General features: G+C 38.2%; 1 pseudogene, besides 1 other annotated feature; it reads left to right on the plus strand.

Moving 5' to 3' along the window:
- Positions 32,923-33,422: an enhancer, noted in NCBI's record as "H3K4me1 hESC enhancer chrX:65709355-65709854 (GRCh37/hg19 assembly coordinates)". NCBI's record gives its function as "activates a minimal SCP1, AML or CMV promoter by ChIP-STARR-seq in primed H9 embryonic stem cells {active_cell/tissue: H9 hESC(primed)}" and the evidence as "EXISTENCE:reporter gene assay evidence [ECO:0000049][PMID:30033119]".
- On the plus strand, positions 41,121-43,230 carry PKMP2 (pyruvate kinase M1/2 pseudogene 2; annotated as a pseudogene).
- Positions 43,231-72,089: the final 28,859 nt, after the last annotated feature.

Here is a 72,089-nt window from a genome sequence, read left to right on the forward strand (position 1 = left end):
CAGCAAATGTAAAAGAACACAAATTATAACAAACTGTCTCTCAGACCACAGTGCAATCAAACTAGAACTCAGGATTAAGAAACTCACTCAAAACTGCTCAACTACATGGAAACTGAACAACCTGCTCCTGAATGACTACTGGGTACATAACAAAATGAAGGCAGAAATAAAGATGTTCTTTGAAACCAATGAGATCAAAGATACAACATACAAGAATCTCTGGGACACATTTTAAGCAGTGTGTAGAGGCAAATTTATAGCACTAAATGCCCACAAGAGAAAGCAGGAAAGATCTAAAATTGACACCCTAACATCACAATTAAAAGAACTGGAGAAGCAAGAGCAAACACATTCAAAAGCCAGCAGAAGGCAAGAAATAACTAAGATCAGAGCAGAACTGAAAGAAATAGAGACACAAAAAACCCTTCAAAAAATCAATGAATCCAGGAGCTGGTTTTTTGAAAAGATCAACAAAATTGATAGACTGCTAGCAAGACTAAAAAAGAAAAAAAGAGAGAGGAATCAAATAAATGGAATAAAAAATGATAAAGGGGATATCACCACCTATCCCACAGAAATATAAACGACCATCAGAGAATACTATAAACACTTCTATGCAAATAAACTAGAAAATCTAGAAAAAATGGATAAATTCCTTGACACATACACCCTCCCAAGACTAAACCAGGAAGAAGTTGAATCTCTGAATAGACGAAAAACAGGCTCTGAAATTGAGGCAATAATTAATAGCTTACTAACCAAAAAAAGTCCAGGACCAGATGGATTCACAGCTGAATTCTACCAGAGGTACAAGGAGGAGCTGGTACCATTCCTTCTGAAACTATTCCAATCAATAGAAAAAGAGGGAATCCTCCCTAACTCATTTCATGAGGCCAGCATCATCCTGATACCAAAGTCTGGTAGAGACACGACAAAAAAAGAGAATTTTAGACCAATATCCCTGATGAACATGGCCAAAAAAACCTCAGTAAAATACTGGTAAGCCGAATCCAGCAGCACATCAAAAAGCTTATCCACCATGATCAAGTGGGCTTCATCCCTGGGATGGAAGAATAGTTCAACATACGCAAATCAATAAACGTAATACAGCATATAAAGAGAACCAATAACAAAAACGGTATGATTATCTCAATAGATGCAGAAAAGTCCTTTGACAAAATTCAACAGCCCTTCATGCTAAAAACTCTCAATAAATTAGGTATTGATGGGACTTATCTCAAAATAATAAGAGCTATCTATGACAAACCCACAGCCAGTATCATACTGAATGGGCAAAAACTGGAAGCATTCTCTTTGAAAACTGGCACAAGACAGGGATGTCCTCTCTCACCACTCCTATTCAACATAGTGTTGGAAGTTCTGGCCAGGGCAATCAGGCAGGAGAAGAAAATCAAGGGTATTCAGTTAGGAAAAGAGGAAGCCAAATTATCCCTATTTGCAGATGACATGATTGTATATCTAGAAAACCCCATTGTCTCAGCCCAAAATCTCCTTAAGCTCTTAGGCAACTTCAGCAAAGTCTCAGGATACAAAATCAATGTGCAAAAATCACAAGCATTCTTACACACCAATAACAGAGAAACAGAGAGCCAAATCATGAGTGAACTCCCATTCACAATTGCTTCAAAGATAATAAAATACCTAGGAATCCAACTTACAAGGGATGTGAAGGACCTCTTCAAGGAGAACTACAAACCACTTCTCAATAAAATAAAGGAGGATACAAACAAATGGAAGAACATTTCGTGCTCATGGGTAGAAAGAATCAATATCGTGAAAATGGTCATACTGCCCAAGGTAATTTATAGATTCAGTGCCATCCCCATCAAGCTACCAATGACTTTCTTCACAGAATTGGAAAAAAACTACTTTAAAGTTCATATGGACCCAAAAAATAGCCCACATTGCCAAGTCAATCCTAAGCCAAAAGAAGAAAGCTGGAGGCATCACTCTACCTGACTTGAAACTATACTACAAGGCTACAGTAACCAAAACAGCATGGAACTGGTACCAAAACAGCGATATAGACCAATGGAACAGAACAGAGCCCTGAGAAATAATGTCACATATCTACAACCATCTGGTGTTTGACAAACCTGTCAAAAACAAGAAATGGGGAAAGGCATCCCTTTTTAATAAATGGTGCTGGGAAAAATGGCTAGCCATATGTAGAAAGCTGAAACTGGATCCCTTCCTTACACCTTATACAAAAATTAATTGAAGATGCATTAAAGACTTAAATGTTAGACCTAAAACCATAAAAAACCTAGAAGAAAACCTAAGCAATGCCATTGAGATCATAGGCATGGGCAAGGACTTCATGTCTAAAACACCAAAAGCAATGGCAACAAAAGCCAGAATTGACATATGGGATGTAATTAAACTAAAGAGCTTCTGCACAACAAAGGAAACTACCATCAGAGTGAACAGGCAACATACAGAATGGGAGAAAAGTTTTGCAATCTACTCATCTGACAAAGGTCTAATATCCAGAATCTACAATGTACTCAAACAAACTTACAAGAAAAAACCAAACAACCCCATCAAAAAGTGGGCAAAGGATATGAACAGACACTTCTCAAAAGAAGACATTTATGCAGCCAAAAAACACATGAAAAAATGCTCACCATCACTGGCCATCAGAGAAATGCAAATCAAAACCATAATGAGATACCATCTCACACCAGTTAGAATGGCAATCATTAAAAAGTCAGGAAGCAACAGGTGCTGGAGAGGATGTGGAGAAATAGGAACACTTTTACACTGTTGGTGGGACTGTAAACTAGTTCCACCATTGTGAAAGTGAGTGTGGCGATTCCTCAGGGATCTAGAACTAGAAATACCATTTGACCCAGCCATCCCATTGCTGGGTATATACCCAAAGGATTATAAATCATGCTGCTATAAAGACACATGCACTCATATGTTTATTGTGGCACTATTCACAATGGCAAAGACTTGAAAGCAACCCAAATGTTCAACAATGATAGACTGGATTTAGAAAATGTGGCACATATACACCATGGAATACTATGCAGCCATAAAAAATGATAAGTTCATGTCCTCTGTAGGGACATGGATGAAGCTGGGAACCATCATTCTCAGCAAACTATCACAAGGAGAAGAAATCAAACACCACATGTTCTCACTCATCAGTGGGAATTGAACAATGAGAACACACGGACACAGGAAGGGGAACATCACACACTGGGGCCTGTTGTGGGGTGGGGGGAGGGGGGAGGGATAGCATTAGGAGATATACCTTACGTTAAATGACGAGTTAATGGGTGCAGCACACCAACACGGCACATGTATACATATGTAACTAACCTGCACAATGTGCACATGTACCCTAAGACTTAAAGTATAATTATGAAAAATAAGTAAATAAAGTGGAAAAAACTCTAAAAGAAAAAAAAGACAAATATTGGAAGGTCTTCTATCTTTCCCCTGTATTATTCAATAATAATTCCCATTCAACCATTATATTTTAATTGCTTCTGTCTTTGTACACTTCTACTTTCTATACTTGTATTCTCACATTTGAAAATCTTGGAGCATGCTTTGGTTAGAATTCAATTGTATTTCCTGGTATTTTTAAGTATTTTTTTAATGTTCAGAGTAACCATATAATCATCTTTATGACTTTTCCTGAACATGCAAAATAATCTGATAGCAGTCACTTAGTGCTTCCTGATGCCTTTTGTTTGAGCTGACACCAAATGAAATATTGAATAAACTGAAGAGTTATGGAAGAGTAAAGAAGAAGAATTATGAATCAGCCTTCACTTCAAAAAATGTTTTTCAATTACAGAACACCATCACCATCAGCAACCCAAATTTATAGCCCTGAGTTAAGCTTTAAGGTCAATGAGTCCGAACGTTTCTGCTGAACACAGGAATGTTTATCAAGAGGTGAGAAAAGTATTTGTTTAAATGTTACTGTTTTACATGATTATGGAAGTAATATGTTATAGTTATACAAATTTTGGGAGATAGAAATCACAAGAATGAAGTTAAAATCATCCATAAGCCAATGACACAAAATTATAAAACTTGTAATATTTAGTGTATGGATATCCTTTTAGTATTTTTTAAATCGGGGGGATCTGAACATTTTTAAAAGTAGTGTTATATTTTTATGCATTTGAATGTGTAGTCATTTAACAAACATTTGCTGATTTCTCACTATTAATGTGTATGCAGAAATTATTTTGTAATCTGTTTTTCTTATTTAATAATATAAAATTTATCCATACTATTAACTTTGTATCTTGACATACTTGAAAATATTTCTTTGAATAGACTCACCATATTAATCGTAAAAATTGAAACCAATTTCATATTTCCCATTTATTTTTAATATTATGATTATATATATTAATGGGATGAGCACAGCTTGCACATATATTGTTAAGCATATCTATCATTATTTTTGAACAGCTTATTAGTGATAACTGAGTCATCCAAATAATCTTCTCAAATCTCCTCAACAATTATCGAGAGCGAAGGAAAGTCATTCCAGAAACATTTATTGCATTTGTACACAGTGGCAAACAGAGCATAGTAATGGACTAGAAGAATTGTGACTATGGGCCGGGCGCGGTGGCTCATGCCTGTAATCCCAGCACTTTGGGAGGCTGAAACAGGCTGATCACGAGGTCAGGAGTTCGAGACCAGCCTTACCAACATGGGGAAACCCCGTCTTTTCTAAAAATACAAAAATTAGTTGGGACTGGTGGCACGCGCCTATAATTTCAGCTACTCAGGAGGCTGAGGCAGGAGAATCGCTTCAACTTGAGAGTCGGAGGTTGCAGAGAAACAAAAAAAGAAACAAACAGAATTGTGACTATGATGGAATACTGAGATATATAAGATATGATTATTGCAATCAAATATCTTAGGCTAGAAAAAATATTAAAATTATGCTTTATAAATATTAAACCAGTGTTTAATATCTGTCAAATTTGTGGTACACTTCAGTTGTGTTTTTCTATGTGTTAATTTTTACAATACTGCTAAATAATTGTTTAGTAACATCAGAACACATCCAGCTTCTGGTTCAGGGAGGAAATTTAGCTCCTAAGGCAGAAATTGAATAGACAGCATAGGGCTGGATGTGGCTGAAGTGGAGGGAAGGGGCGAGAGTTTGTAGATGAAGCAATGAGCTTCCTAAGAGTAAAGCAGAACAAAATAAGAACTTAAAGATAAATTAACCATGTATTTTCAAGGAAAACAGGGTCGCAGGCTGAGATGGGGACTGACCAGAAGTAAACAGAGCTCAGTTCTATGAAGCTAAATATTCCATACAGGACATAAAGATGCCCTCTGTTCAGGCAACATGGCAGAGACTATTGATTTGAGATGGAGCACAAGTATCAAAGGCAGAACATAACAGTAATGTCTTTTTTATAAGGCTAGAGTGCTTTGAGTCTTTCCTAACACCAGAGTAAATGAAATGGTGGGGGAATCAGTTCCACTCTCTTCTGGCTTTACACTTTGACCAATGTGCTAGGGACTCAGCTATTTCAAGAAAGTTCTTTGTAGCTTCCACTCAGGTCCTTAGTGTCTTCCATAAGCCATCAGCTTATGAACAGGGGCATCCATGAAAATTTTTCTTAGGTGCAGAATAGATCACACTATTTTCTTATTTCTGACCCTTCAATGGGATCTCCATATATTGCAAAAAAGGATTCATCTTTTTAAAAGTCCTCTATGACTGGCTCCTGTCTATTTCTCCAGCTTTTGTTCTACCATTAGTTGCCTTATACTGGAGACTTGAACGGAGTTGCTTCCTCACTCCCTTCTACCTGCAGCCTTTACTGTTAATATCTTCTTTGTTTGAAACAACTTCTTCCTTCCAGTCGTCTCTCTTAGCTGCTTGCCTGGATAAATACTTACTGATCTCTCAGGACTCAACAGGAATTACTTTCAGTATTCCTCCTTGATCTCACTGCCTGGCTAAGTTGAAAGCTTCTCTGTGTTCCCAGGTTACCCTATGCACACCATCATCCCAGTAATTTCAGAGTATGGTGCAGTAAATTTTTTATTTATGTTTATTTACCCATCCCCTCATGAGTGTTTCTGGAAATGAGAAACAGTCTGATTCAATAATGTCCCACACTCAAAAGTTGTGTGTTGAACTGTATGCCGAATTTCCCAGTGGCAAACTCCACCTCTGCCAAGCCAGAAAGTTCCAGGCCTTCATTGCCTGGATTTCCAGGATTGACTGATGAGGGGAGCAGTTATTTTAACCCTGGGAACCCAGATACCCTGCATGGTCCTAATATTACTGATCAAGTCTTGAATCTGAGATAAAAATTGTTCCCAGGTTCTATGGTGGCAGACCTGTGGTGCCAATTCTATCCTCCTCAGATAATGATAAGAAGGACTTGGAAATAGTTGGCTCTTGAGTTTTGAAGAATGAGTGAAAAGAGGAAAAGGGCAAGGAGGGTGTAGGTTTAGTGATATGGCAGGGGGTCATGGAAGTGTTGGGTAAAGAAGGGTGTGTTTCCTGGCGAGGGCTCCACCCTGGGGCCTATGTTCATGGACCAAAGTGAGAACAGGCACTTCTGTTTTCATGCCCAAATGTTGCATTTTCCAAGATCACCAGTCTGGCCCACCATGCCCTCCATCCTGTGCCCATAAAAACCTGAAACGTTGGCTGGGTGCAATGGCTCATGCCTGTAATCCCAGCACTTTGGGACGCTGAGACAGATGGATCACCTGAGGTTGGGAGTTTGAGACCAGCCTGACCAACATGGAGAAACCTCGTCTCTACATATATATATATATATACACACACACACACACACACACACACACACACACATATATATATACACATATATATATACATATATATACATATATATACATATATATACATATATATACATATATATATACACACACATATATACACACACACATATATATTATGATATATATATGTGTATATATATAGCTTATGATATATATATATATATATCATAAACTAGCAAGGAATCCAGACACTTCCTTACAGAATATATCTAGCTTATAAAGTAGAATTCTAAGCTAATATGCAATAAAATAACTATGACTTGCAGCCCTACAGTCCCCTTCTAATATGCTGCTATTATTCTCATACCTAGGCTTCAGGGTCCTAGTTAAATGGTAGAGTTCTCTTATCCCCCTTGCAAGACATGTGACAGGGGTGTGGATCCCTTGGTTGTCTGCTGCCCTACCCCTCAAACCCTAGGGGGAGCATGCAAACAGGCAGGTGCAGAGGCTGTGGGGAGTGGTTTTGGGCTTCTGCCCCACAGCAGTGTTTAGGAGTGGGTGTTGGTGATTCCCGAAGCCCAAGTGGGCATGTGTTACAGTGTGCTCTTTCAGCTTTGCCATCTGCAGACAGCTTGTGTTAATCATAACCAGCTTAATAGACCCTCTGTCTTAGGACAGGGGGCCAGTGTGACAGCCTGGGTTCTTGCTCAATGTACCAGAAGAATCGGATCACACATGGGATGGAAGGATGAATGTAAGGTTTTATTTTATTTTATTTTTATTTATTTATTTTTATTATACTTTAAGTTCTAGGGTATGTGTGCATAACGTGCAGGTTTGATACGTAGGTACACATGTGCCATGTTGGTTTGCTGCACCCATCAACTCATCATTTACATTAGGTAAATGATTAGGCCTGTCCTTGGGAATTATAAGGGATTCCTGTTATATGTGTAATTTTCCGCTGATTTAAGAATTTTTGAAATGTTTTACTACAGTATCCTCGCCCATTATCTGTTTTAATTTTTTCTGGAACTCCCATGACAGCAAAAAAAGATAATAAATGTCTTTTAACATGGGAAGTACTTTCTCCCGTCTGGCAGGTTGCCCATATGAAATGTGAAAAAGTATCAACTGTCACATGGACAAATGACAATTTACCAAATGAAGGTACATGTGTGACATCCATTTGCCATAATGCATCAGGACATAAACCTCTGGGATTAACCCCTGCTTCCTGAGTGGGCAGGTGTAAGGCTTGACACTGAGCACAATGTTTTACAATATTTTTTGCCTGTTTCCATGTGATATCAAATTTGTTTTTTAATCCTATTGCATTTACATGAGTCAGGGCATGAAGTTCTTGTGCTTCCATGAAGGCAGATGATACTAGCAAATCAGCTTGTTCATTTGCCTTAGTTAAAGGCCCTGATAAATTAGTATGTGCTCAAATATGAGTAATATAAAATGGGAAATTTCTTTTTGTCACAGTTTGTTGTAATAATTTAAACAGCTGATTTAACTGATCATCCATACTATATTTGATTAGGGCTGTCTCAACATCCTTTGTAGCCTGTACTACATATGCAGAATCTGAAACAATGTTAATAGGCTGATTAAAATCTTGTAACACTGAAATGACAGCAACCAATTCTGCTCTTTGAGCTGAGTGATATTGAGTTTTAATGACTCGTTCTTTTGGCCTGGTGTAAGCCGCTTTTCCATTGCTGGAACCATCAGTAAACACCATCAGAGCATTTTCTAAAGGTTTTTGTCGGTAATTTTAGGTAAAATCCAAGTAGCCAATTCCAAAAACTGTAAGATTTTTGTTTTTGGGTAATGATTATCAATAATTTCCACAAAATCAGCAAGACCAATCTGCCATGCAGCAGAATTGATAAAGGCTTGTCTAACCTGTTCCTTGTTTAAAGGAACAATGATTTTATCTGGGTCACTTTCACACAATTTTACTATTCGCAGTCTTGCCTGACCAATTAATGTAGCCATTTGATCTAAGTACAATGTAAAAGTCTTAACTGTACTCTGAGGAAGGAATGACCACTCCACAAGATCTGTATTTTGAGCAATAATGCCTGTTGGAGACTATGCAGTAGCAAAAATCAAAAGTTGGAGTGGGGCTAAGTGATCTATTCTACTTACTTGTGCTGACTGAATTTTTTCTTCAACTAATTCATTCTTTTAGTTGCCTCTGGAGTTGATGTTTTTTACTATTCAAGTCTGGATCCTCTCTCAAGATAGAAAACATATTTGACATGGCATAAGTAGGAATGCCTAGAGTTGGCTGAATCCAATTAATATCTCCTAGCAATTTTTGAAAGTCATTTAATGTTCTTAATGTGTCTTTTCTTATTTCTATTTTTTGTGGCTTAATTTTTCTTTCCTCTACCTGCATTCACAAATAATGAAAAGGAGTGGAGGTCTGAATCTTATGAGATGCTATTGTTAGGCCTGTGTTTGCAACGCCTGTCTGCAGAAATGTGTAACAGTCAATTAATTTGTCTCTTGTTTCTGCAGCACACAAAATATCAACATAATGAATGATATAACAGGCTGAAAACTTGTCTCTAACTGGTTGAAAAACTTGAGCTACAAAAGTCTGACAAACAGTTGGACTGTTAAGCATTCCCTTAGGCAACACTTTCCACTGAAATCTGGTAGCTGGTTCTTTATTATTTATGGTTGGTAGAGTAAAAGCAAATTTTTCAAAATCCTGTTTTGCCAGAGGAATGGTAAAAAAACAATCCTTTAGATCAATTATAATTAAAGGCCAATCATTGGGGATCATGGCCGGATAGGGCAGCCCAGGTTGGAGAGGCCCCATGGGTTTAATTACTGCATTAACAGTTCTCAAATCAGTTAGTATGTGCCATCTGCCTGATTTTTTCTGAATTACAATCACAGGAGAATTCTAAAGAGAGAAAGTGGGTGAAACATGTCCTTTTTTTTTTTTTTTGAGAAGCATACAGATTTATTTACTATAATAAATAAAGTGACACAGGAGCCTTCATAAGGAAATGAAGACTTGAAGAAAGGGGTAAATCTGTGTATATTTTATGCTGGGCTTGATAAGGAAGTGGATAATCGTGAAGCATGATTGGATAAAAAAGTGTGATCTAATGTTAGTCAGCTGGGGGGAATTTAGCAAGGCCTGTTTGTTCAGGTTCTACTCTGTGACTTTGTGTCTTCAAAACTAGGATGTTTATTTATTTATTAATTTATTATTATTATACTTAAAATTTTAGGGTACATGTGCACAATGTGCAGGTTAGTTACATATGTATACATGTGCCATGCTGGTGCACTGAACCCACTAACTCGTCATCTAGCATTAGGTATATCTCCTAATGCTATCCCTCCCCCCTTCCCCCACCCCACAACAGTCCCCAGAGTGTGATGTTCCCCTTCCTGTGTCCATGTGTTCCCATTGTTCAGTTCCCACCTATGAGTGAGAATGTGCGTTGTTTGGTTTTTTGTTCTTGCGATAGTTTACTCAGAATGATGATTTCCAATTTCATCCATGTCCCTACAAAGGACATGAACTCATCATTTTTTATGGCTGCATAGTATTCCATGGTGTATATGTGCCACATTTTCTTAATCCAGTCTATCATTGTTGGACATTTGGGTTGGTTCCAAGTCTTTACTCTTGTGAATAATGCCACAATAAACATACGTGTGCATGTGTCTTTATAGCAGCATGATTTATAGTCCTTTGGGTATATACCCAGTAATGGGATGGCTGGGTCAAATGGTATTTCTAGTTCTAGATCCCTGAGGAATCGCCACACTGACTTCCACAATGGTTGAACTAGTTTACAGTCCCACCAACAGTGTAAAAGTGTTCCTATTTCTCCACATCCTCTCCAGCACCTGTTGTTTCCTGACTTTTTAATGATTGCCATTCTGACTGGTGTAAGAGGGTATCTCATTGTGGTTTTGATTTGCATTTCTCTGATGGCCAGTGATGGTGAGCATTTTTTCATGTGTTTTTTGGCTGCATAAATGTCTTCTTTTGAGAAGTGTCTGTTCATGTCCTTTGCCCACTTTTTGATGGGGTTGTTTGTTTTTTTCTTGTAAATTTGTTTGAGTTCATTGTAGATTCTGGATATTAGCCCTTTGTCAGATAAGTAGGTTGCAAAAATTTTCTCCTATTTTGTAGGTTGCCTGTTCACTCTAATGGTAGTTTCTTTTGCTGTGCAGAAGCTCTTTAATTTAATTATGTCCCATTTGTCAACTTTGGCTTTTGTTGCCATTGCTTTTGGTGTTTTAGACATGAAGTCCTTGCTCATGCCTATGTCCTGAATAATAATGCCTAGGTTTTCTTCTAGGGTTTTTATGGTTTTACGTCTAACGTTTAAGTCTTTAATCCATCTTGAATTAATTTTTGTATAAGGTGTAAGGAAGGGATCCAGTTTCAGCTTTCTACATATGCCTAGCCAGTTTTTCCAGCACCATTTATTAAATAGGGAATCCTTTCCCCATTGCTTGTTTTTCTCAGGTTTGTCAAAGATCCGATAGTTGTAGATATGTGGCGTTATTTCTGAGGGCTCTGTTCTGTTCCATTGATCTATATCTCTGTTTTGGTACCAGTACCGTGCTGTTTTGGTTACTGTAGCTTTGTAGTATAGTTTGAAGTCAGGTAGTGTGATGCCTCCAGCTTTGTTCTTTTGGCTCAGGATTGACTTGGCGATGCAGCAGGAGAAGGAAATAACGGGTATTCAATTAAGAAAAGAGGAAGTCAAATTGTCCCTGTTTGCAGATGACATGATTGTATATCTAGAAAAACCTATTGTCTCAGCCCAAAATCTCCTTAAGCTGATAAGCAACTTCAGCAAAGTCTCAGGATACAAAATCAATGTACAAAAATCACAAGCCTTCTTATACACCAACAACAGACAAACAGACAGCCAAATCATGAGTGAACTCCCATTAACAATTGCTTCCAAGAGAATAAAATACCTAGGAATCCAACTTACAAGGGATGTGAAGGACCTCTTCAAGGAGAACTACAAACCACTGCTCAATGAAATAAAAGAGGATACAAACAAATGGAAGAACATTCCATGCTCATAGGTAGGAAGAATCAATATCATGAAAATGGCCATACTGCCCAAGGTAATTTACAGATTCAATGCCATCCCCATCGAGCTACCAATGACTTTCTTCACAGAATTGGAAAAAACTACTTTAAAGTTCATAATCTCTTTTCTTATGGAACTTCCATTCTAGTTTTCACTCTATAAATTTGTTTAAGTGATAAGGTACATCATTCTACTTCTCATGGCTTTTTTTTTTTTGAGGGGGTGAATAAAAGTTTAAAGAATAAAATTCTAGTGGTTTGACCTTTATTAAGATTTTGACTGCTCAGCTGTCCAGGCACATGTGATCCACCTCCTGTTTGAGTATGTATAACTGACTTAGTGGGAATTTTGGATGCGTTTTTACACTGGGAAATGTACTTGGCTACCTGGGAGTTTATTGCGTTCAAAAATCATCAAGGCTGAAAGGTTTTTTCTTTTCATCATGTATTTCTTTGTAGGGTATAGAGAGTTGGGACTACATTGCACCTGGACTATGTTTGGGGACAGAAAATAGCTGAGTAAATGCCACTGGAGTCTCCAGTTATTTCAAATGGCAATATTCTGTACTTTGGTATGAAGCATTTGGGATACAGATTATGGGAAGAGGGATTGTAGTATGGAGAAAGAACTTCTTCTCTACCAATGTCATAGGTGTAGAGAACAGATAAACAGTAGGTTTGGTCACAGACTAGCCAAGGCAGTGCGAGAAAGATCTCGCAGGTCAGGCAGATATCAGAAAGAGAAATCTAAAATGTTGAGTAAAATAAGAGAAAACCTTCTCCTTTCCCACCTTACTGATCTATCCAATGTGGGATCGGGCAGAGGTGAGTGCTGGGGAAAGTTTTGCAGAAAGGTGAAAACCTTAATTATGACTGGAAGAGTTGAGAAATTCTGAGCTCTCATTTTGAAATTACAAGCCAAAAATATTATCTCCCTTTAAATTAAAAACTTAAAATTAATTTAATATGGCTGTTTCTTTTTATTTTTGCTAGACTTAGCTTCATCATGAAAATGTCAACTCCAACAGCTTCTTTCTGTATAAGCAAAGGATGTTGAGATGGGTGGGGACATGAGGAAGGGATGTGGTCTGACTCATGGTGTATGCCAGGTTGGGAAGAAATATGAATAAAGATATTATAGGCAGGTATTGGCTTTCAACTTTAAGATGGTGGAATGGAAATTAGACTCTACTAATATGGTTCTAACATAATGCATTTCATGCTTTGCAGTTTGATTTAATTGGTGATTTTAAGTACAGTATAAAAATTATCATTGATAGGTTTTGTCACTATTTTTGATATTTTGTGTTAGCAAGGCTGACTCAACCTGTCACCCAATACTCTCCACAGTGATAATATTGTTCTTGTCATCTAGATAAGCTGTAAACTTAAACAGGCGTGGATTCTCTTCTCACCTATAAAAATGAATTTAACCATATATCAAGTTTACTGAGAAATGTGGGCCAGGACAAGTTTTAATTAAAAAAATGGTAGTTTATCATATTCTATTCTACAGTATAATGTTATCTAATAGTAAGTCATGAAAAGTCCTACATAAATTGGTTGCACACTAATTTTTCGATTTCTTCTTTCCGTGGCTCCCCATGACCTCTAGACTCTAGTCACATTGAGGTATCTGATATTCCAGGAATAGGCCATGTGAGCCCTCATCTCCATGTCTTTGCTTGTCCCAATTTATCTATCTGGAGTGTCACTCCACCCCATTCTCCTGTTCAGTTCTTCTCATCATTCAAACTCTCGTTCCTGTGACATTTCCTCTAAGAACTTTTTCCTGTGTGTCCCTTCCCTGGCCCCAATCAGTCAGAAGTAATCACTCCTCTCTCTGGGATGCCACAGTTCTTTTAGCCCTGGCATCTTTTGGCTTCGGGTTCAAATTAGTAGGAAATCCAGAAATGCTTAAAGAATTTATTTTCCTTTGATAGTAATATACGTGTCAACTCTGCATCATTAATAAACTCATAGAATTACTAAGTTGGTTAGGTTTCTTGCTCTGTTTGCAATTGCCCATGCATACACCTGAAGGAGATTTTCTGGTGTGTGTGTGTGTGTGTGTGTTTTCAGTCTTCTCCCAGAAGGATAGGTAATACATGGGCTCATCTGAAAGAAAAACAGTATAGGACACTGACCAAGAGAATTTGAACTTTGGCCAGCTGTGTGTCCTTAGGCCAATCACTTTGTTTCTCTGAGCTTAATTCACCTTATATGTAAATGGAATTAATATTTATTTTTAAAGGAGAGTGATAAAATATTTTACTTTTATTATCTTTATTATTTTTCATGATTCTGTGATTTAGATAGTAATTTTATAGATAGTAAGTTTAAATACTGAATATATTAGGCAATAAATAGATTTGTCTCATAGAAGAGCAGAACTCAAAAGCAGATGTGTCAGAAGCCCAGGGGCATGTTCTTAGACAGTATATATTTAACATTGTAACTTTCAGTCATTTAATTAGGTTATGAATTAGTTTTATATATATGGAAAAATATGATAAATCGATTGACAATGGGAGAGTGCTTGTTAATAGCATTAGTTATTTTCATTAGTTATTCTAAGAAAACTTAGAAAGTGCCTAAATAATACAATAATATTTGTAGGAAGAAGTACATTTCTAATTCACCAAATTCATATTTATAAAATTTATAACATATTGATACTTCTGTTATAATTTAATATTTCAAAATAAAAAATTGTATATAGCACAACTGTCTAAAATGGACAACCACAAATAAAATGTCCATGTCAACAACAACAGTAATATATATTGCTTTTTTCCTAGGGTTGCTGTGGAATAAAATAATACACGTCACAAAGCCTAGTCAATAGTAGGTGCTGAAGACCGTAATACAGGGCTATGTGCTTTATAGATAATGTGACTCACTGGCTGTCTGCCTAATTGGAAGCAGAGAAGCCAGAATAAAACCACTTTTTCTTACCTTTGTTACTCATGTCTACTCTCATTAGTGCACCAAAAAGGTGCAACAGAAGCAATGCCCAGAGAATGTAACAATAACCAGATACAAATTCACAATAACCTGATTCTGTGCCTGCAAATTATTAACTTTATGAACTTGAGAAAGTTATTTTGACTGCTTGGAGCTCCAATTTATCTATCTCTAAAATGAATACCTACATTTCAGGCTTATTGGAGAGTGTAGGGCTATAAAAAACTGGATATAATTCAGTGCCTAATACATATTAAGTTTAAAAATATTTGTTAAATGAATGAATGAATGAAGTAATAGATGAATGAATACCAAATGTCTAGTAAAATATTTGACCCATAGTAGGAGTTTAACAACTGTTAATCATTACTTTCAACGCTGGCTGTGAGCATTAAAAAAAATCACCCTGGTAATCTGCCTGGTACATTTTAGGTAATCAGTGGTGCTTATTTGAGATATATGAAAAAATGTGACAAAAATTACATATGGAAAGGCAAATTATTTAGATAAAACAAAAATCTGTTAAATCTCTAAATTATTTAACAAACTGTGCATTACGATATAAAGCAAATTAAGAAAAAAACAGCAGCCAAAGAACAAAACAGTGTTTACTGGGAGGAGGGAAACCTATCAGGATTCCAGCTGAGCATGGTAGCTTGCACTTTCTCTGCTTTATGGAGCTCCAGCTCTTTTCAGTGCATTTAGCCCTATTTATTCCAGATTATTTTCACTTGTTAGAGGCAAAGTGCTAATTACAGCATTGCTCAATCTTGGCTATTTTTCAGGAATAAAAATGTATCACTGCATTTTATTAACCCTCAGTTTGATTTATGTCTTCTGATTTCACAGAGTAGATAACCTACACGCCCATATTGCTACCTTCCCTGTTTTCAGCTGCCTTTGTATTTGCTGGATGTATATGATGTCCTGAATATTCTCTCCACTCCTTAGCTCTCTAAAAGGCCCATTGTTACTGTGTGCACGATGGCACATCATTTCATACTTCACAGTCAAACTTCTCAAGGGATTCAACCAATTTTATAGTAAAGCTGAACATCAGAAATATAAAAATCACATCATACACAAAAATAAATCTGTTAGCAAGAGCCACCTTTTCTCTGTTGGTTAAGCTCAGTTTTATAAAGAATTTTGTTACTTGAGGGACATATGAATAGTGATTACTTCAGCTAATTAAATACTCTAATACTGAAAGTCACCCAACAGAAAGCAAGGTGTGAGCATGCACTTTGGCAACAGTCTCCTCAACCTCAGCTCTATCTCCTTTGTGACTTTGAGTAAGTTGCTTACCATCTTCAAACTGTAGTTTTCCTCTTCATCTAAGAAATGGGGAAGCAGTTTTGCCAAGTGGTTGAGAATACAGACTTCAGTATTGGACAGAATTAGGTTTGAGTCCCCTTTCTCTCTGTGACTTAATAGTTGTGTAAAATTAAGTTATATCACTTTTTCAAGCAGTGAGGATTAAATACATACAAAATACCTATCAGAGAGCTTGCTGTGTGTATTAAGCACTCCATAAATGGCAGCTCTTCTTGTCACTACCTTCCTTAATAGCTTTTTCATTAAATGTGATAAGCACAAAACCTCTTGGCACCTTGTGAATCCTCAATCTGTCTATAGAGTTGAATTTCACCTTTCTGTGACTCCCTTAGCTAGCAGAGAGCTTGGACTGTGGAAATTCCTAAGCAACCATTTGTCGATTAAATTCTGAATTGTTCAAGTGGAAAGAGGGGTCAAGGACTTACATTGCTATTGGTTTCAAGATTTACTTTTTAGTTCTGGCTGATAGTTTGCTACTGCCTGGTACATTAGCTGACAAGACTGCATAAGAAAACTTATTGAAGACGACACCCATGCTACTCTGGACAGACTGTGCAGTCTTGACTTTGTCTGAAATATAAGGAAACAACAAAGAACTCAAGGCACAGATGTTCCTCTGTGAACAGCAACACTTCAAAACAGTGTACAGATTGAAAAACACTACAGAGCAAAGCTGGAGATTTGTTTCCCAGGGAAATAATAATGTTTTCAGTAATTGAAAAAACATTCTTGTTAGTGTTTCTCAGTACACCAAGAGATGACACACACACAATTTTGGTCCTAGGCTTGGTCCATTATTTGTTATGTTGGTGTGTCTTATGTTTGACCACAACTGATGATGCTTTAATTTAGATATGCCATATTGAACAGGATAGGAAGAGAAGTGCTTAGACTAAAGCCTTCTTTTTTGCTTCCCAGCCTCTTGCTTTCACAATGAGGTGGGAGTAGGGAAGTAACATGATTAAAATAAAATAGAAGGATGAACATTCAGATGTCTCGAAAGAATCTTGCCCAGAAGAAGGGAGGTAAATTTTATTAAGAAAACAAGATTCTCTTTCTCCTGTATGTAGGACACATTCAGATTTTATTTCATCTCTCAGGTACCTTTTTAGGCAAGCAAATGTATAGTTTGAAAAACCGGAGAAAGTTATCAGATAAGTAATAAAATAGAAATGTTGATACAAAGAAAGGAGCTAGCTCTACAACTTGCTAAGCTGTGTGAGTGTGTCAAACTGATTTCTGGGCCTCACTTTACTTAGCTGTCAAATATAAACAATAATGAAACACACACACACACACTTATATACACATCCTTCTGGCCACAGTCTCATGTTAATAATATGAGGATTTTATGAACTCATAAATGGGGAACTATTGCAGAAGTCAAATATGAGTGAAAGTTTTATTAGATAATCATTTACATATTTATATCATTAACCAGTTTCCAAAGAATATTATTGTTAATCAAAAGTTCACAGTAAAATCAGTTGTTTCAGACCAGTCAGAGTATGAGTATGTGGACCAGCAGGACAGGAGATGAGAGATTTGGCTATTATTGGTGAGTCTCAAGACATGGAAGGTTTCCAGAGTGATTTTCTCACACCCATTTTTCTCCCATTTCCCCATGCTTCTCACAGTGAGGCAGTTTAACCAGTCTACTGTTTCTACAGTGAGGCAGAGAAAGATGAGAGGCAGAGTAAGACAGAGGAGAGAGAAAGAGAGAGGGCTGCACTGGGCAAGATAGTCAGAGAAGTTCAGAGAAGAGAGGAAACACAGGCTCAGGAACTGGGGAGAAATCCTAAGATTCATCTTGGATAGTGTAATAATCTGTCTGTCACATTGAATTAAATGTAGTACACTCCTCAGTGCTTATCCAGTGCTGAAGCCATATTATACCAGTGACCATGACTGCTAGTTACGTTTCCAAGTTCAGTTTTCTCATGGGTCAAATCAGCAGTTGCACCTACCATATAGTATAGACATAATACATGATATTCTCTCTCACCCCGTAGCCTGCTGCTATCTAACAGTGCCCCAGGACTTTCTTCCTCATTAAGGCTAGTAATAGTAGTTTGCATTTTTATCCTTTACTTCTCCTTCACAGAAGCCTAGCAAGGATGGATCACTGCATGCCCTCCTAAGCATGGTAACATAGCTATCTTTTCACACAATTTATTATTGAATCATAGGCCAAAACCTGATTTTTCATTTGTAAAGCTCTTTCCTACATATTATCTTAATATTCACCACATTTCTCTCAAATAGAGCAAGTATCAAATTAGCTATCCTTTATTAAGTATTTGCTGAGCTTCAAACAATATGGTAAGCTCTTTAAACACATTATTGCATATATCCTTGAAATGGTTTCATAAGATGTATTTTTTCTATATCCCATTTTACATTTGATCTTAGCCCAAAAGGCAGAGACACAATTACATTCCATTTTACAGATGAGGTCACAAAATTGGTAAACGTCAGAGCTGGAATTTGCACCCAAATGTGTCTGATTCCAAAGTCCATATTCTTAAAAATTCCACTATTCTCAAATATTGGTAGTTCCATTTAAAGGAAGCTGCTCTTTGAACTAAACTGAAGTCTGGAGTCTGACAGTCGTAAGTTCAGTAAGATGCCATAAAAATATTACTGGACTTTTATGCCATTGATGAAAGGAATGATGGTTAATTCACTTGGATGCCTCTTTCCGTCCCTAATGCATAGCCTTGTATGTAGTAGGTACTTAATGCTCCTTTTGTGAGGGCATGCATAAGAAATGACTCAGATATAGAAAAGGATTTTTGTAATAGTCCACTCTGACTTGTGTGAGTAAAGGACTGAATACAGAATGGGGTTTCTGGCCTGAGCCTGTGTGGGCCCAGAGGAATGGAGCAGATAAGGATAGAGCATATATATGTATATCAAAACCTATAATCTGGGAAAATTCAAGAGATGAACAACAAGAAGGCTGAGATCCAAAATCTGGAAAAGTTGGGTCAAATGGGTCATTCACAGGGAGATAATGAGGTAAGTAGCAAGAGTTAGAACATGGATGGGGCCAAGGGAGTGAGAGAATCCAAGAGGACAAGAACCAGGGGCACAGAAGGAAGGTTTGAGAACAGACATAGAAATGGGCTTGCTACTGCACTAGGATACTTTATTAGATGCTCTGAGAATATCAATGCATTGGCTTCATTATATATTTTAGAAAAAACTCCAATAGATAATTTGAATCAGTGAACCAACACCATAGGACAGAAAGCCAGTAAAATATACTCAAATAAAAACTTCACTTCCTCACGGTGAACTCATAAGATGTCTGGGAGTAGACAACTTTGTCCTCAGGTAGACTTAAGATTCTGAAATTAGCGTTCACCAAGGTACATAGTACTAGAAAGATAAAATTATGCGCTTTGAGACACTTATGAAAACTGTAGAATAATTACATTTATCAATCCTGAAAGGCTTTGGTTTATGGGAGCCAGCAACATGAGCACATAGAAAAAATTGCTAACCTGTTCTTATTCTGCTTTAATCTAATATATAAGGCAGTTTGAATGGTCTTGATCAGAGGCTTGACTGAATTCAGAGAGATGTATTTGTTTTCCCTTTGGATATCTGAGTAGACTATACAGAGGCAGAGTTCAGCTGGTGGTGCAAAAGGTTTTTTCAATGATTAGAGAGATTCAAGGAAGAAATTGTTTGCTTTGTGAGAGGAATTGAGCTCCCTGACTCTGGGTGTTCAAATAGATGCTGGAAAGTTATGTGCTCTAATATTTTCATATGAAACTAGAAAATATGCCTGAATTTAATCTTGAAATCTTCTTTCTTTCAATCCTGAAATTCTATGAGTTCTAAAAACCATAAGAGGGTGGCAGGAAGAAATTTTTTTCTATAATATTACAGTCTAATTTTTAAAATGAGCTCTATGTAGTTCTCTAATGTTGATGTATATTTTAAGAAACTGCATTTATTCATTAAAATATTTCACCTTTTGAAATAATACTGGGTCCAAGATTAAGTAAACATTTGGACGTTTGATTAGAGAAATTTTGGAATGCACATAAGTGGAGGGCTTAAATACACTGTCCTATTCATTGTTACAGCTAGTTCAAAATCTGGCGCAATGGAAAGGGAACAGAACTAGGTTATGACCCAAATAATGGTCTAGGATTTGCAACCAATTCACTGTGAGACCTTGGAGAAATCCTTTCTTCTCTTATGACTTCTGGTTTCCCCTCCTAGAAAATGAAGGGATTGGATTCTATTCAATTAAAAAACATTCCACCTAGCAACACCCAATATTCTACTGTTGTTGGATGAAATGTTATCTTGCTGTTTTCAGTATTATTTCACTTTAGACCGTTTGACTTTATTGTCTTTCATCTGTTTCAAGATCTTATTCAATATATAACATTTTACTTTGTTAAGAGAAAAAATTAGAATAAAAAGTTAATTATACTTATTCATAATTATCTACTTCGCTATCTTTATTGATTTGTTTGTGTGTATTGGGATTTCTGTCTGAGATTATTTGCTTTTGACCTAAACAACTTTGTTTTTTCTTATAAGGCAAGTTTGCAATCAATAACTTTTCTGTGTCTGGTAGTCTTCATCTTTCATTTATGGATTATAGCTTTCCAATATGCAAGATTCTTAGTTGAGAGGTTTTTTTTTTTTTTCAAAACATTAAATATGTCATCTTGCTACTATCTGGTCTACATGGTTTCTGATGAGAATACTTTTGTATATGTTATTATTTAGGTTCCCTTGTATGTAACTACTCATTTTTATCTTGATGCTTTTAAGACTTTGACTTTGTCTTTTATCATTTTGACTAATTTTTCTGGGTGTAGATCTATTTACCTTTCTCCTACTTTGAGTTTATGGAGTTTCTCGGATGGTTTTCATCGCATTTGGGACTTTTCGGCCATCATTTCTTCATATGTATATTTTTTCTTCTCGATTATCTCTCTCCTCTTATTCTGATACTTCAATTATACTTACATTGAATCACTTAATTGTGTCCTACATTTATCTTATACTTTGCTTATTTTTACTCTTAATTTGCTACTTTTGTTCTTCAGATTGCATACATTTTATTTGTCTCTCTTTAAGTTCACTGATCTTTCCTCTGGAAGCGGAAATTGACTCTAATGAATTTTTAAAATCTGTTATTGTATTTCTGACTGCAGAATTTCATTTTTTGCAAGTTTAATTTTTAATCTGATGGTTTGGTATATAGATTTTGGAAATTTAAGAATATTGGTGATTTTACTAAATACAAATAAACATTTTTTCAGTTTTTAAAATTGTGGTAAAATATGCACAACATAAAATTTACTATTTTAACTATTGTTAAGTGTACAGTTCAGAAGAATTAAGTAATTTATATTTCCTTTTTAATAATTTATATCTCTTCGTTAATATTTTTGCTTGTATGAAACATCATTATATCTTCTTGTGCTTCTTTAATCATGGTTTTATTTAGTTCTTTGAGCCTATTTATAAGAAATGCTTTGAAGCTGCCCCTGCCAGATAACTTCTGGGGCCTCAAAGGCAGTTATAATACCCTGCTTTATTCTGTGCATGGTCCACTTGTTTTTGTTTCTTTGCTTGTCTTATATTTTTTATTTTTTAAAACAGGAATTTTATACAATATTTTGTAACAAGTCTGCAAACTAATTCACTATCCCCCCAGGGTCATTTTTGCTGTTGTTTGCATTTCTATGTTGTTAGTGACTTAGGTATTGTGCGGGGTGGAAGGTCTTGTTCTCAATTCTCATATTCTTGCCCTACAAGGAAGCTGAAATTAAGGAAATTGGGTTTCAGTATTTTTGTTCTACTATACCTGGGGAAGAGCATCTGCTTAATGAGTGGTAGTGGGATGGTAAAGGGAATATTAGTACTCTCAATCAGAAAAAAATACAATGGAAAGAGTAAAAATAGACTTCCCTTTTCGTCCTGAATACTGTATAGTATGCTGAACAGCTGAAGCAAAGATCATAACATTGATGTGGTTCTCAAATTACGCAGAGAAAATATGTAAAACAACTTAAACGTTGTCAAGTAAAGGGCTTAAAGAAAGATAAGGTTCCTTAACTTCACTTGTAGTGATGGAATGTTAACCCCTGTAGACTATAAAAATCATGTATTTATATTGTAATACCTACAGCAGCCACTAGAAAAATGTATACACTGACAAACACTCAAAAATAGAAAAATCATAATGGAATATGGCAAAAAAAAAAGGAAACACAGAAATAAAGAACCGAAGGAGCAAACAGAAAACAAAATAATAAAATAAGCTTAAACTTTGACTTACCAATAATTTCATTAGATGAAAATAGTCTAAGGACACCAAATAAGACAGAGATTGGAAAAGCAGCTTAGAAAACAGAACCCAAACATATTGTGTCTACAAGAAACTCCCTTAAAACATGGTGACATAAGTTGAAATAAAAGGATGCAAAAAAGTATGTCATGCCAATATTAATCAAAAGACAGAGGGAATGGCTATATTAACACAAAACGAAATAGATTTCATTGAAAAGAAAATTATCAGCAACAGAGAGAGATATTACGTAGTGATAAATGGGTCACTCCTCCAAGAAGACATAGCAATCTGAAATGTGAATGCACTAAACAATAATCCTGCAAAATAGGTGAAACCAAATTGGTAGAATTGAAAGAAATACCAGGCAAATCCACCATTACAGTTGCAATTTTCAACACTTCTCTCTAGAACTAGACAGAAAATAAGTAATGATACAGAAGAACTTGAGGACTCCATCAGCTAATAGGTTCTTAATAACATTTATGGAACACTTAACAACAGAAGAATACATATTATTTTCATGCACCTAGAGAGCATGTACCAAGGTATATCATATTCTGACCAGTAAAACAACCCTCAACAAATTAAAATAATTGGAATCATGCAGAGTGGGCTCTCTGGTCAAAATGAAATAACATTAGGATAATTGACAGACATATAACAGGGAAATAACAAACATTTGGGAGCTAAAAATCACACCGCTAAATAACTGTATTAATCAGGGTTCTCCAGAGTGACAGAACTAATAGGATGGATATATATACAAAGTGGAGTTTATTAAGTATTAACTCACACAATCACAAGGTCCCACAATAAGCCATCTGCAAGCTGAGGAGCAAGGAAAGCCAGTCTGAGTCCCAAAACTGAAGAACTTGGGGTCCAATATTAGAGAGCAGGAAGCATGCAGCACAGGAGAAAGATGTAGGCTGGGAGGCTAGGCCAGTCTAATCTTTTCACATTTTTCTGTCTGCTGTATATTCTAGCCATGCTGGCAGCTGATTAGATGGTGCCCACCAGATTAAGGATAGGTCTGCATTTCCCAGCTAACTGACTCAAATGCTAATCTCTTTTGGCCACACCCTAACAGACACACCCAGGATCAATACTTTGCATCCTTCAATTCAATCAAGTGGACACTAGGTATTAACCATCACAAGTCCACTCCTTGTCAACTTGGACCCATACATGTCTCCTGAGATCATACATAATCTTCAAATAAAGACAATAATAAGGTCACAATTATGCCTAACATAATACAACTATCCTTCATACAACCAGAAAAGTACCGAACCTAAACTCATATACTATTACATAAAGTTAACAACATTTAAATGCTGATACGAAGTCAGTAAATCTTATGTCACATGATAAAGAAAACAATGAAGATTTTTTTTTTTAGTACAAGTGTATAAATGCACAAACTTTTTTTTAAATTATACTTTAAGTTCTAGGGTACATGTGCACAACGTGCAGGTTTGTTACATATGTATACATGTGCCATGTTGGTGTGCTGTACCCATTAACTCATCATTTAACATTAGGTGTATCTCCTAATGCTATCCCTCCCCCCTCCCCCAACCCCACAACAGGCCCCAGTGTGTGATGTTCCCCTTCCTGTGTCCAAGTGTTCTCATCGTTCAATTCCCACCTATGAGTGACAACATGCAGTGTTTGATTTTTTGTCCCTGCAATAGTTTGCAGATAACGATGGTTTCCAGCTTCATCCATGTCCCCGCAAAGGACATGAACTCATCTTTTTTATGGCTGCATAGTATTCCATGGTGTATATGTGCCATATTTTATTAATCCAGTCTATCATTGATGGACATTTGGGTTGGTTCCAAGCTTTGCTATTGTGAATAGTGCTGCAATAAACATACGTGTTCATGTGTCTTTATAGCAGCATGATTTATAGTCCTTTGGGTATATACCCATTAATGGGATGGCTGGGTCAAATGGTATTTCTAGTTCTAGATCCCTGAGGAATTACCACACTGTCTTCCACAATGGTTGAACTAGTTTACAGTTCCACCAACAGTGTAAAAGTGTTCCTATTTCTCCACATCCTCTCCAACACCTGTTGTTTCCTGACTTTTTAATGATCGCCATTCTAACTGGTATGAGATGGTATCTCACTGTGGTTTTGATTTGCATTTCTCTGATGGCCAGTGATGATGAGCATTTTTTCATGTGTTTTTTGGCTGCATAAATGTCTTCTTTTGAGAAGTGTCTGCTCATATCCTTTGCCCACTTTTTGATGTTTTTTTTTTTTTTATTATACTTTAAGTTTTAGGGTACATGTGCACATTGTGCAGGTTAGTTACATATGTATACATGTGCCATGCTGGTGCGCTGCACCCACTAACTCATCATCTAGCATTAGGTATATCTCCCAATGCTATCCCTCCCCCCTCCCCCCACCCCACCACAGTCCCCAGAGTGTGATATTCCCCTTCCTGTGTCCATGTGATCTCATTGTTCAATTCCCGCCTATGAGTGAGAATATGTGGTGTTTGGTTTTTTGTTCTTGTGATAGTTTACTGAGAATGATGATTTTATCTTGTAAATTTGTTTGAGTTCATTGGGGATTCTGGATATTAGCCCTTTGTCAGGTGAGTAGATGATTACAAAAATTTTCTCCCATTCTGTAGGTTGCCTGTTCACTCTGATGGTAGTTTCTTTTGCTGATGCACAAGCATGTTTTTAACAAAAGAAGGAGAAAATACTCATGAAAATTACAATCCTCATTTCTGCAGCTGTCACGTGGTCATAGCTGGTACTGATTACTACCTTCTTCTATAAGCCATTCTGTATTCCCATTGCCTTCAGCAGGCACCTCAGCAGGTCACCTTTTTTTTTATTATTTTTTATTTTTTTCCTGGTGGAGTGACCCAAGCCTTCATTCCTGAAGGGTCTGGGCCATTTGAAGTCCTGCCTGGATTGAGCTGTTGTAGTTTCCCATTGACTTTAATCGCAGGGCATAGTAATACTAAGAGATGCCCTAACAGATCACCTTTATTCCAAGTATACCCTTCCTTACCTCCGTTGTGCAGTAGTAGTCTGATTTCTTCTTGACAGTCCAGGTCAATCACAGCAGCCAACACTGTACCTCCCTTCCTAGCCTGTTGGTTAAAGGTAGCAAGACCCCAAAGTGCCCAGGTGGCAATCTTAACTTCTGGTTTAATGGAATTGTTGTTGTGTCTCCTGGTGGCAGCATTCCTCCCTCTGGAACTAAGACCTCTAGGTGAGCAGAATGTAATGTCGAGGGAATAGGAAGCAAAAATTTTGCTAGTGGATCACTACGGGTGATGGGGAGTGGTGCCACTTCTGCTTCAGCACCTTGATTTATGGATCTGTGAATCCTGGCTATGAGAGAAATAGTACCATATATTGGAAGCTGATTCAGAGCATACACGGCCTTTTGGAGAACTTTGCCTCAGCCCTGCAAAGTATTGTCACCTAGTTGGCATTGTAATTTTGACTTCAAAAGGCCATTCCACCATTCTATCAATCCAGCTGCTTCAGGATGATGGGGAACATGTTAAGACCAGGGAATTCCATGAGCATGAGCCCACTGCCACACTTATTTAGCTGCAAAGTGAGTGCCTTGGTAAGAGGCAATGCTATGTGGAATGGACAAGGGATTCCATGAGTCCACAGATGGTAGTCTTGGTAAAAGCACTGCGTTCAGGATAGGAAAACCCATATACAGAGTAAGTGTTCTGATGAGGACAAACCTCTGCTCTTTCCATGATGGAAGAGGTCCAAAATAATCAACCTGCCACCAGATAGCTGGCTGATCACCCCGAGTAATTGTGCCATATCGAGGGCTCAGTGTTGGTCCCTGCTGCTGGAAAATTGGGCACTCAGCAGTGGTTGTAGCCAGGTCAGCCTTGGTGAGTGAAAGTCCATGTTGCTGAGCCCATGCGTAACCTCCATCCCTGCCACTACGGCCACTTTGTTCATGGGCCCATTGAGTGATGACAGGGATGGCTGGGGAAAGAGGCTAAGTGGTGTCCACAGAATGAGCCATATTATCCACTTGATTACTAAACTCCTCCTTTGATAAGGTCACCCATTGGTGAGCACTTACATGGGATACAAATATCTTCACAGATTTTAACCACTCAGAGAGGTCCATCCACATACCTCTTCCCCAAATTTCTGTCACCAGTTTTTCAATCATGCTTCTTCCAAATCCCTGACCATCCAGCCAAACCATAGGCTACAACTCATTAATCAGTATATAATTGCACATTTGGCCATTTCTCTTTTCATGCAAAGTGCACAGCCAGGTGTACTGCTCGAAGTTCTGCCCACTAGAAAGGTTTTCCTTCACCACTGTCCTTCAGCAATTTCCTCGAAATGGGCCGTAGTGCTGCAGCTGTCCACTTTCAAGTGTTGCCTGCATATTGTGTGAACCAGGGCCTAGTCTTCTCTTCCTCTGTAAAGTGGTCATAGGGAAATCCCCATAAGGCCATTGGTGTATTCTGGGGGAGAGAAAGCAGGGTGGGAGGAATGGAGACCATGGGCATTTGAGTCACTTCCACATGTAACTTTCTTTTGCCCTCAGGACCTGCTCGATCTTGATTATGCATATACCCCTTCCATTTGACGATGGAATGCTGCTGTTCATGACCCACTCTATGGCTAGATGGGTCAAAAAGCACCCAGTTCATGATGAGCAGTTAAGGTCACGTGCTCTCTTGATGACCCATAGTCAAACATTCATTTCCACCAAAGCCCAGTAACAGGCCAAGGACTGTCTCTCAAAAAGAAAGTAGTTATCTGCAGAAGATGACAGGATCTTGCTCCAAAATCCTAAAACCTTCCACTGTGATTCACCCACGGGGGCCTGCAAAAGGCTCCAAACAGCATCCCTATCTGTCACTGACACCTCAAGCACCATTGGATCTGCTGAGTCATATGGCCCAAGTTGCAGAGAAGCTTGCACAGCAGCCTGTACCTGTTGCAGAGCCTTCTCATATTATGGATCCCACTCAAAATTGGTAGCCTTTTGGGTCACTTGATAAATGGGTCAGAGTAACACATCCCAAAGAGGAATGTGTTGCCTCCAAAATCCAAATAGGTCCGCTAGACATTGTGCCTATTTCTTGGTTGCAGGAGGGGCCAAATGCAGCAACTTATCCTTCACCTTAGAAGGAATATCTATGCATGCCCCACACCACTGGACCCCTAGAAATTTTACTGAGGTTGAAGGTCCTTGAATTTTAGTTAGATTTATTTCCCTTCCTCTGTCATGCAAGTGTCTCACCAATTAGTTTAGTGTGTTTGCTACTTCTTGCTCACTAGATCCAATCAGCTTAAGGTCATCAATGTAATGGATCAGTGTGATATCTTGTGGAAGAAAAAGAAATCAAAGTCTCTGAATAAGATTATGACATAAAGCCATAGAGTTGAAATAACCCTGAGGTAGGACAGTAAAGGTATATTGCTGGCCTTGTCAGCTGAAGGTAAATCACTTCTGGTGGGCATTATAGATAGGAATGAAGTAAAAGGCTTTTGCCAAGTCATTGTCTTCCTACCAGGTACCAGACGATGTGTTAGTTTGCCCAAGTAATTAAACCATATCTGGTACAGCAGCTGCAACTGGAGTCACCACTTGGTTAAGCTTATGACAATCCACTGTCTCCAAGATCCATCTGTCTTCTGCACAGGCCAAATGGGACAGCTGAACAAAGATGTGGTGGGAAACACCATCCCTGCGTCTTTCCTTGATGGTTTCAGTAATCTCTTCAATCTCTCCCGGGATGCAATATTGTTCTTGATTTACTATTTTTCTAGGTAGAGGCATCTCTTATGGCTTCCATTTTGCCTTTCCCACCATAATAGCCCTCATTCTACCAGTCAGGGAGCCAATATGGGGGTTCTCCTACCTGCTAAGTATGTCTATGTCAATTATGCATTTTGGCACCAGGAAAATGACCATAGGATGAGTCTGGGGACCCACTGGAGCCACTGTAAGTCAGACCTGAGCTAAAGCTCCATTAATTCCCTGACCTCCATAAACCCCTGCTTTAACTGGATGACCACAATGATGTTTTGGGTCTCCTGGAATCAAAGTCAGCTCAGAGCCAGTGTCCAGTAGTCCCCACAATACCTGATCATTTGCCTTTCCAGAATGTACAGTTACTCTGGTAAAAGGCCTGAGGTCTCCTTGGGGAAGGATGAGAGAAATCTTAAAAGCATAAATTGTCATTAGTGTAGTGGGGTCCTTCTTCAAGGGTACTCGACCTTCCCTTCATTCAAGGGATTCTGGGACTGTAAACTGGGTCAAGTCTGGAAATTTATTGAGGGGCTGTGATTCTGTTTTTATAATTCAAATTAATCTTTTGTTCATTCAACCTAGAAATATTCTGCTTATGTAAATTAAGTAGGAATTCAGTAGGCTTCCTATCAATTTCACTTCTAGGAACACTGTAATTAATTAGCCAATGCCAGAGCTCTACACATGTCAGACTATTCTGATTATCACTTTGCCTCTGCTGTCCATTATGGTAGCTGTGCTCACCCTTGCTTTGAAGGTTGAGTGCTGCCACTTGGCCCCTGGCACCACGGGAACCAATTATTTTTATTTTATGTAAATTTTATAGCTGAGTGACTGTGGTTCTCACTGTTGGATCTGACATACAGAGAAGAGCAATTACAGGCCCTTCAAAGATGTAGGTGCTGCCCTCACAAATGTATTTCACAAGGCATTGATTGAGGGTATATCTTGTGGACCCTCCCAGCTGGGATGAGTAGGTCTAAAGTGACTATTCCACTCCAGCATCCCAATCTCCCTAAGCCTTTAGATTCTTTCCTCTACTTTAAATCAAGGGAGATCAGGCATTTCCAGCTCAGTTACGTGGCCCATCTCTTAATCCATATTTTAGCTAGCCAAGCACATACAGTTTTAGAACATTTTTTAACTTCTAGAGCTGCAATATTAAATGCAGAGTGCTTATGTAGTGGGCCCAAATCAATAAATTCAGCCTGATCCAACTCTATGTTCCTTCCACCCTTATCCCAAACCCTTAATATCTTTTCCCATGCCTGTTCTCTAGATTTCTGCTTATATAAATTAAAAAATTTAAGCAGCTTTTTTCGAGTGTCACACACACCCTTGTGAATTACACTCTGAACCTCTCCTCTAGGGGCCAGCCAGAACTTTAATCTAGTTATAGGTCTAGAAGCAAACAGGGATGTTGTAGGTGGCTCCTGAGGAGAATCAACATTATCTTGCCTCTCAACTGCCTCAGAGGAGACCATCACTGTTGCCTCAGGCAGCACCGGGTTTATCTTCTCAGACAAAGGTAGAAAGGCTGATGACAGCATGTATTGGGGAGGGAATGTTGGCACTACTGGGTATGGGGAAGCTGTTTCTTTTGAAAAAAAGTTTCATCAGTGTTTACAACTTCAGTTTCCCCAGCTTCATCAGGGTCCTCCCTCATGTCCCCATTTCAAATTGCAGAGTCCCATTCTTTTCCAATCAGTGCTCTCACTTTAAAAGTAGACACCTGGTGAGGTTGCACATACACCTTTTGTTGCAGGTCAGCCACTTGCATAATAAGAGATTGTGTCTGTTTTTCCACAATTTCAGCTCTTTCTCTACAGGAATAAGACTCTTATTCAGAGCAATCTTAGCAGATTTGAGGCTCAGTATCTTCTCAAGCTGGGAGTTAGAATTCCTGAATTCACCATTTTCTTTCATCACTTTGTCCACTGAACTTAGGAGCAACCAACCAGCTTCATTATGTTCTTTGGTTCTCCACATATGGTCAAAGGTAATATGTACAAAGTCACTAAACTCCTTGCCTCTCATAAGAGGTGAATTGGAAGTGTCAAATATATTTATTTTGCATAACTCTAAACAGTTCATGCCAAGGACTATCAGTGTTCTCCATACTATGAGAAGTAGAGTCCTTAGCATTTTGGATGTAATTATATTAAGCAACCAACTCTATACACACACACATATAGTAATATATATACAACTATATCTATATATCTATATATATGTATACACACACACATATAAAGGGAAGTTTAATAAGTATTAACTCACACAATCTCAAGATCCCACAATAGGCTGTCTGAAAGCTGAGGAGCAAGGAAAGACAGTCCAAGTTCCAAAACTGAAGAACTTGGAGTTCAATGTTTGAGAGCAGGAAGGGTCCAGCACGAGAGAAAGATGTAGGATGGGAGGCTAGGCCAGTCTACTTTTTTCACGTTTTTCTGCCTACTTTATATTCTAGACATGCTGGCAGCTGAATAGATGGTGACCACCCAGATTAAGGGTGGGTTTGCATTTTCCAGCCCACTTACTCAAATGTTAATCTACTTTGGCATCACCCTCACAGACACTCCCAGGATTAATACTTTGCATCCTTCAATCCATTCAAGTTGACACTCCATATTAGCCATCACAATATCCTATGGATTAAAGAAGAAAGCCTTAGTGAATTTAAAAAACACATTTAACTGGGTGAAATCGAAAATACAATATGTAAAATTTGTTGAACACAGCTAAAGCAGTGCTGAAAGAAAAATGCACAGCAATAAATGTTAGCAGTAGGTAAAAGAGAAGTCTCAAATTAATAATGTAGGCTTTCACCTAAGGAGACTACAAAGAGAACAACAATATAAACCCAAAGCAAGCAAAGAAATATTAATACATAATGTTGTAAATCAATAAAATTAAAAAAGAAATAAAATGGAGAAAATTAATAAAAGAAAGAAAATTAGTTCTTTAAAAATATTAATAAAATTGTCAAGACTCTTTGAAGAATTACAAATAAAAATAGAGAAAAAAATGCAAACTGCCAATATCAGGAATAATACCAATTCCAGAGACTATCCCTACAGTCTCTACAACCATCAAAAAAAGGGTAATTAAGAAATATTAAAAAGAACTCTAAACATATATTTAACAACTTAGATGAAATGGACAAACTACAACAGCCCAAGTAGTATGAAATAGATAATTTGAATTTTCATGTAACTTTTAAAGAAATTGAGGTTGTAAGTTAAATGCAATCTGCAGGCCCAGATGACTTTACTAGAGATTTCTACTAAAGTTTAAGTAAGAATTAACATTTATTCTCCACAAATTTCCAGAATATAGAAGGGAAAGAAACATTTTCCAAAAAGTATCATTTTATGAGGCCAATATAACCTAGATCCCAAAACTGGATATATGGTACAAATATCAGAGCAAACAGCTTTTTAATTCTTATGAATATGTTTGCAAAATCACTAAAAAAATTAGCAAATAGAATTCATGAGTGTATAAAAATAATTACACACTGTGACTAAATGAGCATTATTCCAGGTATGGCAGGCTGATTCAATATTGTAAAATCAATGAATACAATCCACCATATTAACAGGTTAAAAAAACATAATTATATCAACTTACACGGAAAGAAATTTGAAAAAAAAAAAAACACTTATTTATAACAAAAATTCTGGAAAAGTAGTAGAGGGGAATTTTGTGAACTTCATAAAGAACATCTTAAAACCAGAAACCAAAACAGTAGTTAACATTATACCTAATCATGAAAGACTGAACATTTTCCACCCAAGATCAGAAATACAGCAAGAAATGTCTGTTCTCACTATTCCTATTCAACATAGTGATGGAAGTTCTAGCCTCCACAATAAGTGATGTACAAGAAATTAAGAGTGTAAAGATTAGAAAGGAAAAAATAAAAACCTCCCTCTATGCAGATGATATGGTCATTTGTGTAGAAAATCCCAGGAAGAATTAAGAAAAGAGGATCCTGATAAAGATGGCTGACTAGGACAAGTTCCTGTCTGTAGCTCCCAGTGAGATAGACGCAGAAGGTGGGTGATTTCTGCATTTTCAACTGAAGTGCCCAGTTCATCTCATTGAGACTGGTTGGACAGTGGATGCAGCCCATGGAGGGTGAGCTGAAGCAGGGAGGGGTGTTGCCTCACCTGGGAAGTGCAAGGGGTCCAGGAATATTCTTCCCTACCCAAGGGAAGACGTAAGGGACTGAGCCTGAGTAACCAGGGACTCTGGCCCAGATACCACACTTGTCCCACAGTCTTCCCAACCCACAGACCAGGAGATTCCCTCCGGTGCCCACCCTACCAAGGCCTTGGGTTTCAAGCACAAAATTGGGTGGCCATTTGGGCAGACACCGAACTAGCTGCAGGAGTTTTTTTGTTTTCTGTTTTTTGCTTTTTTTCCTTACCCCAGTGGTGCCTGGAGCGCCAGTGAGACAGAACTCTTCACTCCCCTGGAAAGGGGTGCTGAAGCCAGGGAGCCAAGTTGTCTGGCTTGGCTGGTCCCACACCCATGGAGCCAAGCAAGCTACGATCTTGAAATTTGCTGCCAACACAGCAGCAGTCTGAGGTCAACCTGGGACACTCGAGCTTGGTGGGGGGAAGGGCGCCCACCATTGCTGAGGCTTGAGTAAGCAGTTTTATGCTCACAGTGTAAACAAGGCCACCAGGAAGTCTGAACTGGGTGGAGCCCACTGCAGTTCAGCAAGGCTGCTGTGGCCGGACAGCCAGATTACTCCTCTCTGGCAGGGCATCCCTGAAAAAAAGACAGCAACCCCACTCAGGGACTTATAGGTAAGACTCCCATCTACCTGGGACAGAGAATCTGGGGGAAGGGGCAGCTGTGGGAACAGTTTCAGCAGATGTAAACGTCCCTGCCTGATGGCACTGAACAGAGCAGTTGACCTCCCAGCACAGCGTTTGAGCTCTTCTATGGGTCAGATTGCCTCCTCAAGTGGGTCCTTAACCTCCAAGCATCCTGATTGGGCAACACCTCCCAGTAGGGGTCGATAGACATTTCATACAGGAGAGCTCTTGCTTGCATCTGGCAGGTGTCCCCTCAGAGATGAATCTTCTAGGGGAAAGAACAGGCAGCAATCTTTGCTGTTCTGTAGCCTCAGCTGGTGATACCCAGGCAAATAGGGTCAGGAGTGGACCTCCAGTAAACTCCAGCAGACTTGCAGCACAAGGGCCTGACTGTTAGAAGAAAAACTAACAAACAGAAAGGAATATCACATCCACTCAAATACCCCATTTGAAGGTCACCAACATCAAAGACCAAAGGTAGATAAATCCACAAAGATGGGGAGAAACCAGCACAAACAGGCTGAAAATGACAAAAACCAGAACGCCTCTTCTCCTTCAAAGGATCACAAATCCTCACCAGCAAGGGAACAAAACTGGACAGACAATGAGTTTAACTAATTGACAAAAGTAGGCTTCAGAAGGTGGGTAATAACAAAATCCTTCGAGCTAAAGGAGCATGTTCTAACACAGTGTAAGGAAACTAAGGACCTTGATAAAAGGTTGACGAATTGCTAACTGGAATAACCAGTTTAGAGAAGAACATAAATGACCTAATGGGGCTGAAAAACACAGAATGAGAACTTCGTGAAGCATCCACAAATATCAGTAGCTGAATAGATTAAGCGGAAGAAAGGATATCAGTGATTGAATATCAACTTAATGAAACAAAGTGAGAAGACAAGATTAGAGAAAAAAGAATAAAAAGGAATGAACAAAGCCTCCAAGAAATATGGGAGTATGTGGCCGGGCATGGTGACTCATGCCTGTAATCCCAGCACTTTGGGATGCCGAGGTGGGAAGAACACAAGGACAAGAGAACGAGACGATCCTGGCCAACATGGTGAAACCCTGTCTCTACTAAGAATACAAAAATTAGCTGGCCATGGTGGCATACGCCTGTAGTCCCAGCTACTTGGGAGGTTGAGGCAGGAGAATTGCTGGAACCCGGGAGGTGGAGGTTGCAGTCAGGTGAGATAGCGCCACTGCAGGCCAGCCTGGCGACAGAGCGAGACTTCATCTCAAAAAAAAAAAAAAAAAAAAAAAAAAAAACAAAAAGAAACATGGTAGTATGTGAAAAGACCAAATCTACATTTGATTGGTTTACCTGAAAGTGATGGGGAGAATGCAACCAAGTTGGAAAATACTCTGCAGGATATTATCCAGGGGAACTTCCCCAACCTAGCAAGACAGGCCAACATTCAAATTCAGGAAATACAGAGAACACCACAAAGATACTCCTTGAGAAGAGCAACCCCAAGACACATAATTGTCAGATTCACCAAGGTTGAAATGAAGGAAAAATTGTTAAGAGCAACCAGAGAGAAAGGTTGGGTTACCCACAAAAGGAAGTCCATCAGACTATCAGCAGATCTCTCTGCAGAAACCCTACAGGCCAGAAGAGAGTGGGGGCCAATGTTCAACGTTCTTAAAGGAAAGAATTTTCAACCCAGAATTTCATATCCAGCCAAACTAAGCTTCATGAGTGAAGGAGAAATAAAATCTTTTACAGACAAGCAAATGCTGAGATATTTTGTCACCACCAGGCCTGCCTTACAAGAGCCCCAGAAGGAAGCACTAAACATGGAAAGAAACAACCAGTACCAGGCACTGCAAAAAACATACCAAATTGTAAAGAATATCTTCAATATGAAGAAACTGCATCAACTAACAGGCAAAACAACCAGCTAGCATCACAATGACAGGATCAAATTCACACATAAAAATATTAACCTTAAATGTACACAAACTAAATGCCCCAATTAAAAGACACAGACTGGCAAATTGGATAAAGAGTCAAGACCCATCAGTGTGCTATATTCAGGAGACCCATCTCACATGCAAAGACACACACAGGCTCAAAATAAAGGGATGGGGGAATATTTATGAAGAAAACCAAAAGCAAAAAAAAAAAAAAAAAAAAAGGAGTTGCAATCCTAATCTCTGATAAAACAGACCTTAAGCCAACAAAGATCAAAAGAGACAAAGAAGGGCATTACATAATGGGAAAGGGATTAATGAAGCAAGAAGAGCGATCTCTCCTAAATATATATGCACCGAATACAGGAGCAACCAGATTCTTAAAGTAAGTTCTTAGAGACCTACAAGGAGACTTACACTCCCACACAATAATAGTGGGAGACTTTAACACCCCACTGTCATTATGAGGCAGATCAATGAGACAGAAAATTAACAAGGATATTCAGGACTTGAACTCAGCTCTGAACCAATCAGACCTAATACACACCTACAGAACCCTGCAGGCCAAATCAATAGAATATACATTCTTCTCAGCACCTCGTTGCACTTTTTTTCTAAAATTGATCACATAATTGGAAGTAAAACACTCCTAAGCAAATGCAAAATAACAGAAATCATAACAAACAGTCTCTCAGACCACAGTGCAATCAAACTAGAACTCAAAATTAAGAACCTCACTCAAAACGGCACAATTACATGAAAAGTGAACAACCTGCTCCTGAATGACTACTGGGCAAATAATGAAGACAGAAATAAAGATATTCTTTGAAACCAATGAGAATGAAGACACACTGTACAAGAATCTCTGGGACACATTTAAAGCAGTGTCTAGAGGGAAATTTATAGCACTAAATGCCTATGAGAGAAAGCAGGAAATATTTAAAACTGACACCTTTACATCAAAATTAAAAGAACTAGAGAAGCACCAGCAAACAAATTCAAAAGCTGGCAGAAGACATGAAATAACTTAGATCAGAGCAGAACTGAAGGAGACAGAGACATGAAAAACCCTTCAAAAAAATCAGTGAATACAGGGGCTGGTTTTTTGAAAAGATTAACAAAATAGATTGACTGCTAACCAGACTAATAAAGAAGAAAAGAGAGAAGAGTCAAATAGATGCAATAAAAAATGATATAGGGGATATCACCACTGATCCCACAGAAATGAAAACTACCATCAGAGAATACTATAAACATTTCTATGCAAATAAATTAGAAAATCTAGAAGAAATGGATAAATTCCTGGACACATACACCCTCTCAAGTCTAAACCAGGAAGAAGTCGAATCCCTGAATAGACCAAAAACAAGTTCCGAAACTGAGACAGTAATTAATAGCCTACCAACCAAAAAAAGTCCAGGACAAGACGGTTTCATAGCCAATTTCTACCAGTGGTACAAAAAGGAGCTGGTACCAATCCTTCTGAAACTAATTCAAACAATAGAAAAAGAGGGAATACTCCCTAACTCATTTTATGAGGCCAGCAACATCCTGATACCAAAATCTGGCAAAGACACAACAAAAAAAAGAAAATTTCAAGCCAATATCCCTGATGAACATCGATGTGAAAATTCTCAATAAAAGATTGGCAAAATGAATTCAGCAGCACATCAAAAAGCTTATCCACCACGATGAAGTTGGCTTCATACCTGGGATGAAAGGCTGGTTCAACATACGCAAATCAATAAACATAATCCATCACATAAACAGAACCAATGACAAAAACCACATGATTATCTCAATAGATTCAGAAAAGGCCTTTGAAAAAATTCAACTCCCCTTCATGCTAAAAACTCTTGATAAACTAGGTATCACTGGAATGTATCTCAAAATAATAAGAGCTATTTATGACAAACCCACAGCCAATCTCATACTGAATGGGCAAAAACTGGTAGCATTCACTTTGAAAACTGGCACAAGACAAGAATGCCCTCTCTCTCCATTCCAATTCAACATAGTATTGGAAGTTCTGGGCAGGGCAATCAGGCAAGAGAAAGAAATAAAGTGCATTCAAATAGGAAGAGAGGAAGTCAAACTGTCTCTGTTTGCAGAAGACATGATTGTATATTTAGAAAACCCCATTGTCTCAGCCCAAAATCTCCTTAAACTGATAAGCAACTTCAGCAAAGTCTCAGGATACAAAATGATGTGCAAAAATCACAAGCATTCCTATACACCAATAACAGACAAACAGCCAGCCAAATCACGAACGAACTCCCATTCACAATTGCTACAAAGAGAATAAAATACCTAGGAATCCAACTTACAAGGGATGTGAAGGACCTCTTCAAAGAGAACGACAAACCACTGTTCAAGGAAATAAGAGAGGACAGAAACAAATGGAAAAACTTTCCATGCTCTTGGATAGGAAGAATCAATATCGTGAAAATGGCCATACTGCCCAAAGTAATTTATAGATTCAATGCTATCTGCATCAAGCTACCACTGACTTTCTTAACAGAATTGGAAAAAACTACTTTAAACTTCATATGGAACCAAAAAAGACCCTGCATAGCCAAGACATTCCTAAGCAAAAAGAACAAAGCTGGAGGCATCACACTACCTGTGTGAAAGTATTTCAAACTATACTACAGGGCTACTGCAACCAAAACAGCATGGTACTGGTACCAAAACAAATATATAGACCAATGGAACAGTACAGCGGCCTCAGAAATAACACCACACATCTACAACCATCTGATGTTTGACAAACTTGACACAAATAAGCAATGGGGAAAAGATTCCCTGTTTAATAAGTGGTGTTGGGAAAACTGGCTAGCCATATGCAGAAAACTGAAACTGGACACCTTCCTTACACCTTATACAAAAATCAACTCAAGATTGATTAAATAATTAAACGTAAGACCTAAAACCATAAAAGTCTTAGAAGAAAACCTGGGCAATAACACTCAGGATATAGGCATGGGCAAAGATTTCATGTCTAAAACACCAAAAGTAATGGCAACAAAAGCCAGAATTGACAAATTAGACCTAATTAAACTAAAGAGCTTCTGCACAGCAAAAGAAACTATTACCAGAGTGAACAGACAACCTACAGAATAGTAGAAAATTTTTGCAATCTATCCAATTGACAAAGGGCTAATAGCCAGAATCTACAAAGAACATAAACACATTTACAAGAAAAGAAAACCATCAAAAAGTGGGCAAAGGATATGAACAGACACTTCTCAAAATAAGACATTAATGCAGCCATCAAACATGAAAAAAATGTTCATCATCACTGGTCATTAGAGAAATGAAAATTAAAACCACAATGAGATACCATCTCACTCCAGCTAGAATGGTGATCATCAAAAAGACAGGAAACAACAGATGCTGGGGAGGATGTGGAGAAACAGGAATGCTTTTCTGCTGTTGGTGGGAATGTAAATTAGTTCAACCATCGTGGAAGACAGTGTGGCGATTCCTCAAGCATCTAGAACTAGAAATACCATTTGACCCAGCAATCCCATTACTGGGTATATACCCAAAGGATTATAAATCATTCTACTATAAAGACACATGCACCCGTGTGTTTATTGCAGCACTATTCACAATAGCAAAGACTTGGAACCAACCCAAATGTCCATCAATGATAGACTGGATAAAGAAAATGTGGCACATACACACCATGGAATACTATGCAGCCATAAAAAAGAATGAGTTCCCATCCTTTGCAGGGACATGGATGAAGCTGGAAACTATCGTTCTCAGCAAACTATCACAAGAACATAAAACCAGACACTGCATGTTCTCACTCATAAGTGCAAGATGAGCAATGAAAGCACATGGACACAGGGAGGGGAACATCACACACCAGCACCTGTTGGGGGTGATGGGCTAGGGGAGGGATAGAATTAGGAAAAATACCTAATTCAGGTGAAAGGATGATGGGTGCAGCAAACCACCATGTCACATGTATGCCTATGTAATGTAACGGCACGTTCTGCACATGCACCCTAGAACTTAAAGTAAAATTTAAAAAATAAAATTAAAAAAATAAATAAAAATAGAAAAAAAACCTAAAACTTTCTAATGAATTCCACAAGGTCACAATATTCAAAATTAACATAAAATCATTTACATTTCTATATATTAGCAATGAACACATGAAAACTGAAATTAAAAACACCATACAACTTATGGACTCTCAAAGAAAGTAAATCACTTAGAATCAAGACTTGTTTGCTGAAAACTCCAAAATGTTGATTAAATTGAAGAAGATTTATACAATTGAAGAGACATCTGTTTTCATGGATCAGGAACCTCAAATATTATAAATTCATACATAGTTTTAATTTAAGTCATTAAAATCCCAGAAAGATTATTTTAATTTTAATTTGTTTAAAATTTTTGTGTGTACATAGTAGGTATGTATATATTTATGTGGTATATGAGATATTTTTGATACAAGCATACAATGCATAATAATCATAATGGAAAATGGGGTATCTATCCCTTTGAGCAGTTACGGTATGTGTTACAAAAAATCCAATTATACATTTTCAGTTACAGTAAATTATTTTGACTATAGCCACCTTTTTATACTATCAAATACTATGTATTATCCATTCTTTTTTTTTGTACTCATTAACCATCCCCAGCTCCCACACAGTCTCCTTAGTACCCTTGCAAGCCACTTGTAACCATCCTTCTACTCTCTATACCCATGTGTTCAATTGTTCTGATTTTTAAATTCCACCAATAAATGATAACAAGTGAGGTTTGTCTTTACATGACTGGCTTATTTCACTTAAAATAATGACATCCAGTTCCATTCATGTTTCATCCTGCTAGGATGGGCATTTCTTCTCTGGCTGGGTCTGGTCCAAATGCACCGTCCAATGTGCTGACTCTAACTAAGGCCAGCAGAGCTTCGCTCTCCACTATGACAGGGACCAACCCCATTAAAAAGTGAGCAAAGGCCATAAAGAAACACTTCTCAAAAAAAGACATACCTGCGGCCAACAAGCAATTTCAACATCACTGATCATTAGGGAAATGCAAATCAAAACCACAGTGAGATACCATCTCCCACCAGTCAGAATGGCTATTATTAAAAAGTAAAAAAGCAACACATACCGGTGAAGTTGTGGAGAAAAAGGAACGTTTTTACATGGTTGGTGGGACTGTAAATTAGTTCAATCATTGTGGAAGACAGTGTGGCAACTTTGAAGACCTAGAGAAAGAATGCCATTGGACTCAGCAATCCCATTACTGGGTATAAACACAAAGGAATATAAATATTTGTATTGTAAAGATGCATGCACGTGTTAGTTCCCTGCAACACTATTCACAATAGCAAAGACATTGAATCAACCTAAAAGCCCATCAATGATAGGCTGGATAAAGAAAATGTTGTACATATACACTATAAAATACTATGCAGCCATCAAAAGGAAAAAGGTCATGTCCTTTGCAGTGACATGGATGGAGCTGGAGGTCATTATCCTTAGCAAACTAATGCAGGAACAGAAAACCAAATACCATGTGTTCTCACTGTAAGTGGGAGCTGAATGATGTGAATGCATGGACACATGGGGAGGAACAACACACACTGGTTGGAAGGTGAGGAGGGTGGTAGTAGGGAGAGCAACCGGAAGAAGAGTTAAAGGATGCTGAGCTTAATACCTGGGTGATGGGATGATCTGTGCAGCAAACTACATTGGCACATGTTTACCTATATAACAAACCTGCACATCACTTTAAAGTAAAAGTTGAAAATTAAAAAAGAAATAAGGTGAACAAAGAAAACAAATTAAGAAGAAAAAGAAAGGGAGAGTCATGGGACTTGTCCCGGCCAGGTGAAAATCTTCAGATGGTTAAGAACCAGAATAAAGAAAATGAAAATTGATGGGGTTAAAACGAAGGTCTTAATGCAACACTATCAAAGGTTGGATGGACAAAAGGGAGCCACTTCTGGTCACCCGACATTAAAAGGTCCCTAACCAGTTTTCTGTATTTCTCCCAGTTTAGAGAAATTTTAAAAAGCTGGAAGGGGCGCAGCAGCTGTGCGTCCCGGGGCTATTGACCTCTCCACGTTTGCAGCCTAGCCCCAGTCAGTCAGTGCCGGAGGACCTCAGCAGCCATGTCAAAGCCCCATAGTGAAGCCAAGACTGCTTTCATTCAGACCTAGAAGCTGCATGCAGCCATGGCTGACACATTCCTGGAACACACGTGCCACCTGGACATTGACTCGCCACCCATAGCAGCCAGGAACACTGGAATCATCTGTACCATCGGCCCAGCTCCCTGATCGGTGGAGATGCTGAAGGAGATGATTAAGTCTGGTATGAATGTGGCTGGTCTGAACTTCTCTCATGGAACTTATGAGTATCAGTGGAGACCATCAAGAACATGCGCACAGCCACAGAAAGTTTTGCTTCTGACCCCCATCCTCTAAGAGCCCGTTGCCGAGGTTCTGGACACTAAAGGACCTGAGATCCGAACTGGCCTCTTCTGTGGGGTAACTGGTAATGGGCGCCAGGAGACGGGGCTCCTCAGATAACTGCAGTGCTGCTGCACTGTAGATGTGAACCTGAAGAAGGGAGCCACTCTCGAAATCTTGCTGGATAATGCCTACATGGAAAAGTGTGATGAGTACATCATGTGGCTGGACTACAAGAACATCTGCAAGGTGGTAGAAGTGGGCAGCAAGATCTACGTGGATGATGGGCTTTCTTCTCTCCAGGTGCCGACTTACTCGTGATGGAGGTAGAAAATGGTGGCTCCTCCGGCAGCAAGAAGGGTGTAAACCTTCCCGGGACTGCTGTGGACCTGCTTGCTATGCCAGAGAAGGACACCCGGGACCTGAAGTTTGGAGTTGAGCAGTATGTCGATATGGTGTTTGCCTCCTTCATCCGCAAGGCATCTGATGCCCACGAAGTTAGGAAGGTCCTTGGGGAGAAGGGAAAGAACATCAAAGTAATCAGCAAAAATGAGAATCATGAGGGGGGTTGGAGGTTTGATGAAATCCTGAAGACCAGCGACGGGATCATGGTGGCTCATGATGGTATAGGCATTGACATTCCTGCAGAGAAGGTCTTCCTTGCTCAGAAGATGATGATTGGGTGCTGCAACCGAGCTGGGAGGCCTGTCATCTATGCCACTCTGATGATGGAGAGCATAATCACGAAGCTCCACCCCACCCAGGGTGAGGGCAGTGATGTGGCCAATGCAGTCCTGGACAGAGTGGACTGCATCATGCTGTCTGGAGAAACAGTCAAAGGGGATTATCCTCTGGAGGCAGTTCGCATGCAGCACCTGATTGCCGGTGAAGCAGAGGCCACCTTCTAATACTTGCAGTTATTTGAGGAGCCCCGCCTCCTGGCATGCATTACCAGTTACCCCACAGAAGTCACCGATGTGGGCGTCGTGGAAGCCTCCTTCCAGTGCCGCAGTGGGGCCATAATCGTCCTCACCAAGTCTGGCAGTTCTGGTGACCAGATACCGCCCACGTACCCCCATCGTTGCTGTGACAGGGAATCCCCAGACAGTTCGTCAGGCCCATCTGTACCATAGCGTCTTTCCTGTGCTGTGCAAGGATGCAGTCCCGGAGGCCTGGGCTGAGAATGTGGACCACCGGGTGAACTTGGCTATGAATGTTGGCAAGGCCGGAGGTTTCTTCAAGAAGGAAGATGTGGTCATTGTGCTGACCAGGTGGTGCCCTGCCTGCAGCTTCCCCAACACCATGCGTGTTGTTTCCATGCCGTGATGGACCCAGAGCCCCTCCTCCAGCCTCTGTCCCTCCTGGTTCCCCCAACCCATCCATTAGGCCAGCAACACTTTTAGAGCTCACTGTGGGCTGTAATGTGGCACTGGTGGGCTGGGTCACCAGGGAAGAAGATTAATGCCTTGCTGAAACATGGCTGGTTTTAGAATCTGCTCTTGGGTGGGACAGCCCAGAGCCTGGCTGCCCATCATGTGGCCTTACCCAAGCAAGGGAAGAAGGAGGAATGCAGGACTGGAGGTCCCTGGAGTCTATGGCAAAAGGGTGACAGCTTCCTTTCCTTTCTGTGCTCTGTTCAGTTCCTTTATTAAATGGATGCCCAGAGGACTCCCAACCCTGTCCCAGGGTCAGGAAACAGCCAGCAAGAGTTAGGGGCCTTAGGGCATGAGGCAGTGGTTTCAGTTTAAGCAGACTCTGGCCCTGGCCCATACTTGCTTTCCCAACCTTCTGGACCTCCCCTATTTGCACCTGTCCCCACCCTCCACTCAGCTTTCCTGCAGCAAACACTATACCCTTCTCCTTCCATTTCTCCCCACTGCTGCAGCCACCTCCAGGCCCGTTGTTATAGAGCCTACCTGTATGTCAATAAACAACAGCTGAAGCACACACACACACAAAGGCTGGAAGGCAGAGATTACAATTAAAAATCTAATCTGAAACTGCCTGGTGCAAGAGTATGGCAGATTAATCACGAAAAAAATTGACAAAAGGACCAGGGTCGTTTGATTCAACCCTTGGCTGGGTTTTGCACAAAGTCTTTTGCACAAGAAAGGGTACAATTACCTTGGGGTGAGGAAAAGAAGTTTTTCAAACTATAACATAAAAATATAAGGGTTTATTGGATTATGAAAGTTAGTATCTTTGAACACACTTTATATGAAATAATTGCATCTCTTTCAACTGATGGTATTATGGTAATGAACATTGTAGATTATTAGGGAATGTTTCTTCTACCTGCTACTGTAAAACAGAAGGCATTTAAATTCGCCCTTCAATCAACATTATTTGGACATGCCAAGTGAGAATCTGTATGATTGCCCAAGTTCACACAGTGCAGAGTAGAAGCCAAAGTGCTGGCTGGTAATGACAAATTATTTACTTATTCCACTTGAGGGGCATTTACTGCCTTAGCTAAAGCTACCCCTATGACACCTGAAATCCCCATGCTGTATCAGGTGATGTCAGATATATATTCTAATGGGGAAGGCAGTGTCCAGAAGAGGTTTATAATAAAATGAAAATGGATTATAGAGGATCATGCTACCTGGAGAATGCAAGGAGGAGATACTCTCAAGCAGGGATTTTTTTCTTCCATAGTTCACTTGTAACTGCATGAAAAACTGTTGGATTCTACAGTGCCTGATAAATAGCTCTCAACTGACCAACCAAGAGCTACTTGGTTCACGGATGGCAATTCCAAGGTAAATGGACACCATCCTCTTTAGAAGGCTGTTACTTTAGACCAAAGAAGGTAAAAACAGGCCTGCTCTATGAGCTGAATTGCATGCTGTTTTTTTAACAGTGATGGAAAAATTAAACAATGGTACAAGCCCCTGTGTTAAGTTTTTACTAGCCCACGGGCTGTGACCAATAGCCTGACTATATGCTCAGATATCAGGGCAATGGGAGCCTGGCCTGTTAAAAGAATGCCCATATGGAGCTTGGCTCCATGGAGATTTGAGGGGTGCATTAAAGTAGAACAAGTCAATGGCCATCAGAACTCTCTTCCAGGTTCAGAAAGTGACTGAAATTGACAAGCAGATATCCCCATGTGTTCTGTTGAGGTGGTCATCTGGGTCCATCAGATAAGTGGATATGGAGGTATTGTAGCAGTGCAGAGACATGCTGAATCTAGACATGTTCCTTTTGCACCCTCTCAGGCACAAAATCCCAGAAAAACTCTTCCATTTCTCAGCAAGAGAGACAGAGACTGCTGATTACTACCGGGCGGATTTCTCTGGTGGGAAGGCCCTGAACATAACTGGCAAGTGAGACTGATGCTTATAGCCCTGAAGGGCTGAAAGTGGGTCTTGACAGGAATAGACAATAACTCTGGAGTAGGCTTTTGTTGTCCAATGAACAATGAAAATGCTCAGAGTGCCAAAAAAAAAAAAAAAAACAGAGAACATTGCATGGATTTGGATGGCTGACCATCATTTTTTTCAGACCAAAGAGCACACTGCACAGTCCACAAATTCCAACAACAGGCAGAGAGATATCCTCCTTAGAGTAATAATTTGATGGAGAAGTAGAACAGGCAATTGGTTTCAATTGGTTGTCTAAGACAGGGGAAGATAAAGGAATAAAGAGCTGGCTTGCACGCCTTCATTAGTGTGTGCTCACACTCAACATGAATGGGAATGTAGTGCCCCTGTTAGACTTTTCTGTTTTATTTTGTTTTGTTTTGTTTCTGGTTGATCTGGGGGAAGAGATAATGGGGAAGATGCATGTATAATCATGCAGTTCTCACCAAGGGAGGAGTACATTGGTATTAACACTGTGTATTTTTTTCTTTCTTCCCAAATTATCTCAAAAAATGATTTTTCTCTTCCTTACCTGATGCAGTGATCTTAGGACCAGGACTGCAAGAACAAGTGCTGCAACAGCAGGGATGATTTCTAAACAGAAAACTGTAACTATATTTTTAAACTTTATGTCAAAATTCCTAAAAGCACGATGGTGGTTGGTTGTGTCTTCACCACATCTAGCAAAATTGAGGCTAACAGTGAGTGCAGCTATGTTGCCTGGTGGTAAAAATAGCTCACTAATTCTGCACCCTACCCTGTCTGAACGGGAGTGAACTGGATTTGTATTGCTACCTGCAATGTAGACAAGCACAGTGGTGATTCTAGTGCCACTTCCAAAAGTGAAAAAGTGTCAGTGTTAATGAAGAGAAGGGGAAATAGTAGCTGAGAGTAAAAAATGAATAAATGGGTTCTTCACTGAGGAAAATTTAATATTACATTAAAAACTCAAAAGAGTCTCAGAGTAAGAGATAACATTGTCTCAGCATAATTATCCCAGATGCCTGAAAGGGTAAAGTTGTATACTTACCAAGGTCATTCCTGCTTTTGGAACCTGACAAGATTGAGAGGATGCCTGCATACTTAAGTGACCTCATCTTGGGAGATATTCATACACTATGATGGACTGGATTAATTGTTATTGATTGATTGTGATATATATATATATATATATATATATATATATATATATATATATATTTGATGTAAAGGTTCCATGGTAAAAAACCAGGAGGTGGCCCTTTGGTGTTATGGTATACATTGGTTTTTGTCCATGGTTACGGACTCATAACTCCCACAGCCCTTGTTACCATCTTTTATTATAATACTGGGTATGTTAGAACTCAGGGGCAGGGCCAGGTGCAGTGGCTCAGGCCTGTAATCCCCGCAATTTGGGTGGCCAAAATGGGCAGATGACTTGAGGTCAGATGTTCAAGACCAGCCTGGCCAAAATAGTGAAACCTCATCTCTACTAAAAATACAAAAATTAGCGGGGCCTGGTGGCATGCACCTGTAATCCCAGCTACCTGGGTGGCTGAGACAGAAGAATTGCTTGAACCCGGGAAGCAAAGGTTGCAGTGAGCTGAGATTGCACCACTGCACTCCAGCATGGGTGACAGAGAAAGACTTCATCTCAGAAACAAAACAAAGCAAATAACTCAGGGGCAGGCCTCTGACCTCCTGCCCTTCTTTCACTCTAATGTTTCTCTGCCTTTCTGAATGTGGATCTTAAGACCCTTCCATGAGAGGATCTCACCCTATACCCTGGAGGAAGAAATCCTGTTGTCATGAAGCTTCCATAAAACCCCAAGGGGGCAGACAGGGTTAAGGGAGCTTCCAGATAGGTGAACACGTGGAGGTCCCTGGAGGCTGATGCACCCAGAGAAGACATGGGAACTCTATGCCTCTTCCCTTATGCCTCACTCTATGCATCTTTTCATCTAGTCTAGCAAGTAGTCTAGTCGAGCAGGTAGGTCCTCCTCAGTTTACTCCCATTCAGACGGGGTAAGGTGCAGAATTAGTGATTTATTTTTACCATCAGGCAATATAGCTGCATTCAGTGTTAGCCTCAATTTTTCTAGATGTGGTAAAGGCACAACCCACCACCGTCATGCCTTTAGGACGTTTGACATAAAGCTTAAAAGTTGTATCCTTTGCAATATTATTTATAATAAACCAATAAACATAGGTAAGTGTTTCCCTGAGTTCTGTGAGCTGCTCCTGCAAATTAATCAACCCCAAAGAAGGAGTCATGGGGATTCTAATTTGAAGCCATTTGGTCAGAAGCTCTGGGGACCCAGACTTGCAACTGGTGTGTGGAGAGGAGCAGTCTTGGGAATTGAGGCCTCTACTGTGGGATCTGACACTCTCTTCAGGCAGGTAGTGATAGAAATGAATTAGAGGACAACCAGCTGATGTCTGCTGGTGTGGGGAAAAACCCCACACAGTTGGTCACAGAAGCCTTCTTCTGTGTTTATTATTGTTGTGGTGTGAAAATAGAGGAAAACATGGTTTGGGAGTGTTCTCCCTACACGGAAGGTAGGAAAGAAAGTATTTGATCACTGATACCAACCACACCTCCTCATCCTTCAGCAGTGGCTGCATGGAACAGAGAAGTAATCTGTATGCTGAAGAGAGAGAGAGCACAGAAATAGTGAGAGATCACATTGAACTCAGCACTGCCCTGTCACAGGGAAAAGCAAAATTGGGCTGAACTCAGCTGACCCTTGCCCATGTAGGAAATATTCAAACCAGCACTAGCCAGATGGGATCACTCATCTCAGCTGTCACCACCAAGGACTAAAGGGTTTTGGGGCTCTGAGTAAACAGGACAGGCAGTCTAGGACACAAGACTGCAATTCCTAGGTAAGTCTTAGTGCAGAACTGGGCTCAGAGTCACATACTTGGGCAGGGTATGCAGTCTCCTGAGACACAAGCCAGGGCAGCTAACAGAGTGCTTGAACCACCCATCCCAACCCTAGGCAGCATACTTCATGGCTGCAAAAGAGACCATTACTGTCTGCATGAGGATAGTAGAGGGGAGAGTGAAGAGGACTTTGTCTTGCATCTTAGATATCAGCTCATCCACAGTAGGATAGGGCATTAGTCAGAGTCATGAGGCCCTTTTCAGGACCTAGCTTCTAGATGACATTTCTGGACACACCCTGGGAATTAAGGGAATCCACTGCCTTGAGGGGAAGAATGCAGTCCTGTCAGGACCCATCACCTGCTGACTAAAGAGCCCTCAGGCCTTGAATAACCAGCACTGATATCCAGGTAGTACACCATGGGCCTTGGCTGATACTCTGAGATGTGCTGGCTTCAGTAGGGGCTAAGCACATTTCCAGCTGTGGTGGCTATGAGGAAAGGCTCCTTCTGCTTGATAAAAGAGGAGGGAAATGTAAAAGGGACTTCATCTAGCACCTTAGGTACAAGCGCAGTGACAGGAGGGTAGAGCATCAAGTGGGCTGTTGGAGTCCCTGATTCCAAGTCTTGTTCCAGAGCCAAGCATTTCTGGATTTGCCCTGGGCCAGATGAGAGCCAATCACTCTGAAAAGTGAATCCCAGGCAAGACAGCATTCACCAAAAGCTAGTGAAAGAGCCCTTCGGCCTTAAGTGAGCTTTGGTGGTATAGCCTGACAGTACTCATGATTCTTTGGTGATGGTGGCCATGGGTTGAGACTTCCCTGCCTGTGGAAAGGGAGGGAAGAGTGAGGACTGTGTCTTGTGGTTTGAGTGCCAGTTTAGCTTTGGTAAAATAGAACACCAGGTAGACTTCTAAGGTATTTGACTCCATTCCATAGCTCCTAAAGAGCATATTTAGATCCACTAAGGGCCTGGGAAATCTTGCCATACTTAGGGGAAGGACATGAGCTTGGCTTCCTTTACCACCTGCTGATTGTAGAACCCCAACGCATTGAGTGAAGATAGGCAGTATCCATGGAGTGGTTACAGTGGGTCTGGAGTAAAACCCAGGGCTCTGCTGGCTTCAGGTCTGACCCAGTGCAATCCTAGAGGTGCTGGAAATTGGGCTGCTTATGTCACACCACCACCACCTCTAGGTGGCTCAAAAAAGAGAGAAAGGCTCTGTTTGTTTGGGAGAAAGTAAGGGAAGAAAGCAGAGTCTCTGCCTGATAATCCAGAAAATTCTTTTTGATCTTATCCAAAACCATCACAGTGGTACCTCTGTGATTCTACAAGAACCACAGCATTACTGGGCTTGTGGTGACCCCCTAATGCAGATATGGCTTAGATCACAATACCCAATTCCTTTTAAATATCTGAAAAGCCCTCCCATGAAGAACAGGTACAATAAAGTTCAGACTGCAAAGACTACAGTAAGTACATAAAATCAGAAATTCTGGAGTTGAAAAATGATGCACTGAAGAATGCATCAGAGTCTCCTAATAGCAGAATTGACCAATCAGAAGAAAGAATCGGTGGTCCTGAAGACAGACTATTTGGAAATGCACAGTCAGAGGAGACAAAAAAGAAAGGAGTATAAAAAAATAAAGCATGCCTACAGAATTTAAAAGTAGCCTCAAAAGGCCAAATCTAAGAGTTTTGGGTCTTAAAGAGGAGCTAAAGAAAAAAATAGAAATAGAAAGTTTATTCAAAAGAAAAACAATAGAAAACTTTCCAAACCTAAGGAAAGATACCAATATTCAAGTTCAAGAAGGTCATAGAAGACCAAGCAGACATAAACCAAAGAAGACAATCTCAAGCCATATTAAAACCAAACTCACAAAGGTCAAAGATAAAGAAAAGATACTAAAAGCAACAAGAGAAAAACAAAAACAAATAACATACAATGGAGCTCTGCAACATTTCTGGTAGTGGGCTTTTCACTGGAAACCTTGCAGGCCAGAAGACAGTGGCATAACATATTTAAAATGCTGAAGGAAATAAAACTTTGACCCTAGAAGAGTATAAGCAGTAGAAATATTCTTCAAATACAGAAGACAAATAAAGACTTTCTCAGACAAAAAAAAAAAAACTTATGGGTTTCATCAACACAATATCAATCCTACAAGAAATGCTATAGGCAGTATTTCAGTCAGAAAAAAATGATGTTAATGAGCAATAAGAAATCATCTGAAGGTACAAAACTCTCTGGTAATAGTAAGTAAACAGAAAAACACAGAATATTATAATACTATTACTGTGGTGTGTAAACTACACTTAAGTAGAAAGACTAGAAGGTGATCCAATAAAATAATAATTACAAGAATTGTTCAAGATATAGACAGTACAATAAGATAAAAATGAAAACAACAATAAATAAAAAATCAGAGAAACAATGTTATGGTGTAGAGTTACTATTGGTATTGTTTTTGCTTGTTTATTTGATCATTTATTTAGTGTTAAGATGTGATCAGCAAAAAAAGTTATAAAATAGTATTTGCAAGCCTCATGGTAAGCTCAAATAAAAAACATGTAAAAATACACAAAAAATGGAAAGGAAGTAACTAATTTCTATCACCAGAATATCACCTTGACTAAAAAAAAAGACAAGAAAGAAGGAAGGCATGAAAAGCAGACCAGAAAACAAATAGCAATGTAGCAGGAGCAAGTCCTTATTTATTCATAATAGCATTCAATGTAAATGGACTAAGTTTTGCAATCAAAGGCACAGAGTAGTTGAATGAATTAAAAAAATAAAACCCAGTGATCTGTTGCCTATAAGAAACATACCTCATCTATAAAGACACACAGAGATTGGAAATAAAAGGATGAAAAACTATATTTATTGCCAATGGAAAGCAAAAAAAAATCAGGAGTAGCTGTACTTATATGAGTCTAAATGAATTTCAAGATAAAACCTGTAAGAAGAGAAAAAGAAGTTCACTGTATAATGATACAAAGGTCAATTCATCAAGAAGATATAAAGACTTAAATCCATGACCTCAAAATGTGAAACTACTACAACATTGGGGAAAATCTCCAGGACATTATTCCGGGCCAAATTTTTTGAGCAATCCCCCATAAGCACAGGCAACCAAAGCAAAAATGGAAAAATGGGATCACATCAAGTTAAAAAGATTCTGTGCAGCAAAGAACACAATCAACAAAATGAGAAGTCAATGCATAGGGTGGGAGAAAATATTTGCAGACTCCCCATCTGACAAGGGATTACTAACCAGAATATATAAGTAGCTCAAACAACTCTATAGGAAAAAATCTAATAACATGGTTAAAAATGGGTCAAATATCTGAATAGACATTTCTCAAAAGAAGACATACATGTGACAAACAGGTATATAAAATGGTGCTTAATATCATTGATCATCAGAGAAAAACAAATCAAAACTACAATGAGATATCATCTCACCCTAGTTAAAATGTGTTTTTTTTCCAAAAACACACAATAAAAAATGCCAGCGAGGATATGAAGAAAAGGGAACCCTCATACACTGTTGGTGGGAAAGTCAGTTAATATAACTGTTGTGGAGAAAAGTTTGAAGGCAATTCATAAAAAATTAATATTAGAGTTATCATATGATCCAGTAATCTCACTGCTGGGTATATACCTGAAAGAAGGGAAATCAGTGTATCAAGGATATATCTGCACTCCCACGTTTGTTGCAGCACTCTTCACAATAGCCAAAGTTTGGAAGCAACCAACACACATATGGATAAAAAATGTGCTACATATACACAATGGAGTACTACTCAGCCATTAAAAAAATGACAGACATTCTGTCATTTGCTAAGACCTGGATGGAACTGGAGGTCATTACATTAAGTGAAATAATCCAGGCACATAAAGACAAACTTTACATATTCTCACTTTTGTGGGAACTAAAAATTAAAACAATTGAACTCACAGACATAGCAGAATGTAATGGGCATAGTGCTTGATAGTTTTCTCATCTGATCCTCCTCTCACCCTCTTTTTTCAAGTATGTCTGTTGTTTCTTTCTTTATGGCCATGTGTACTCGATGTTTAGTTTCCACTTACACAAGAAAATGAGATGTTTGGTTTTCTTTTTCTGTGTTAATTCACTTAGGATAATTGCTTCCAATTGCATCCCTGTTGCTGCAAAGGACATGATTTTGTTCTTTTTTTGGCTGCATAGTATTCCGTGGTGTATACAGACCATATTTTCTTTATACAGTCCAACACTGATGTACATTTAAGGGGATTCTATGTCATTGCTATTGTGAATAGTGCTGTGATGAACATATGAATACATGTATCTTTATGATAGAACAATTTATATTCTTTTGGATATAGACTTATTAATGGGACGACTGGGTTTACAGGTAGTTCTAAGTTATTTGAGAAAAGTCCAAACTGCTTTCTGCAGTGGCTGAATTAATATATATATTTCCAACAGCAATGTACAAATGTTCCCTTTTCTTCACAACCTCACCAGCATCTGTTACTTTTTGACTTTTTAATAATAGCCATTCTGCCTGTTGTGAGATGATACATCATTGTGGTTTTGATTTGCATTTATATAATGATAGGTGCTGCTGAACATTTGTTCATATGATTGTTGGCTGCATTTATGTCTTCTTTTGAGAAGTGTCTGTTCATGTTCTTTGCCCATTTTTGAATGGGGTTGTTTGTATTTTGCTTTTTAAGTTCTATATAGACTCTGGATAGTAGACCTTTTTTTAGATGCATAGTTTGAAAATATTTTTTCCCACTCTGTAGGGTGGTGGCTTACTCTGTTGATGATTTCTTTTGCTGTGCAGTAGCTCTTTAATATAATTAGATCACATTTCTCATTTGTTTCATAAATTTTCTTATTATTTTCATGGGCACATTGTAGGTGTATATATTTATAGGGCACATGAGTTGTTTTGATACAGGCATGCAAGGTAGAATAAGCACATCATGGATAATGGGGCATCCATCCTGTCAGTCATTTATCCTTTGTGTTACAAACAACATAATTACATTATTTTTATTATTTAAAATGTACAATTAAGTTACTATTTACTATAGTCGCCCTGCTGTGCTATCAAATAGTAGGTCCTTTTTTATTCCTTCTAACTATATTTTGTACCCATTAACCATCTCTACCTCTCCCAAAGCTCCTAACCCCCACTACACTCCCCAGCTTCTAGTAATCATCCTTCTACTCTCTATGTCCATGAATTCAATTATTTTGATATTTAGATTTCACAAATAAGTGAGAACATGTGATGTTTGTCTTTCTGTGCCTGGTTTATTTCATGTAACATAAAAATCTCCAGTTCCATCCATATAGTTGCAAATGACAGAATCTCATTCTTTTTTATGGCTGAGTAGTAGTCCATTGTGTATACCTACCACATTTTTTATCCATTCATCTGTTGATAGGCACTTAGATTGCTTCCAAATCTTAGCTATTGTGAACAGTGCTGCAACAAACATGTGAGTGCAGATATCCCTTCGCTATACTGACTTTCATTCTTTTGGGTATATAACCAGAAGTGGGATTGCTGGATCACATTCAACTGTTGGGTTTCTTTCAGTTGTTTTTCCAGTTTTCATCATAAAAACTTTGCAGGGCCTATGTCCAGAATGGTATTTCCTAGGTTATCTTCCACAGTTTTTATTGCTTTAGGTTTTGCATTTAAGTCTTTAATTTATCTTGAGTTGATTTTTTTATATGCTGCAACAAAGGGGTCCACCTTCAATCTTCTGCATATGACTAGCTAGTTATCCTAGCACTGTTTGTTAAATACAGAGTTCTTTTCCCATTGCTTCTTATTATTGATTTTGTCAAAGATCAGATGGCTGTAGGTATGTGGCTTTATTTCTGGGTTACCCAACCTGTTCCACTGGTTTATGTGTGTGTTTATTAGTACCATGCTGTTTCAGTTACTGTTGATTTGTAGTATAGTTTGAAGATGGGTAGTGTGGTTTCTCTAGCTTTGCTGTTTTTTCCTTAGGATTGCTCTGGCTATTTGGGCTGTCTTCCTCTTCCACATGAATTTTAGAATAGTATTTTTCTAATTCTGTAATAAATTTCGTTGGTAATTAGATAGGGACATTATTGAGACTGCAACTTATTTTATGCAGTAAGGCCATTTTAATAATGTTGATTCTTCCTATCAATGTGCATAGAATGTTTATCCATTTCTTTATGTCCTCTCTGATTTTTTTAGCAGTGTTTTACAATTTTCATTGTAGAGATCTTTTTATCTCTCTGGTTATCTCTATTCCCTTGTATTTTATTTTTTGAGGCTATTGTGAGTGGGATTGTGTTCTTCATTTAGTTCTCAGCTTGTATGTTATTGGTATGTAGAAATCTTACTGATTTTTTTACATGGATTTCATATCATAAAACTTTTCTGAAGATGTTTATTAGATCTAGAAGCCCTGGACAGAAACTATGGGGTTTTTGAGGTATAGATTTATATGATCTGTGAAGAGATAGTTTGACTTCTCTTTCTATTTGGATGTCTATTATTTATTTTTCTTTTCTGATTTCTTTAGCTAGTACACCTAGTACCAAGTTGAATAGCAGTGATGAGGGTGAAACTCCTTCCCTTGTTCTTTTTCTCAAGGGCAATGCTTCCAGCTTCTGTCATTTCATTATGATGTTGGCTGTCAGTTTGTCAAATAGGAATCTTAATATTTTGAAGTATCTTCCTTTGATATCTAGTTTGTTGAAGGTTTTTAACATAAAAGGATGTTGAATTTTATCAACAGCCTTTTCTATGTCTATTGAGATGATTGTGTGGTTTTGCTTTTAGTTCTATTTATGCAACAATTCACATTAATTGATTTGCATATGTTAAACCAACTTTGCATTGCAGAAATAAAGACTATTTAGGGTGCTGGATTAGTGTTTTGATGTGCTGCTGGATTAAGTTTGCTAGTATTTTGTTGAGAATTTTTGCATCTATGTTCATCAAGGATATTGACCTGAAGTTTCCTTTCTTGTTCCAGCTCTGTCATATTTTGGTATCAGTATGATGCTGGCTTCATAGAGTGAGGGAGAAAGAAATTCCTCCTTCTTGATTTTTTGTAAAACTTTGAATAAGATTGGTAATATTTCTTTTGTATTCTTCTGGAAGAATTAGGCTGTGAATCTCTCTGATCCAGAATTTTTTCAAGTTGGTAGGTTTTTCATTATTGATTCAATTTTGGAACTCATAATTGATCTGATCAGGGTTTTAATTTCTTTCTGGTTAAATCTTGGGAGGTTTAGCATTACCAAGAGTGTATCCATTGTTCATAGTAGTCACTGAGTTTTTTTTTTTTTTTTTTTGTATTTCTGTGGGTTGGTGGTAATGTTCCCTTTGTCATTTCTGATTCTGCTTATTTGAATCTTCTCTCTTTTAATTTATTAGTCTAGCTAGTGATATACCAATGTTATTTGTTCTTTCTAAAAACCAGCTCCTGGATTCATTGATCTTTTGTGTAGTTTTTGCATCTCAGTTTCATTCTATTTAAATCTGATTTCGGTTATTTTGTTTTTCTGCTACTAGCTTTGGAGTAGATTTGCTCTTGTTTTTTCTATTTCTTCTATGTGTGATGTTAGATTGTTAACAATATTTTTCTAACTTTTTAATGTGGGTGTTTAGCACCATAAACTTCTTCTTAACATGCTTTAGCTCTGCCCAACAAGTTCTTTTTTGCTATATCTTTGTTCTCATGAGTTAAACTAATTCTTACTTGCTGCCTTAATTTCATTTTTTACCCAAAAACCATTCAGTAGCAGATTGCTTAATTTCCGTGTAATTTTATGGTTTTGAGAGATTTCTTGGTATTGAGTTGTGTTTTTATTGCTGTGTGGGCCAAGATTGTGGTTGAAAAATTAAAAAAAAATTCTTTGAGCATTGCTCTATTACTGAGTGTGTGGTTAACTTTAAAACATGTGTCATGTGCAGATGAGAAGAATGTATACTCTGTTGTTGTTGGGTGGAATATACTATAGTTATCTGTTAGGTCCATTTATTGAAATGTTAAGTTTGCATCCTGAGTATCTTTGTTAGCTTTCTGCCTCCATGATCTGTCTAGTACTGTCAGTATAGTGTCATTATCTAAGTTTCTTCATAGCTCTCTAACTACTTGTTTTATGAATATGGATGCTCCAGTGTTGGGTGCACATACATTTAAGATAGTTAATTCTTGTTGAATTCAACTCTTTATCATTATGTAATATCTTTCATTGTCCTGTTTTGATTGTTGTTGCTTTGGAGTCTGTTTTGTCTGAAATAAGAATAACAATCCCTGCTCTTTTTGTTTTTTATTTGCTTGATAGATCTTTCCCTATTCCTTTACTTTGATCCTATGATTTTCCTTGAGTGTGTGATGAGTCTCTTGAAGAGAGCATAGAGTTGGTTCTCGCTTCTTTATCCAACATGCCACTCTATGACTTTTAGGTGGGTAATTTAGTCCATTTTCATTTAAGGTTAATATTAATATATGTGAATTTGATTCTTTCATTATGTTGTTAGCTAGTTGTTATGTACACTTGATTGTGTAGTTGCTTTACAGTGTCAATTGTCTATGTATTTAAGTATGTTTTTGTTGTGGCCACTCATAATCTTTCATTTTCATGTTTAATTCTCCCTTAAGAACCTCTTGTAAGGCATATCTGGTGGTGATAAATTCTCTTAGCATATGCTTGTTTCAAAGAGACTTTATTTTTTCTTTGCTTGTGAAGCCTAGTTTGGATGGATATAAAATTCTTGGTTGAAATTTTTATTCTTTAATAATGTTGAATATAAGCCCCTAACCTCTTCTGGCTTCTGAGGTCCTGCCAGAAATTCCACTGTTAGCCTGATAGGGTTCCCTTTGTCTGTGACCTACCCCTTTTCTCTCGCTGCCTTAAATATATTTTTTCTTTTCTATTGATCTTGGATAATCTGATGACTATGTGTCTTTGAATGTCATCTTGCATAGTATCTTGCAGGGGTTCTCTGAATTTCCCGAATTTTAATGTGGACCTTTCTAATGGTTGGAAAAATCTTCATGGACAATACTCTCAAATATATTTTCCAAGTTGCTTGCTATCTCTCCCTGTCTTTCAGGGATACCAATGAATCCTAGGTTTCATCTTTTTACATAATCCCATATTTTTCAGATGTTTTGTTCCTTCTGTTTTATTTTTTCTGACTGAGTTGAATCGACGAAAGCAGTCTTTGAGCTCTGAGGGTCTTTCCTCAGTTTGGTTGATTCAACCATTAATACTTCTGATTGTATGAGGAAATTCTTGTAGTGAGTTTTTCAGCTCTGTCAGATCACTTTGGTTCTTTCTTAACATGGTTATTGCACCTTTCAGCTTTTGAATAATTTTACTGGATTTCTTAAGATTACTTGGATTCAGTTTCACCTTTCTCCTGAATTTTGATGATCTCTGTTGCCATATGGAATCATATTTATGTAATTTTTCAGCCATTTAAGTCTGGTTAAAAACCATTGCTCGTGAGCTAGTGTAATCATTTGAAGGTGAGAAGCCATTCATTTTTCAGACGTCAAATTTCTTACACTAGTTTTTTTCTCATCTGTCTTTGTGAGCTTATTTCCCTTTATTGAACTCAGAATTCTTTAGATGGGACTTATTGCTTTTTTATTCTTGGAGGTTCTTGAGGATTTCACTGTGGTATAAGTTGGGTTTAGTCAACTAGCTTTGTCTTTGGATGATTTCAGGGGGCCAAGGCTCAGCTCAGCACTCCTGGCTACATGCTCTTACCCTGTGGGTCTTGGACCATGCCTACAGCTTTGGTCTCTGGCCTCTTGAGTTTAAGCACCTTCTATGCTGGAGGTCCCAAGTTGTTCTTAGTTCACTGGCAACAATACTCCAGTGGGGAGTGCTAGCAAAAGTCTTTCACTGGAGTGTTGGAAGCAGAGTCCGTATTCATGCATGCATCTGCAGTAGAGGAGCAGTTATGCAGCAATGTTTGTGTGTGTGCTGTTAGTGTTGGGGCAGCAAAATCCATGTACACATGTGTGCCAGTGAAGAAGTGTGTGGAGGCTGCAGGTGAGTACATGACATCAAAGTAGTGATAGGAGACTGCAGGCAGGTGTGTGCTAGTGGGATCCCATCTGCAAATGCTCTCTGACAGTTTGGGAGGGACTGCCAGCATAAAAACTATGGCCATGGCTACTGGGAAGTGCCTCAGTTGTGCATCTGAGGCTGAGCTGCAAGAGGGTGTAGCCCGTCAAGGACCCTGGAAGAGTTTGGCATGTTGGGGGACAGGGGGGCACTCAGATCAAACTGGAAAGCTGGCTTTGTTCTAAGCAAGTCTCACAGTCAACAAAAGCCAAAGCCATCTAGAGGAGCATGGTGGGCCTTGGCGGATGTGTTTCCTTGGTCATGCTCCACTGCAGTCATTCCCACACCAAATCCTCCAGACTCCATGCACACTGGAGCCCTGTACTTGGCAATTTCAAATGTCCTTGGGGATCACTGAGTCGCCTGCAGCTAGGATTCCAGAGATCCATGATGAGAGTCAGCCACTGCATGCCTATTTAACTCACTCATTCCCCACGAACTACTCAGGGCCAGGAGTGAGTCGTGTTGATTGACAGTCCTCTGCAGGGTCTTCAGCATTGTCCCCCTTTCGCCCAGAGGCTGCATCCTCCCTCTGTCCACTCTCAATGCCTTTCTTCCAAAAATCTGCTTGGAGTGTGTGGGCCATCCTGATGGTCTGGTCTCTCAGTGGGAGAAGCTCTTCCTGGCTGCATCTAGTCAACCATCTTCTCTCTGTTTGTAACAAACCTGCATATGTACTCCTGAAGTTAAAATAAAAGTTAAAAAAGAGAAAAAATTACTTCAAAGGCGTGAGAAATAAAGAGCCTTGACAAAAACAAATGAGAAAGGGACAATAGGGAGGTATTTGGGGTGGGAGGTGGCCTGGGGTAACATGAGATAAGAGAGAGGGAGAACACATTCTGCTGTCTGAGATGTTGATGGGAAGGCTTTCACTCTATATTGGCTGATGTATCACAGTGATCAGGAGGGAATAGCATGCAGAGAAGACAGGCCTGTTCATCACTGTCAAGTTACAGTTTGAAAACTAACGCTGATAGCTTTCAGAGTGTGCTGTGAGGGTAAATTTCAGCAGGACTAAAATTAGCCTGAGCTGCTTTCTAAAGTTCTTACATGTCACTAATGCCTGGTCAATGAATGAATCATACAGATTAAGAGTGTTGATTTGGTCCAAGAATTATCGAGATGGTTTGCACCAGCATGTCAGCATTGTTTACTTAGTGCGAGATTTATGATTACACACTTTGGGAGTGTGCTGGTCTCAGTGTATATCTTTGCTTCTAATACACAAATGAATACTTTATTTGTACCATTTTACACAAATTAGTCATTCTTTCATTGATATCTCAACCATCACAGTTTCAATTTTCTTATACGTGCTAGTTAATGCTTTTAGAAATAAAACAGAAAGTCAATTAAAATTAGTCTTTCTTTAGATAATATCCAATAACCCAAATTCCCCTTTGACCACCCATTCTTCTTTTAAAAAAATAAAAACACTTAGTACTGCTGATATGGCTTAGACATTTGTCCCATTCAAATCTCATGTTGAATTGTAATTCCTAATGTTGGCAGTGAAGTCTAGTTGAGAAGTGTTTGGGTCATCGGGATGAATCCTTCATGAACTGCTTGGTGACATCCTCATGGTAATGAGTGAGGTGCCACTCTTAGTTCCACAAGATCTGATTTTTAGAAAGGTCATGGCACCTCCTCCCTTCTCTGTCTGTTCTTCTCTCTTCCACTATATGATATCTACATGCCAGCACTCCTTTGCCTTTTGCCATGAATGGGAGCAGCCTGAATCCCTCGTCAGAAGATGTTGACACCATGATTCTTGTACAACCTGAATATCCATGAGCCAAGTAAACCTCTTTTCTTTATAAATTACCCATCCTTTGATATTTATTTATAACAACACAAATGGACTAAGACACCCACCCTCTTAGTTACTAAAGGGCATTAATTCAGCAATTATTTCCTGTCTTTCATATATTGGCAATGTTGTCTTCTTTACTGGATCATTCTCATCAGTATATGACAGAATCTCCCATCTTAAAAAATAGTAAGTAGTTGAGTGATAAATAGATTATAAATAGATAGATGAACAGACTGATGATTCACAGATAGATATATAGTATAACTCAATCTTATGGCTTTAAATGCGTTTACAACTTTCACATTTTATGTCCAGCCTGGAACTTTCCTATGAACTCTGTGCTCATATCTAACTGCATACTTAACATCTCCCACTGGATGTCTGATAGACATCTTAAGCTTACCATGTCAAAGGACAAAGACCTAGTCTTCTTCAAGCCCCCTTCCAAAAAATTCCTTGGTATTTAGTTTTCCTAATTGCATTTAATGGCAATTCTAGCCATCTAGTTGCTTGGGCAAGAAACCTTAGATTCATCTTTAACTATTGTATTTCTTTCACTTCCTACATCCAATCCATTAACAAATCAACAATTCTGTGATCTCTCCTTTCAAAATATGTTTCAAATCTCATAATTTCCCTTTACCTTCACTACTATCACTCTGCTCTAAGATTTCATAGTCTTTCTTGGGACTGTTGCAATAACCACTTTACTGATCTCCTCACTTTTACACTTGCCTGAAATACTTTTCCTCCAAATTTTCACAGTCTCATTCTCTCATTTTCTTCCTTCTATGCTTAACATTGCCTCCTAAGAGAGGGTTTCCATAACAACTCAATTTTAAAATGTATCTTCCAGCCACTCTCTATTTTCTTACCCAACACTGTTTCTCCATAAAATGTAACATCACCTGGCATAGACCATAAGATCTACGATGGCAGAAACTTCGTTTTGTTGAAAGGAAGAGGCACTGTAACATTGAAGCAGAAAGTTTTAGTGCTAGAACAAGAAGAATTTGGATATTGCTGAGGCCTAGGATCTGTGGCACAGAGTAATAGCTGAAGCTAGAAATGTTTTGGCTGTGCCTAATTTTGAAGGGTTATAAGGCCTGGACAAGTAATTTGGGCTTTATTCTTTAGAAAATTAGGTATTGCCTTCCAATAGGCCTGAAATATCTTATCAGCTGAGGAAAGTCAAGGGTGGGTTCTGTACCTTAATTAGTCATGATTATCTATTCACTGTGCCACAGAGGAAGCTCTGAACATTTTACAGGATTTTCTGGTTTCTTCAGGCAACTGCTAAGCCCCAGAATGGTTTCGCAAATTGCCTGTTTTCACTTTGCAACTCCTGTGAGCCATAACCCTGAGGTACCAGGGCTCTGGTGAGATGGTATAGTATACGAAGAAGAGCATGGTTATTGAAGCGAGACAGCCCTGCATACAAATCCCAGTTGTGCAGTTCACTAGCTATAACTTAGACAAATTACCTAGGTAGTCAAAATTTTATTATTTATATTTATAAATTGAGAGTCAGTAGACTATTTAAAAATTATAATGGGCACAAAACACCCAGAAGAATGACTTGAACGTAATAGTTCCCTGACACCAGACCCCAGTCTAGTCTTTGAGAAGAGAACCTATTTCATTTTTCTCACCTGCTCCTTCTCACTTCCTTGCCCTGTGTACTAATAGTTAAACAGGTTTCTATTACTAAAGAAGATCCACAGTATCCAACATAGAAATGTCTACAAATATACAGTTTTACTAGAAAAAGGTACAATACAGTAACGGCATTAAAATGGGATATGCATCAGAATCAAAAGCTGTTTTACAGAAATGAGTCTGTTTTATGGGCTTCTATTGTCCTCCTTCTTTACGAGTCATGACCTAATACATTTTCTCACATCACGAACCACTGACGATTGAAAGAAACAGGGATTCCAAAATGACTGAAATTTTTAAATATTTTACTGGTCAAACAGACATATTACTGCTACGTAACTGGTCCCAAAAGCAGAGTTATTCTGGAGTCTCAGCAAGATCAGGTGTAAATCATAAATCTTGCACTTAATAAACAATGCTGACATGCTGGTGCAAACCATGTCGATAATTCTTGGACCAAATCAACACTCTTAATCAGTATGTTTCGTTCATTGACCAGGCGTTAGTGCCATGTAGGAAATTTAGGAAGCAGCTCAGGCTAATTCCAGTCCTGCTGAAATTTACCCTCACAGCACACTCTGAAAGCTATCAGCATTAGTTTTCAAACTGTAACTTGACAGTGATAAACAGGCCAGTCTTCTCTGCATGCTATTCCCTCCTGATCAATGTGATTCATCAGCCAATCTTCTGAGCATGGGGAGTGAAAAGCCTTCCCATCAAACAACTCAGACAGCACGTGTTCTCCCGCTCTCTTATCCCATCCTCCCAACCCAAATACCTCCCTATTATCCCTTTCTCATTTGTTTTTGTCAAGGCTTTTTATTTCCCATGCCTTTGAAGTAATTTTTCCCTCTTTTTTAACTTTCATTTTAACTTCAGGGGTACATGTGCAGGTTTGTTGAATAGGTAAATGTGTGTCATAGGGGTTTGTTGTACGAATTATTTCATCAACCAGGTGCTAAGCCTAGTATTCATTAGTTACTTTTCATGATTCTCTCCCTCCTCCCACCTTCCAATAGTCTCCAGTTTGTTGTTCCCCACTTTATCTCCATGCTTTCTCACCATTTAGCTCCCACTTAGAAGTGAGAATGTGTGGCATTTTTTCTATTCCTGCATTAGTTTACTAAAGATAATGGTCTCCAACTCCATCCAAGTTCCTGCAAAGGACATAATCTCATTCTGTATTATGGCTGCATAGTATTCCATGGTGTATATGTACCAAATTTTCTTTATCCAGTCTACCATTGATGGACATTTAGGTTGATTCCATGTCTTTACTATTGTGAATAGTGCTGCAATTAACATACACATGAATGTGTTTGCATAATAGAATGGCCTTATATTCATTTCGGTATATACACAGTAATGAGATTGCTTGGTCAAATGGTATTGCTGACTTTAGGTCATACAGTGTATAAGCATTTCTTTTTTCCACAACCCCACCAGCATCTGTTATTTTTTGGCTTTTTAATTAAAGCCATTCTGCCTGGTGTGAGATGGCATCTCATTTTTTTGATTTGCATTTCTCTAATAATCAGTGATGCCATGCTTTTTTTTCATATGATTGTTGGCTGCAGGTACGTCTTCTTTTGAAGTGTCTGTTCATGTCCTTTGCCCACTTTTTAATGTTTTTTTTTTTTTCTTGTAAATGTGTTTAAGTTTCTTATAGATGCTGGAAATTGTGTCTTTGTCAGATTCATAGTTTGCAAAGATTTTCTCCCATTCTGTAGGTTGACTGTTTACTCTGTGGATAGTTTCCTTTGCTGTGAGGAAGCTTTTTAGTTTAACAATATGCCATTTTTCAGTTTTTGCTTTTGTTGTGACTGCTTTTGGTGCCTTCATCATGAAATACTTGCCTATTCTTATGTCAAGAATGGTATTGCCTATGTTGTCATCCAGGGTTTTTATAGGATTGGGTTTTACATTTAAGTATTTAATCTACCATGAGTTATTTTTGTATATGGCATAAGGAATTGGTCTAGTTTCAATCTTCTGCATATGACTAGCCAGTTATCACAGCACCATTTATTGAACAGGGAATTATTTCCTCATTGCTTCTTTTTATCAGGTTTGTTGAAGATCAGATTGTTGTAGGTCTGTGGACTTGTATCTGGGTTATCTATTCTGTTCCATTCATCTATAACTCCATATTCTCTTATTTTGCAAACTTTAACATTTGTTTTCTTGGATTCCTGAAATTAAATTTAAAAGGCCAGTTTCTAAAATCAGTCAAGACTCGTCAATCCATTTGTATTTTGATGTACATAACTTAAGTTAGAAACAAAAAAACAAAAATGCCAACAAATGCCAAAGTGCTTCAAAGTGCAAGCCAGTTACAACTTCAGGTAGTCATTAAAGTAAATTAAATGCATTGTTTTGAATTTTTTAAAAATTGGCTTTGTAAATTTTTATAAAGTACTCCAGAAGTGAGGCTTTCTTATCACCTTCTAAATAAACAAAGTCTTGAATTCCACAGACCAAAGAGTAAAATAAAAACAAAATTAAAAATTGACCATGCACACCTGCCTGCTTAGCTATAACATAGTTTATTAATATAATGATTTAGTACCTAAAGATTAATGAGGCATTCAAGGAGATTAGTAAACCCAAATTTGCAGCAGTTTGATTTTTTAAGATTAAGTCATGTTCTAAAGAATAAATACTATTCTAAATAATCATAAAAGTGATTTCATAGACATGTTCTTTCACTTTAATAGTATAAATTCAATTTGCACCAAGAGTAATTAAGTAATGAGTTAGTCACATCAATGAGAGGTACCATATGTCTATGAATACAACTTTTAAAATTAATAAAATGAGATCATCAGAAATCACCACCCTTTGACATTATATCTTGACATTCCTGGCCAGCCTCCCATAAGTGTTATCAAACCACATTGCAACTCAATGGCAAGCAAAAAAGGATTGCAGTAACCCTTGTGAGGATGATAAATATTTAAATGCACGACCTCTGATTCTAGTGGAAATGGAGTGATGGAAAATCTACCTGGGCAATTTGAGGTCATCATATCAGCAAAGAGTGGGAAATTCTACATAGCAAAATGTGAGAATCTAAATGCACAAAGTATAATGATTGTGAATAACAATATTTAATTTGCTATGACAATTTCCATTATTTAACAAAATACACTGTTGACAACTTTGCATTAGAAAACTCGAAAGAATAATTCACTCAGAAAAAATCTAGTAAAATAAACTGTCAACCATATAACAATAGTACTTTTATTTTTTTTTTTATTTTCATAGGATTTTGAGGGACAGGTGGTATTTGGTTACATGAATAAGTTCTTTAGTGATGATTTGTGAGATTTTGGCACACCCATCACTAAAGTAGTATACGCTGCACCCTATTTGTAGTCTTTTATTTTTCATCCCTTTCCCACCCTTCCCTGCTGAGTCCCTGAATTCCATTGCATTATTCTTATGCTTTTGCATCCTCATAACTTAGCTCCCTTTTATGAGTGAGAACATAACAATGTTTGTTTTTCCATTCCTGAGTTACTTCACTTAGAATAATAGTCTCCATCCCATGCGGGTTGCTGCAAATGTCATTAATTCATTCCTTTTTATAACTCAGTAGTATTCCATCATATATATATATATATATATATATATATATATATATATATATATATATAATCAGTTCTACATTTTTGTAATTGCGAATTGTGCTGCTATAATCATGTGCGTGAAGTATCCTTTTGGTATAATGACTTCTTTACCTCTGGGTAGATACCAAGTAGTATAATTGCTGGATCAAATGGTAGTTCTGCTTTTACATTTTAAAGGAATCTCCACAATGTTTTCCATAGTGTTTATACTAGTTTACATTCTGACCGGCAGTGTAGAAGTGTTCACTTTTCAATGTATCCACACCAGCATCTATTATTTTTTATTTTTTTATATTGGCCATTCTTGCAGGAGTAAGGTGGTATCACATTGTAGTTTTGATTTACATTTCCCTGATCATTAGTAATATTGAGCTTTTTATCATGTTTATTGGCCATTTGTGTATCTTCTTTTGTTAATTGTCTATTTATATCTTTAGCTGAGTTTTTAAAATGAGATGGTTTGTTTTTTCTTGCTAATTTGAGTTCCATGTAGATTCTGGAGATTAGTCTTTTGTTGGATGCATAGATTGTGAAGATTTTTTGCTATTCTGTGGGTTGTCTGTTTACTATGCTGACTGTTCCTTTTGACATGCAAAAGCTCTTTAGTTTAATTAAGTCCCACTTATTTTTCTTTGTTTTTGTTGCATTTGCTTTTGAGTTCTTCGTCATGAAATCTTTACCTAAGCCACTGTCTAGAAGAGTTTTTCCAATGTTACCTTCTAGAATTTTTATAGTTTCAGGTCTTAGATTTAAGTCTTTAATCCATCTTGAGTTGATTGTTGTATAAGGTAAGAGATGAGCATCCAGTTTCATTCTCCTACATGTGGTTAGCCAATTATCCCAGCATCATTTTTTGAAAAAGATGTCCTTTACTCACACTGTTTTTGTTTGATTTGTCAAAGACCAGTTGTCTGTAAGTATTTGGGTTTATTTCTGAGTTCTCTATTCTGTTCCATTGGTCTATGTGCCTATTTTTATACCAGTAACATGCTGTTTTGATGACTATGGCCTTATGGTATAGTTTGGAATCAGGTAATGTGATGCCTTCAGATTTGTTCTTTTTGCTTAGTCTTGCTTTGGCTATGTGGGCTCTTTTTGGGTTCCATATGAATCTTAGGATTGTTTTTTCTACTTCTGTGAAGAAGAATGGTAGTATGTTGATGGGAATTGCATTGAATTTGTAGATTGCTTTTGGCAGTATGGCCTTTTTCACAATATGGATTCTACCCATCCGTGAGCACATGATGTGTTTCTATTTGTTTGTGTCATCTATGATTTCTTTCATCAGTTCCTCTACGAGGAAAACTACACCTCCTTTGTTAGGTATATTCCTAAGTATACACCTTTACTTCTTCTTTACCTATTTGGATGCCCTTTATTTTTTTCTTTTGCCTGGTAGCTCTGCCTAGGACTGCCAGTAATTTGTTAAATAGAAGTAGTGAGAGTGGGTATCCTTGTCTTGTTCCAGTTCTCACAGGGAAAGCTTTCAACTTTTCTCCATTCAGTTTTATGTTGGCTGCAGATTTGTCATAGATGGATTTTATTACATTGAGGCATGTTTCTTTTATGCCAATTTTGCTGAGGATTTTAATTATAAAGGAAAGTTGGATTTTGCCAATATGAAGGAAAGTTGGATCATGTGATTTTTGTTTCTATTTCTGTTTATGTGGTGTATCACATTTATTGACTTGCATATGTTAAACAACTCCTGCATCGTTGTTATAAAACCCACTTTATCGTGGTGGATTATCTTCTTGATATGTTGTTGGATTCAGTTGGCTAGTACATTGTTAAGGATTTTAGCATCTATGTTCATCTGGACTATTTGTCTGTAGTTTTCTTTTTTGGTTATGTCCTTTCCTGGTTTTGGTACTAGGGCTATTCATAGAACAATTTAGGGAGGATTCCCTTTTTCTCTGTCTCATGGAATAGTGTCAATAGGATTGGTACCAATCCTTCTTTGAATCTCTGGTAGAATTCAGCTGTGAATCTGTCTGGTCCTGGACTTTTTTTGTTGGTATTTTCTTTTATTACAATTTCAGTCTCACTGCTTGTTAGTGGGTGTGTTTGGGGTTTCTAATTCTCCCTGATTTAAGCTAGGAGGGTTGCATCTTTCCAGGAATTTATCCATCTCCTTTAGTTTATGATCATAAAGGTGTTCATTGTAGCCTTGAATTATCTTTTGTATTTCTGAGTTGTCGGTTGTAATATCTCCAGTTTTGTTTCTAATTGAGCTTATTTGGATCTTCTATCTTCTTTTCTTGGTTAATCATAGTTTAAATCTATTGTCTCTTTCTTGACTTTCTGTCTTGGTGACCTGTCTAGTTCTGTCAGTGGAGTATTGAAGTCCCCCACTCTTACTGCATTGCTGTCTATCTCATTCCTTAGGTCTCATAGGCATTGTTTCATAAATTTGAGAGCTCCAATGTTAGGTACATATATATTTAGGATTGTGACATTTCCTGTTGGACAAGGCCTTTTATCATTATATAATGTCCCTCTTTGTTTTTTTTAACTGCTGTTAGTTTAAAGTCTGTTTTGTCTGTTATAAGAATAGCTACCTTTGCCCACTTTTCGTGTCCATTTGCATAGAAGGTCTTTTTCCACCCCTTTACCTTAAGTTTATGTGAGTCCTTATGTGTTAGGTGATTCTCTTGAAGGCAGCAGATGCTTGAATGGTGAATTCTTATGCATTTTGCAGTTTTGTGTCTTTTTTTATTATTATACTTTAAGTTTTAGGGTACAAGTGCACAACGTGGAGGTTAGTTACATATGTATACATATGCCATATTGGTGTGCTGCACTCATTAACTTGTCATTTAACATTGGGTATATCTCCTAATGCTATCCCTCCCTCCTCCCCCAACCCCACAACAAGTCCTGGTGTGTGATGTTCCCCTTCCTGTGTCCATGTGTTCTCATTGTTCAATTCCCACCTATGAGTGAGAACATGCGGTGTTTGGTTTTTTGTCCTTGTGATAGTTTGCTGAGAATGATGGTTTCCAGCTTCATCCATGTCCCTACAAAGGACATGAACCCATCCTTTTTTTATTGCTGCATAGTATTCCATGTTGCATATGTGCCACATTTTCTTAATCCAGTCTATCATTGTTGGACATTTGGCTTGGTTCCAAGTCTTTGCTATTATGAATAGTGCCATAAAAAACATACATGTGCATGTGTCTTTATAGCAGCAGGATTTATAATCCTTTGGGTATATACCCAGTAATGGGATTGCATCACTGGCCATCAGAGAAATGCAAGTCAAAACCACAATGAGATACCATCTCACACCAGTTAGAATGGTGATCATTAAATGTCAGGCAACAGCAGGTGCTGGAGAGGATGTGGAGAAATAGGAACGTTTTTGCACTATTGGTGGGACTGTAAACTAGTTCAACCATTGTGGAAGTCAGTGTGGTGATTCCTCAGGGATCTAGAACTAGAAATACCATTTGACCCAGTTTTGTGTCTTTTAAGTGGAGCATTTACATTCAACGTTAGTATCGAGATGTTTGGTATTTCATTTATCTTGCTATTTGTTGCCTGTATACCTTGGTTTTTTAATTGTATTATTGTTTTGTAGGTACTGTGAGATTTATGCTTTATGGAGATTCTGTTTTGGTGTGTTTCCAGGATTCGTTCCAAGATTTAGAGCTCCTTTTAGCAGTTCTTCTAGTGCTGACTTGGTAGTGGCGAATTCTCTTAGCATTTGTTTGTCTGAAAAAGATGATATCTTTCTTGCATTTATGAAGCTTAGACTCACTGGATACGAAAATCTTGGCTGATCATTGTTTTGTTTAAGGAGGCTAATGATAGGTCCCCAATTTCTCCCAGCTTGTAGGGTTTCTGCTGAGAAGTCTGCTGTTAATCTGATAGGTTTTCCTTTATAGGTTATGTGGTGCTTTTGCCTTACAACTCTTAAATTTCTTTACTTTGTCTTGACTTTATTTATTTATTTTATTTTTTGTGACAGGGTCTGGCTCTATCACCCAGGCTAGAGTGCAGTGGCTTGATTTCAGCTCACAGTAACCTCTGCCTCCTGAGTTCAAGTGATTCTTGTGCCTTAGCCTCCCTAGCGGCTAGGAGTACAGGCATGCACCACCATGCCTAGCTAAATAAAAAATTATTCAAACTGAACAACAATAGTGACATAACCTATCAAAACCTCTGGGAGACAACAAAGGCGGTGCTAAGAGAAAAGTTCATAGCCCTAAAAGCCCACATCAAAAAGTCCAAAAGAGCATAAACCATCTAAGGTCACACCCCAAGTAACTAGATAAACAAGAACAAACCAACCCCAAACAGAGCAGTAGAAAGAAAATAACCAAGATCAGAGCAGAACTAAATGAAATTGAAACAAAGAAATACACAAGATAAATGAAACAAAAAGCTTGTTCTTTGAAAACATAATGAAAATTGATAGACCATTAACAAGATAAACCAAGAAGAGAGAAATTCCAAATAAGCTCAATAAGAAATGAAATAGGAGATATTACAACTGACACCACAGAAATACAAAAGATCATTCAAGCCTACTATGAACACCTTTACATGCATAAAGTAGAAAATCTAGAAGAGAAGCTTAAATTCCTGGAAAGATAAAACCCTCCTAGCTTAAATCAGGCAAGAAGAATTAGATACCCTGAACAGACCAATAATAAGCAGCGATATTGAAAGAGTAATTTAATAATTAACAACAATAACCACAAGCCCAGGAACAGATGGATTCACAGCGGAATTCTACCAGACAGACAAATAAGAAATAGTATCAATCCTATTGACACTATTCCACAACATACAGAAATAGGGAACCCTTTCTAAATCATTCTATGAAGCCAGTATCACCCTAATACCAAATCCAGGAAAGGATAAAACCAAAAAAGAAAACTATGGACCAATATCACTGATGAACATAGACTACAATTCTTAACAAGATACTACCTAAGTGAATCTAACAATATATAGAAAAGATAATCCACCATGATCAAGTGGGTTTCATACCAGGAATGCAGGAATGGCTTAACATATGCAAGTCAATAAACGTGATGCACTAAATAAATGGAAGAGAAAGCAAAGATCACATGATCATCTCAATACATGTACAAAAAGCATTAGACAACATCTAGCATTCCTTTATGATTAAAACTCGGCAAAATTGGCATACAAGGAGCATACCTCAATATAATAAAAGCCATTTATGACAAACCCAGAGCCAACATAATACTGAATGAGGAAAATTTGAATGCATTTCCTCTGAGAACTGGAACAAGACAAGGATACCCACTCTCACCACTCCTGCTCAGCATATTACTGGAAGTCCTAGCCAGAACAATCAGACAAGAGAAAGAAATAAAGGGCATCCAAATCAGTAAAGAGGAGGTCGAACTGTCACTGTTTGCTGATGATATGATCATTTACCTAGAAAACCCTAAAGATTCCTCCAAAAACCTCCTAGAACTGATAAAAAATTCAGCAAAATTTCTCGATACAAAATTAATGTACACAAATTAGTGGCTCTTCTATACACCAACAGTTACTAAGCTTAGAAGCAAATCAAGAACTCAACCCCTTTTACAATAGCTGCAACATATATAGATAGATAGATATAGATATAGATATAGATATAGATACATACACATACATACATACTTGGGGATATACCTAACAAAGGAAGTTAAAGACATCTACAAGGAAAACTACAAAACACTGCTGAAAGTAATCATAGATGACACAAACAAATGGAAACACACCTCATGCTCATGGATGCGTAAAATCAATATTGTGAAAATTATTATACTGCTAAAAGTAATCTACAAATTCAATCCAATTCCCATCAACATACCACCCTTACTCTTCACATAATTTGAAAAAGCAATTCTAAAATTAATATGGAACCATAAAAGAGCCCACATAGCCAAAGCAAGACTAAGCAAAAAGAACTAATCTGTAGACATCACATTGCCTGATTCCAAACGATGCTATAAGGACATAGTTACCAAAACAGGATAGTACTGATATAAAAATAGGCACATAGACCAATAGAACAAAATAGAGAACCCAGAAATAAACCCAAATACTTACAGCCAGCTGATCTTTGACAAAGCGAACAAAAACGTAAATGGGGAAAAGACATCCTTTTCAACAAATGGTACTGGGATAATTGGCTAACCACATGTAGGAGAATGAAACTGAATCCTCATATCTCCCCTTATACAAAAATCAACTCAAGATGCATTAAGGACTTGAATCTAAGACCTGAAACTAAAAATTCCAGAAGATAACATTGGAAAAACTCTTCTAGACATTGGCTTAGGCAAGGATTTTATTACCAAGAACCCACAAGCAAATGCAATAAAACAAAGATAAATAGCTGGCACTTAATTAAACTAAAGAGATTTTATGGGCAAGAGGAACAGTCAGCAGGGTAAACAGACAACACACAGAGGAGGAAAAAAGGTCTTCATAATGTAAACATCTGACACAGAACTAATATCCAGAATCTACCACAAACTCAAAGAAATCAACAAGAAAAAAAACAACCCCATTAAAAAGTGGGCTAAGGACATGAATAGACAATTCTCAAAAGAAGATACACAAATGGCCAACAAACATATGAAAAAAAGCTCAACATCACTAGTGATCAGGGAAATGCAAATCAAAACCACAATATGATACCATCTTTCTCCTGTAAGAACGACCATAATCAAAAAATTTAAAAAAAAATTAGATGTTGGCGTGGATTCGGTGAACAAGGAGAACTTCTACACTGCTGGTGAGAATGTGAACTAGTACAACCACTAAGGAAAACAGTTGATGATTCCTTAAAGAACTAAAAGTAGAACTACCATTTGATCCAGCAATCCCATTACTTGGTAACTACCTAGAGAAAAATAAGTCATTATACCAAAAAAAAAAAAAAAAAATACTTACACATGCATGTTTATAGCAGCACAATTTGCAACTGCAAAAATGTGGAACCAACTCAACTTCCCAACAATCAACGAGTGGATAAAGAAACTCTGATATATATATACACTAGTATTCTACAGTGTGTGTGTGTGTGTGTGTGTATGTGTATATATATACACACTAGTATTCCATA

The sequence above is a fragment of the Homo sapiens genome, chromosome X (assembly GCF_000001405.40).
Source record: "Homo sapiens chromosome X, GRCh38.p14 Primary Assembly".
NCBI classification, from domain to species: domain Eukaryota; kingdom Metazoa; phylum Chordata; class Mammalia; order Primates; family Hominidae; genus Homo; species Homo sapiens.